At 40.9% G+C, this 72,089-nt stretch overlaps 1 protein-coding gene across 4 annotated transcripts; it reads left to right on the plus strand.

Moving 5' to 3' along the window:
• The first annotated feature begins 16,261 nt into the window (after positions 1-16,261).
• On the plus strand, positions 16,262-42,721 carry MTX3 (metaxin 3). Of its 4 annotated transcripts, none has more exons than XM_039247473.1 (9): positions 16,262-16,343; positions 16,850-16,919; positions 17,285-17,361; positions 18,322-18,414; positions 18,908-19,090; positions 19,234-19,310; positions 19,909-20,066; positions 21,317-21,405; positions 24,773-26,759. In XM_039247473.1, exons 1-9 carry the CDS (start codon positions 16,263-16,265, stop codon positions 24,881-24,883), a joined length of 939 nt encoding a protein of 312 aa, XP_039103404.1. In that variant the 5' UTR covers position 16,262; the 3' UTR covers positions 24,884-26,759. The 4 variants fall into 4 exon arrangements, with proteins under 4 accessions (XP_039103404.1, XP_039103405.1, XP_039103406.1 ...); XM_039247474.1 differs by lacking the exon at positions 21,317-21,405 and adding an exon at positions 20,445-20,541 and having other exon boundaries at positions 24,773-24,818; XM_039247475.1 differs by lacking the exons at positions 21,317-21,405; positions 24,773-26,759 and adding an exon at positions 42,654-42,721.
• The last annotated feature ends 29,368 nt before the right edge of the window (positions 42,722-72,089 follow it).

Here is a 72,089-nt window from a genome sequence, read left to right on the forward strand (position 1 = left end):
AACCATTTTTAGGTGTTAATTTAAATCACTGATTTTAGTTAGAAGATGCTCACTGGTCTGTAAAATTTTTTTGTTGTTGATACAGTACATAAACAAGCTAATTATCTTTCACAAATACTCTATTACTATGAATACAGCTTGAGTGTATCTTTAGTTTCTTCCCTGAAAATCATACTGGTCTGATTTTTGTTAGCATTGCTGTGACGCTATAATAGTTTTAAGGCTCCTAAGCTCTGCTAAGAAGGGTCCACATTTATTCTGGACCTAGGTTCAGTTTGTAATAAGATCTTACCCAAAATACACAGATCAGGGCCTTACATTTTCTTTTCTTGCAGGAACATCTATGGCCTTATTCACTGTCAAAATAAAACTAAGTATTTACCATTTGAGAAGAATAATTGATACTGTTCATCTCAGACAAAACTCAACATACTGTCCACATCACCAGAAGAAAAGTGACATGTGTGATATGTGTATGGGCCCAAGGCTGGTATCAGAAGACCTGCATTCTGGAGAAGATCCTGTTACTGGCTCACTCTGGGCCTCTCACCCATTCTTGGGCTTCTGTTTGATGCACAGACAAATCGGGTCCCTGAAGCAAATGGAACCCAAGAGCTGTGTCAATTGACAGGATTTCAGTCTTGAAGTAGAGCTTGACCAAGAAGAAGGATCTGGGTAATAGCTGAGTCCTATAGATGGGGCATGGAGGAAGGATGCCTGGTTCTCAGGGGTGGAGTGGCTGACCTTGAACACTACTCACCTGGCATCATGGTGCAAACTAATTTTAGGAGGTGCAAGATGCCCCATAAACTCAGCTTTGCTTTTGATCACTCAGGGCTGCACGAAGACTGTCCCTTTAAGGCCCACAACCCTACCCATGGGCATGGCTGGGACAAGTAGGAACTGACACTAAATACCAGAAAGTTCAAAAAATTTACCAGGGTTAAATTTAGTCCTTTTTAACCATGTTCTTTTATATGCCTGTGAAATTCCTAAGAAAAAATAAGCTTAATTACTCTCTGTTAGTATCCAAACACATTATGTTTGAGTCTGGTTCTATATATGTTTATGGGCTATGAAGTTATGGCAGAGGATGAACACCTCCTGGGCATTATCCTGTTCACTGGGCATCATCCACTCACCCTCCTATCTGATGCTTCTGGGACTCTGATGTCTTTGGCTCTCATATTTTGGAATGTAAGCGCCATGGGAGAAGAAATGCACTCTGTGGGATCTGAGAGCAGGGCGATGTTGAGGTCCAGTGAGGAGAGTGGTGTCCAAGCTGACCGTGAGTGGCAAGAGAATCTGGAGGGAAGGGGTGTCACTCCAGAAGAACTAGAGCAGAGGAGAATTGACTAACCTGGGGAAATGAAACTTCTTGATATTTTACAGCTACAAGGAAAAAACGTTTCCCCAATTCCTTTTCTGAAAACCATTGCTTTTCAGGAAAATGAAAAATGCATACAAAACTCTTTACTTTAAGAACAATGCCACAAACAAAACATATACTGTGTGCACAGTGTTCCAGGTTATAAACTTCTCTAACTACTCTATCTCTCTGGATCCTTATAACAGCCCACCAGACAGGCAGAAGGGTGATTGGTGCCCTTCTACACAAATCAGGATGCTAGAACTCAGAGAAGTAAAGTGAAGAGCTCAGGCCAACGTGTGGTCAACCCCAACCCCAACTCACTAGAGTTCACATACACTGTTCATCCTTCTAGGCTAAGTTGTCTCCATACAGAGTTTAAGGTACTTTGTGGTTTAGGTCTATTAAAATATATTAGGAATGACTTAGTTTAATCCAAAATTGTCATTCCTGGTAAATTAAATTTTAAGGGATAGTTAATTCAGATAACTGTACATTTACTAATTAAATTAACCTTTAACTATACTTATTTTTATTACACATGGAAGTACAAGCTACTAAACTTTGAGAAAATCATGATCCATTACGTTTGCCAATATAGGGAAATCTGGACAATATTACAGTGAAAGTGAAACATTTATAATACTTTCTGGATTTTCTAAAATAAATATACACAAAAGGAGCTAAGAAACAGAACAAGGAAAACCTACCTTGTTCCAAAATATATTGACTGTGAATTTCCCACATGAACTCTGTCTAATTACTGTCATTTTTTTGCTCTCTAATTATTACTCTAATTTTAAATTGTTTTTTATTTTTTTATTTTTTCATTTACCACAGTGCAAGAGTGCTAAAAGGTGAACCTTTACTGCAATGGGCAAACACTTCTCTAAAATTTCTAAATCAAATCTACAGGCCACAGAGAAGGAATGACTGTAGTAGGTGAGAAGAGAGAAGGATCCAACCAATGTCCTGCAGAGATCTAGCCTGTGAAGTGTCTGGCAAGATCTCAGATCTGCATCTCAAGAATGAACACTTAGAGATATTCCCTGTCACCAACAGTGGAAAACACCTGCCTAGAAGGCAGAGTCCTGACTCTCCCAGGCCAGTCAAATGCAATGCTAATCCCACTTACAGAAGTTGAACAATACTATTTCACACATTTTAGTCATCATTCTAAAATGGATAACCTAATAAAACCTTCCATTTTCTCTATTTGGGGGTGAAAGTAAAACCTTAAGGCAAACACGAATGACGTTTCAGAAAACCTAGCTTCTAGTTTTAGCTCAGCCACTGTGGCTAGTGTTCCTTGTAAAAAATCAGGGAGCTGAACTGGAAGACTTTCAAAGTCCCTTTAGCTATAAAATTGAGTTCCCTTTTCGGTGCCTGGGTGGCTCAGTCAGTTGAGCATCCAGCTCTCTATTCAGGTCATGATCTTGCAATTAGTGAGTTTGAGCCCCACAGTGGGCTCTGTGCTGTCAGCTTAGAATCCGCTTCAGATTCTCTCTGCCCTCGCCCCTCTCAAAAATAAATAAAACACTACAAAAATTTTAGTTCCGATTTATCTTCACCTCCTTGGTAATGTGCCCCTCTTACTTTGTATTACATATTTCCTTGTGCTCAGCTGCACTTCTAACTTTTAAAGAAAGAGACTTGTAGACATGTTAAAAACCCACAATATATGATGAGCTCCTCCAGAATCTCCCCCAAATCTGTTTCTGATGATAAATACCAGATGCTACAAAAGATTAACTATGCAGACAACTTGCATATAAATTACACAGTAAAGACAAGAAAAGGGTCTGGAGGGATATGGGATTTCATTTTGAACTTGGCTGAGGTATCTGCTTCTGTCCCCAAAGGGAAGTAGTTTAGAGTGGCTTTAGGTTCATTTATATATATATGTGTTCATTGTTTTTTCTTTTCTTCCTGAAACAACTGCATTTGCTGTCCTTTTCCCTCTCTTTTTCTTTTCTCTTCTTTCCTTTGGAAGAACTGCTTTTGTGTCTGGGTTGTAAAGATCAGAATGCCATGGACATCTGCTTCGGCCTCTGCTTGAGCCTCGTGTGGCGAGAGACAGTTAGAGAGTGTACTCAATCAGGGCAATGGTTGGCAGGGCAAACCATTAGCAAGCAGCATAGAGTCAAAAAACTCTGGTAGGTTCAAAACCATCCCTTTTCATCTTTTTCTACCTCTCCCTCATTTCTCCTCTTTGTCTCATCCGCTGCCCTTCTGAAGTCTTTCTTGATCCTTCTCTCCTTTCTCTAAATATTGCCTGAATTTCCAATTCGCTTTTTAAAAGTATATAAAATGCTTCAGGTATATACTGGAGTATAAGGAGTAATACAACAAACATTTGTTCCCACTGTCAGCTAAGTTCGTTACTGCAAATTACTGAGGCCCCTTCCATCTCCCTCTCCTGGAAATAACCACCCTCCATTCTCCATCCCAGGAGTTAAAAACAATATTGAATGTGAACAGACAATCATAAGAAAGTTTAAGATGACAACCTTGTTCTTACTGAAAAAAAAAAATACATTCTTTGTTCTTATAATGAGAATCAGGGCATTAATCAAAACTTCTAAACAGAAAGAGGAAACAAAGCTTTTCATGAGAGCTTTCATTGCAATAATAGGTCCTTGACCCACCTCCTGTGGTGGGGATATGTACTAGGTCAGCTTTCCAGCACCATCAAGGCAATTTTCTGAAGCCATATAGTCTTAATGCTCTTTCATCTAGTTCTTGAATTTTCCTTTTTCTCTCCTGGAGTTTCTTCAACTGTTTGATGTTTCTCTCCTGTCTCATTACAGGACTCACCCCAATGACATTTACTGATTGGACAATTTATTCTTGAATATAGAATGTTCTCTCTCTGCTCTCTGCTCTGCACGAAGTGATTACAGTTGACTTTCTCTGCACCCTCTCTATTTAAATGGTTTGGTGGGAAAAGATGAAGACCATTCATGTTAAGATGGAGCATGAGGTCATCCAAAGGAGTTCTTCCCAGCCCTCCTGAGGCAGTATGACTGTTAAATACAACAGAGGGCATGGTCTTTATGCTTCTGTTCCTCTCTGGAAAATGCTAATGGTTTAGGGGCAGCAGAGTCATTCTTAGTAAGGTCAGGTTTCCTCTGACCTCCAGCGAGGGGATGTCAGTCCCTTAAGCCAAGACTGGGAGAGACATCTGCTCCCATCAGGCCGAGCAGATGTGCCTTGATAGAAATGCCCTTGATGTGAAGGTCTGGTCTCACATCCATGTCAGGTAGCTACTGAAGGCGGTGGCTGTATGCTCAAGAAGCAGAGTGCCTGTTTTGGAGCACCTACCAAATATAAGCCCAATATTGGTCAGTTTGTTATTTTAATATTAATGACAATAGAGAGCACAGTATGGTACAAAAAAGCAGGGTGTAAAAAATGAATTAAAATAGCAGAGTGTAAGATAGCTAATTAATAGACTCAAAGTTCAAAAAATAGTGAAAGCAGGATTATAACACACATTTTCCAAGTAATGTTATTCAAGTATTTTCCAAGTTAATATTTTTTTCCTACTTACAATATGATTTATTTATATCTTTGGCAAATACTAAACTTTAAGAATGTTTGTGAAGTAAATATGTAAGAGTGTAAAAAGCACAGCCTTTGGAGACAAACAGAACTGGGTAAAAGTCTTCATGTAATCACTTCTCAGGACAAGGTATTTACCCCAGGTGCCTCCAAGTCCAAATTCTTTAGTGTGGTTAGCGTGGCTATGTAGGGTTCTGACTATGTCTATAGTCTTATATTTCTCATCATTATCTACTGCTCATTTAACCCTCCTGAAAAGTTGAATTATACATAGTTTTCAGATGACAACAAATATTTTTCTATTCCATTTCTTGTTTTTAATTCTAATTCCAGTGTAGTTAATATACAGTGTTATAATCATTTCAGATGTACAACATAGTGATCCAACAATTCTATATATAATTCAGTACTCAACAAGAGAAGTGTACTCTTTTTAAAGTAATTTTTATGTTTATTTAGTTTTGAGAGAGACAGAGCATGAGCATGAGCAGAGGAGGGACAGGGAGAGAGGGAGACAGAGAATCCAAAGCAGGCTCCAGGATCTGAGCTGTCAGCACAGAGCATGACATGGGGCTTGAATCCACCAACTGTGAGATCATGACCTAAGCTGAAGTCAGGTACTTAACTGACTGAGCCACCCAGGCACCCCAAGAGAAGTGTACTCTTAATCCCCTTTACCTATTTCACCCTCCCCCCACCCCCACTTAATTCCTCTCTGTTTGTTCTCTATAGTTAGAAGTCATTCTTTTGGTTTGTCTCTTTATTTTCTTCCTTTGTTTATTTGTTATATTTCTTAAATTCCACACATGAGTGAGGTCATATAGTAGTTGTCTTTCTCTGAATGACTTATTTCATTTAGCATAATAGTCTCTTCTCCATCCACGTTGCTGCAAATGTCAAGATATAATTCTTTTATAACCAAAAAATATTCCATTGTAATGTTTTATGTACATATTATCATATATATAATATATTTACATATAATCTTCTTTATACATTTACCTATCAATGTACACTTAAACTGCTTCAACAATTTAATTATTGTGAATAATGTTGCAATCAACTTAGGGGTGCATATATCCCTTTGAGTTAGTGTTTTCATATTCTTTGAGTAAGTACCTAGTAATGTGATTACTAGACATAAGGTAGTTCAATTTTTAGGGTTTTTTTTGAGAAACCTCCATACTGTTTTCCACAGTGGCTGCACCGGTTTACATTCCCACCAATAGTACATGAAGGTTCCTATTTCTTTACATCTTATTTCTTGTGTTTTTTATTTTAGCCGTGATAGGTCATAACAAGTGATAACTCATTGTAGTTTTAATTTGCATTTCCTTGATGATGAGTGATACTGAGCATCTTCTCATGTGTCTGTTGTCTGTCTTCTTTGGAGAAATGTCTGTTCATGTCTTCTGCCCATTTTTAATTGGATTATTTGTTTTTCTGTATGTTGAGTTGTATAAGATCTTTATATATTTTGGCTAGTAACTCCTTATCAGATGTGTCATTTGAAAATATCTTCTTTCATTTGGTAGTTTCTACTCCACTGGAGTTGTTATCTCTGCTGGGAACTCCTTCCTGGCCAACTGCCTCTAAGGAGTACTTGCCTGATGCCACTTCATCCTTCCAAGCCCTCTGCAGATGGGTGAATTATCCTTCCCCTATAATCCCATAATATCTTGAATTTATACCAGTGAGTACAAGTTGCATAGAATGGATGTTATATGCGTATCTTCTCTGATGTAAGCCACTCAGTAACAAGAACTACATCTTATTTGCCTTGGTATTACCTGTGCTGGCATTTAGTAAACTCAATAAATGTTTGTTGGATTGAAGGGATATATCTATAAAATGAATATAATACTATTCCTAGGGTTATTGTGAGGAAAGATTCAATGCTTCTGCTAATTCTGTTACCCAACCTTCTCCTAAGGTATGTCTAAAATACAAAAACAAATACATAGTACTTGCAAGGAAAATATGTATTGACAGTTACCTCTAAGATGTTTTTTGTACTCACAACATTTTTCATGGAAAATATGTTCAACAGAATTGCAACTGTATTTGCCAATTTTGAAGACACCATTTGGCTTATGAAATCCAAGTAGAGGGAAGGTACTTATGGATCAGATAAGCACTTTAATTGAGAGTCAACTGGTCTCTTGTAATTTTTATAAACTGTTGGCCATATCTGCAAGTACAAATTATTTTAAAGAAGAATGAATTTAAAAATACACTATTTTAAAAATGGATCCACATACATAACAAATACATCTGCACACAAAAAAATCAGAGAGAAGAAAATTTTTTCTTCAAAGTGGAGACCCTCTGGGAATATTTCTTTTGCCTGAGGAAGCTTCTACCACAATCCCTGCCTTGTAACACTCCCCCCACTGCACAAACATACATGTTCTTGGAAGTACTGCCCTGGATATTCAAACTGAGTCGCTGTTCCACACTGGAAAATACACCCAAGAGAATCCCCTCTGGACTTGCTTTGCTCACTTCCCTTTATCCTGTTGGTTTCCAGTGTTTATTTAGTCTTGCATGACTAACATGACTTACATGAGAGTTCAAGGTCACTTAATTATCTACTCCAATGAAAAGGAGGAAAGGCATATTAATCATATTTATTCACATAATAGTCTTATTGTCTCATTCACATGATGGATTCAGATGTGCAGAGTGGAAGGCTGTGGTGGCAGTAATAGAAAGCACGAAGTTTTGGGAAGCTTATGGATGAGTATGCCTTGTAGAGGCAGGGGACAGCAAAAGTAAAAAGCTTCCAAAAGTAGGGAAAGATGCAATGGAAAGATAGAACACAACCATCAGAGGAAGGAGCAGACATCGTGATGAGATGCAATGGGTAAGTGTGAAACTTTGGAAACCGAAGAAGCAATTTTTGCTCTTTTAAAAGATTTGTGCATGGTCTCTCTTTCTTTTGTTAAGTAGGCTTAAGTTTTCTTTTTTTTTTTTTTCTGTAGTTTACTTGTTTTTGAGAGAGAGAGAGAGAGAGAGAGAATGAACAAGTGGGGAAGAGGCAGAAAGAGAAAGGGTGAGAGAGAATCCAAAGCAGGCTCTAGGCTCTGAGCTGTTAGTACAGAGCCTGATGTGGGGCTTGAACCCACAAACCATGAGATCATGACCCAAGTATAAGTTGGACTTTAACCGACTGAGCCACCCAGGTGCCCCAAGATTCACTCTTTTAAATTTTTTTTTTTTTATGTTTTATTTATTTCTAGGAGAGAGAGAGACAGCGTGAGCAGGGTAGGGTCAGAGAGAGAGGGAGTCACAGACTGAAACAGGCTCCAGGCTCTGAGCTGGCAGTCAGCACAGAGCCCGATGCGGGGCCCAAACCCACGAACCGCGAGATCATGACCTAAGCGAAAGTCGGACGCTTAACCGACTAAGCCACCCAGGCGCCCCTCAAGATTCGCTCTTTTAATAGTTGAACATGTTTTGTGTCCTTTTCTCCCCTTTAGGGGAACACCATCTACTATGGGCATCCGTGATGTGCTTTTTGGCTGTGGAGGATATAAGACTTAGCCCCTGCGTTTGAAGTTGAAAGACGGTGCAACTTTATGTGTGGGCAACTGTAGGGTGTGAGTAGATACAATAATACAAATTAATAATAATTCACAAGTATTTACATAGAGACACATTGTCAAATAGTCAACATACATTCCATTATTTCATATACCTAGTCAGTATGTCTTTTGGCTTGGTTTTAATGTTGTTGCCTCAGCCCTTTGATGAATATGAGGAACAAAAGAATTTCAAGAGCTGTGAACAATCACACATGTAAAAGTGCCCTGTGACACCATTTCAAATTTGTTGGACTATGTCCTTTCCTCATCCTAAGTCACTTCCATTACTCAGAATATACACTAATTCATTTTAGCCTGCTAAGATAACATTTAAAATACTGATGTAAGTAATGGTTATTTCAAGAGGAGGTTCCATAAAGTAGGGTGTCAGACCAGATATGTGTCATTTTCCACAACTGATATGATTGTATATAAATAGAATTTGTATTTATAAACTATTTTTAAATGCTAGTGGGGTTCGCTATTTAAAACAACTTAACGTATAAAGCAAAGAATCCCTCAAGTAAATGACTATTTATCTAGACCTCAAGATTTGACATTGTAGGGTTTTTTTGTCCTTCACTGTTAATGGTAGCTTATTAATCTGGAAAAGTTAATGTAGCTCCCTAAGAATTTAAGAATATCATGAATGACTTAAGTTCTGGAAATCACTAAGATTATTTTATATACTTATTTTTAAACATTTACGAAGATGGTACTTAATGGTTTTTTAATTACTACCATAAAAAATGAGGCATGTGAATTTCATGATTTCCCCCTCATAAAATGAGCTAACTCAATGGGAGAAACATAAAGGAATTTATATACATATAAAATCATATATATATGATTCTATGTACTATAATTATTATATTTAGTATAATAATTCTTAAATTATTAATTAATATAATAATTACAGTAATATACAGTATATTAGACATTGTATTGTCATAACAATTATATTAATATAATTATATATAACACAATGTATATATTTATAAGTTTATATATAAATTCCTTTATACATATATATTGTATTATATATTATATTTAATATATAATTCCTTAACACCAATGGATTCAATATATACAATTTTATGCATCACTTTTCTTAAGGAAAACTCTAAAATATGTCTTTAGCCAAAATAGAGGTTGCTGGATTATTTTCAGGTCATACAGAAGCTCCAAGGTTGACTCAATCCCAGTGGTACAGGAGAGTTTATCCAGTGCTAAGATTGTGTCTTGCAGAGATCCTTAATCCCAGCTTTACATCCTTATTCATCTTTATTAATTATGGGGAGCCGTGTGGTTGGCTGAACATAGCTCAACACCACTTCTGGGAAAACATATAAATGGCATGGGTCTGCTGGTGAAAGGATGTCCTAAGTACAAAGGTCCACGAAAACATATAGTCTACACGTTTAGGGGCCATCTGGCTGAGGATTCTGGACATTTTATATACGAATTTTTTTGCATCACACACCACTGCATCATAATTCTTTTTAAAAAAATATTTTTAACGTTTATTTACTTTTGAGAGAGAGAGATTGAGAGACAGTGCAAGCGAGGGAGGGGCAGTGAGAGGGAGACACAGAATTGTCTCCTGGAGCCTGTGGGAAGCAGGCTCCAGGCTCCCACCTGTCAGCACAGAGCTCAATGTGGGGCTCAATCCCACGAAACCATGAAATTATGACCTAAGCTGAAATCGGATGCTTAACCAACTGAGCCAACCCAAGGCTGCTACATAGTAATTCTTTAAAAAAAAAATTATTTTCAAATAAGTATAGATTCATAGGAAGTCGCAAAACAAATGTAAAGGGAGCTTCTGTATACCTTTCATACTGTTCTCCCCAATGACAACATCTTGCATATAATACAACAGAAAACCAGAAAATTAACATTGGTACAATCCGTGGAGTCTTTTCAGATTTCGCTAGTTTTACAAACACACTCATTTGCATGTGCCTGTGTGTTCTATGTAGTTTTATCATGTGTGGATTTGAGTAACCACCACCACAACTGAAATCAAAATCATTTCATCACTACAAGACTCTTGAGCTATCCCTGTGTGGACTCACCCATCCCAGTACCCCCTTCCCCAACCTCCGGTAGCCACTAATCTGTTGGAATCATACACACTTTAACATTGTGAAGTTTATTAATTTTTTTGCTTCTGGATTCATCCGAGTTGTTGTATATACCAATAGTTTGTTCCTCTTTACTGCTGAGTAAGGATGAGCTAGTTTAATTATTTACTTATTGAAGGACATTTGGGTTGTTTCTAGTTTTTTGTAATCACCAGTAAAACTGCTAATGAACATTTGTGGAGATTTTTGTCTTAATATTTCTTAGAATTCTATTTAGATTTATTTAGTGTTTTTGTATTCTTCTTAGTGGTTGCTCTAAGCATTACTATATATATGTAACTTATCACAGTCTATTGGTATATAGTGCTTTACCAATTTGAGGAAATATACAAACCTTATTTCCTTTGAAGGCTCTTTACCATCTTCACCTTAAGAATATAATTTTCCTGTTGGATTGCTATGTCAGATAACACTATTTTTGTTTCATGTAATTATTTTTCATAAAAAACACATGAGATTCACTATGCTGGAGAAACAAAATGAATCTCTTTCAATATATATCACTGCCTGACAGCCTTGATACCAAATGAATAAATGAAGCCGGCACCCTATTTAAACTTCTGGGCAACAAAGTACCAGCGGAAGAAGCCATGCAACTGTGCTAACTTAGCAAGACATAAAGATGGCTGAGGCCCACTGAATCCATAAGTTCCATCTTCATTCAATTCCTAGGATCCCCTCCCTCTTTCTCTGCAATCCTCAAGACCAAAGTTTAAGTAGTACTAGAACCTAGGTTTCCATGGAGGTCTTCTAACAAATGGAAATGGTAAAATTTAAATGGATCCTGTAATGTTCTCTAGCTAACATCGTTACAATTTTTTAAAAATTTGAATAAATATTTAAAGACTAATTGAAAGGGCACCTAATTATTAGCCTGTCCAGGACTCTCACTTGATTTATCCCCTTCATATTAATTTAAATTTGACCTTTGCCACTGTCAGCAATGCTGCCATTCACTTTTTACTAACTCACCAGTACATTCTCTAAATTGTTCTCCTTCTTTCTGAAGCCCCAGTCTCTCTCTCAGGCTCTTTGAGGTAACTGGCTTGGGCTAACTCAGCATCCAATGCTCTCCTTGAAACTTCCTTTGGTGTCAGAGAGAAAGCCTCTCTCATTTTCAGTGCCAGCTCCACTGCTCATACTCCTGATCTCAGGCTCTCAACTCTTAGGGAAATTCTGTGAACTCTAAGAATAGGATACAAGGCATTTTTCTCGCTGGCATCTTCAGGCTGACTAGTAGCCAATTTTGTCTTCATATGTATGTAGATTCACCTTGTCATCTCCTTCAAAACATTTACCTTGAGTCATCTGCTCCTTCTTTTCTTCATCTGTCACATGCCTCATGATCTTTTTCTTGCCCCTGTTCCTAAGATCATTTTCTTCAACAATCCCTTGCAATTTGATTTCTAACAACCTATTCAATGAAAAATGCTCAGCACAAGGGTGCCAGTTGATTTTCTCCTATTAATATTCAGCCTCATTTCCTCACTTCATTTGCCACATTTTCTTTCAATTAATACAATTGATAGGTTCATAAAACCCTTCCTCCTATGGTGTCCATGAGACAATAGCATTCCACTTTCCATGCATGACTACATGCATCTGTTAATATTGTACTGAGACTTTTACTCTTCTTTTTTACTTTCCCCAAACTACATATGTCCATGCCTTCCAACATCATCAATTCTAATTTTTTTTTTTACAAATAGTTTATTGTCAAATTAGTTTCCACATAACACCCAGTGCTCATCCCCACAAGTGCCCTCCTCCATGCCCATCCCCCCTCCCCACCAATTCTAATTCTTAAGTTAGTCAATCAACATTCTTCCTGATCAGCCTTATTATACAATGCAGCATCCATTTACTTAAGATTCTTTGCCATAGTTATTCTCAACACTGCGTCTTGACTGATGTAGCATAGCCCATGTGGAATTCCTTCCCTTTGCCAATCTAAATCCAATGTACGCATCCTTTCTGCAAGGTCAGCTAAACTCCTACTTCTTCCCCTATGCCTTTGCCATGCAGTGGATTATATTAAAGTCCTTTGTTTAAAACCACATTAGACTTGTGACCTGCTTGATAAAGTGGCACCCCTAATTACTTTTACTTACCTTGAACATGTAGGCCTTTTTTTTTTTTTAAATCAACTATCCCTATGAAAGCGTGAACATAAGTTATTATTCCCTGATAGCCCAGCAATGTGCTGGGCATACAGAAATTGCTTAAGGAACTCATTTAATGGATTAACACAAAAATATTATTAAAACAGGTAATGATAGTACTATCATGGCATTGATAGGTTTATTTTGAAACTACAATTCTTAATGGACTACTTAGAAAGCTACCAGTAGTATGACATAGTGGTTAAGAGTATGAGTCCAGGAGCGCCTGGGTGGCTCAGTCGGTTAAGCGTCCGACTTTGGCTCAGGTCATGCTATCACAGTTCATGGGTTCGAGCTCCATGTTGGGCTCTGTGCTGACAGTTAGCTCAGAGCCTGGAGCCTGTTTCGGATTCTGTGTCTCCCTCCCTCTCTGACCCTCCCCTGCTCATTCTCTCTCTCTCTCTCTCTCTCTCTCAGAAATAAATAAAACATTAAAAAATATATTTAAAAAAAAGAGTATGAGTCCAGACTACCTGGGGTCAAATCCTGCTTCTATCACTTACTGGCTAGGTGAACTTGGGAAGGTTAATGAGCATCTCTGTGCCTTAATTTCTCTCCTTGAAAACAGGGGAACATAACAGTACCTACCTTATGGAGTTATTATGAAGATCAAATGAGTTATGTCAGATATAGAAAACAGTTTCAGGCATGTAGAAATTGTTCCACAAATGTTAACTATTATTAAATGATTATTACACATAGCATGACAGTATCTCAGAGCTAAAAGAACATTGACTTTATATGTTAATGAGTTGAGGAATAAAGGTAAAATGATTAGCTTAAGGTCTTATCGCTGATTAGAGGCAAAGTAAGAAACCAACTCTCCTGACTTCTACTCAGTGTTTGCTTTTCCTACCCAAGGATTTTATATCTGAACATGGAACTAAATTACATATGTTCAGAGTGGAAAGGGATATTTAAGTCTTTTTGGTTTAACTTTTCCACAAAGGACCATACTGTATGATCACTTGTCACAAAACTTTCATCTTTGCTGACAGGGCCATTTCACAGATTCCCAACCACCCAAACAAAAGGATCCTAATAGAACTTGCACCATGGCTTTCAAGTTAGAAAACATATGAGGCATATGAATGGATGCCAAGGTCAGGTCCCCTGAGTTCACATGACAGTCACTAGATGAGGCCATTTTTAATGTCCTTCTTTTGAAAAATAATATTTCTTTTTAAGGGAAAACATTGTCTGGAATATTCATTATAAAGCTGTGATTCAAGTTATCCCACACATATGTGAATGTTTTGCAGATAATATGCTTCCTGGTAGGAATATGAAATTATGATTTTGATGAACTCTGAACAACACACTTTATTTAGCAGCCAGAAAAAGGCACAGGGGGCCAACTATCCATACCAGGCATAATTCCTGAAGGTTTCAGCTTTCTGTGTGGTTCTCTGGAACAACATTCAGCCTGGTTGTGCAATCAGCTGCACTAGGGTTTTAAAATTCAATCTAGCAAATATAGACTCTCCGGAGGAATTGCAACAATAAAAGATTCCTATTAAATAGACACAGATAAACCTGTGTGTAAGGATTTTCAAATCAGATGCAATAGTGTGCTGTTCTGTCTCAATTCAATGCTAAGAGGATAGATTTAATTTCTCTTTCATGCAAATGAAATTGTCATATGTAACATCAGAAATAAGGGAGAAGGCTGAACTGAGAAATTATGTGTCCACAAAAAAATGTGCGTCCATTACCCACGCCCCCTCCACCTTGCAAATAAGACTCAGGGAATTCATATTCTCTGTGTAGGATTATTTTAAATGCCTGATTGCAGTATATGGACTCTGAGCTTTATGGCTTAGGCTTTTAACCTCAAAATGGGGAGGTCCTATTTCTTGAATCTGAAAGTTGAATTACTTTCTTTACACTGAAGACTGAAGAGACAGCCTCCACTAATCACACATGAGAATGCATCATTTCTGGTTTGTGCTTCCATAGTATTTTACTTACATCTCTGACTTTACTCATGATAATCTGACTTGTTACACTTAGTTTTATGTTTCCTGTGTGCACTATAAATTCCTGAGGATACAGTTCATGTCTTATTTATCTCTGTATTCTCCCAGAGTTTTACAGTGTCTTGGATACAGTAACTGCTCAATAAATATTTGATACTTAGTTTCAAAGGTACATATGTCAAGTATTTCCCATTTATAAATTATGATTAATGGATTCCCACCATTGGCATACTTTATCTTTCTCATTTCTGAGAACTGTTGCCTTTGAAAGATGAAAGATTTAGATGCTCACATAAGCCACATAAACCATCTAACCCTAGGGAGTACCTAGCAATTATTCGTTGAATTATAATTTTATGAAAATTGCAGTTTTTTTGTTTTTTTTTTAGCTTTCAGTTGTTTAAAGGGCCCAACTACCTCAATGAAGCAGAGGAAAGGAAAGAACTGAGAGAAGTGACTGGGAGGGTATCCCAGAAAGACTGTGTGCCTTCTAGAGGACCCAGAACCTAAGTTATAACTCCCAGACTCTATGTTAGAATCATTGCATTCTGAGAACTCATTTTTCCTCTTTGACAGTTTCTCTAAGAAACTGTCAATTTGATGTTCAAAAAAGCATTTAGTTCATGCCCACAGACTCAACTGGCTATAGGTCCTTGTTCAAAAGTTAAAAAGTTCAAGACAATGGTAGCAGAACATTAAGACAATGGTGGGCCCTTTTAAGCATGGGGCCTTGGGTGATTGACAGGTCTCACATCTATGAAGCCAATCCTTTCCTGTCTACAAGGAGTTTTCAAGGATAGTGAAAGACAAAAAATTTGTATGGAATAGAAGCTACAATTTAAGTACATACAAGGGTTTGCAGGAATCTAGAAGATCCTAACTTTGTAAAATCATCCCAGAGAAGGTGACATCTAAGCTCACTTTTGAGGAAGCAGTGGCAGGGAAAAGGAGATATTCCAGACTGAAAAAAGGCAGAATCCACAAGTTTCAAGAATTCACAAGTTACTTTTAAGGAGAGCAGACCAAGTGAACAGGAGGGTGACATAATTCAGAGTGGAAAGAGGCAAAAGTCAAATATATGGAGGAAAGAGTTGAACAACTATTGAGTGCCTATTGCATGTCAGGTTATTTCTCCCTGTGTCATAATTTTAAACACAACAATCTTGCCTATTTTACAAATGGCTTGAGGCCCAAGGTAGTAATGGTCAAAGGTGTTGGGGCACTTGAGGCTCCTAGAAATATTTTAAGCTAACAGGAGTATCTAACTTAAGGACCAAGACTCCTAGCCATCACGCCTATCTGATGCCAAGAGAGCTTTTAACCCCTCCACCTGCTGACGCATCTCTTCACAGCCTAAAAGTACCCTTCCCTCCCTTTTCCCCGCCCCGTGTTTCACCGTGCCGGAAATTGAGCGCCTAAGTACTTCCGGGGTAGCAAAGGTCGGCCCCGGCAAAATGGCGGCCCCCTTGGAGCTCAGTTGCTGGGGAGGTGGCTGGGGGCTCCCATCGGTGCACAGCGAGTCCCTGGTGGTGATGGTGAGGCCGCCTCGCGGACCAGGGCGCAGGAAAGATGGGCGGGGCCAGAACGCGAGGCTGGCTGGGCCTGGTCGCCGCTCTCCGCGGTTTCCTGCGGCGCTGCAGGGCCGAGACCGGTCGGGGCGCTTCTCGCTGCACCGCGTTGGGTTTCCTCCCATGGAGTCAAAAGCGTGGCTTGTGACCCCGCCGAGGCCTGGCGGGAGAGTCAAGGCTTCTCCGCTTGGCTGCGAGCCCTCTCACCCTTCCAAAGCTTTCTGGGCGGTGGAATTTAAAACCAAAGCAGGGCGCGCACGCGCCCCGCTCTGCATCTCCCGGACCTTTGGGGGAACAAAGTCCCCGGTAGCTGGGTAGCTGGCGCGCGCATCCTGGGGCTGGACCTCTGGAGAGGGACGCAGGCCGGGTGTCAGGAGTTTCTGCCTTAGGGCGACGGGGCTGTGAATTAAAGCTGCTCTGCAGATTTGCACTACGTACTCAGTCTAAATGTTTTATTACCGACTTTGTTTCAGGCTTACGCCAAATTTTCTGGTGCACCTTTGAAAGTCAATGTCATAGATAACACCTGGAGAGGTTCAAGAGGTACAGTGTAAACACACTTTTCTGCTTTAAGAGACTCCCCACTCCCCTCCCCAACCCCCATATCCAAATTTAAAGCTATGAAGCATATAGTCATGGACCTTGGGGTTTTAGTTTCTTCTTACCAAAACCTTGGCTGTGTGTTGCTTACGGTTTGGTCATTCTGAGTAATACTGTAAAGTACAAGTCAGATCAATGGAAATAAGGCACTGTTCTCTACAACTGCTTTGTGAAATTGCAAAAAACTTAAGATGACCTTGCTCATTTTGCCCCCTCCCAATGTACAATTGGTATGGTTTTTAGGGGACTGCAGTCTCTTCAGAGGAAATAGAAATGTTTCCTTGTATGTGAATTGTTTTTGATTGTAGGAGATGTACCAGTTTTGACAACTGAAGACAACATTGTTTCTCAGCCTGCGAAAATACTAAACTTTTTAAGAAAACAGGTGGGTGGTTCCTTTTGAAGAAGTAGATTGTTCCCTACATGTTACTTTAAAAAAATACATTGTAAGGTTTGGGGAATTTTTTTAAATTCTTTTTTTATCAACTCAGTAGACAATTGGAGATACCTCGGATTTGATATAAAAAGAGACTTGAGAATTACTGCTCTGAACCATGAGTTGTATTGTGATTTGAATATCATGTAGTGAGGTATACTCAATTTATATTTGCATGTACTTTTTGGATTTTATTGAAGTTTAGACACAGGCAGATTCAACGAAGCCCTTTTTATTATTACACTTATTGAAAGTATTATCAATTTAGTCACAAAGCTGCCACACAGCTTCTGCTGCATATGGCATCTGAGATCCCACCAACTAGCAACTATTTTATTTTTAAAAAGCACTTAACTGGAGAGTTAAAGTTAAATGTTCCATGAAGTAATGTATCTAAAATGTGTGAGCATCTAAAGATTTATATAATGTATACAAAATGTTTAAACATGTAAAGACTTTTATAAATACAAATGTAATTCGTTTTGCCAGTGCTTTTCTTGAAAAAGTAAATCTTATGTCAACAAAATTTAGAATTGCTCTAAATTGGAAGGATTTCTCTCTTTTTTTCATGGAGAAAAATGCAACCAATTAGAACTTCTTCCTTATTGTTAAAGATAATAACTTCTATTTACTGTTTGTACAACATGCCATGCACTAAACTAGGTCACAATCACAGAATAGCAATTAACAAAAATTCATAGCTAATATTTATTGACTTTATTGTGTGCGTGATGTGCTAAGAACTGTATTTGTATTAAGCAGCATTTGTCACTGAATTTGTATTTGTCATTATGCCTTTTAATATGATAATTGCCATTTTTGAGGAAGAATAGGAATCTTTATGTAGCTTCACTGTTTTGGGGATGCCTATGCCTTCTGAAGTTTTTTTGGTTTTATATTTTTTCATAGAAATATAATGCTGATTATGAACTCTCAGCAAAACAGGGGGCAGATACACTGGCTTACATTGCTCTGCTTGAAGAGAAGCTTCTTCCTGCAGTGGTGAGCATTGGTGAATATTACATCAATGTAGTGACCTACAAGTATACTGTAGTCTATTTAGAAGGAACGTAATGAAAAAGGCTTAAAGGAGGAAATTTACGTATTTTGATTCTCTCTTGTTACTCTGAAAGTAGATTCTATTGGACATTCAGCTAAGACATGAAACACCGTGAAAGATCATGTCATTTGGGAAATAAAAATAACTTGGGGAAGACAGAGTTTGTTCCTCCATGTATAGAATTTAGCTAACAATGATTCACAGAATCAACAAATATGTATTGAGCACATATGTGCCAGGCCTTGTTCGGGGTGCCTGCGATATAGCAATCAACAAATCCATATGTTTAAAATCTTGTTTTATCCTTGAGTCATTTATTTGTAAAGTTTTAGGAAGCCATTCTATACGAAGATATTTATCCAAAACTTTCACATTGATTAAATGACCTTTCTTTTAATAAAAGAACATGCTTGTGTTGTTTGTTTTGTTTTGTAGCTTCACACATTCTGGGTTGAGAGTGACAATTACTTTACTGTGACAAAGCCATGGTTTGCTTCACGAATTCCTTTTCCCTTGAGTTTGATCCTGCCTGGAAGGATGTCTAAGGGAGCACTGAATAGAATTCTCCTGACTAGAGGACAGCCTCCCCTCTACCACCTCCAAGAAGTGGAAGCTCAGGTATGGTTGGGATGACTTTCAATAGCAAGGTCCCTCCAGAGGAGGGACAAGAGAGACAGCAGAGATGAACATCCTAGATGCCTGCTTAGAAGGACTTCTAGAGCATCTTTTCTACCTTTAAGTTGTAATTTCATCCTTATTAGATATACAGAGATGCCAGGGAGTGCCTAAATCTGCTGTCACACAGATTGGGAACATCTCAGTTTTTCTTTGGAGATACGTGAGTACATTCCTTTTGAAACTGTTTTGGTGTGTTGAATGCATATAGTGCATGAGCAGTTGTTTAGAGCAAGTCCTCTTGCCCCTCCCCCTTTATGAGTTTTTACATTAAACAAAAGATTTAATGGATTACTGTAGTAAACTTGTCTCTATCCATAGTAATCAAACATTGACTTAGCATGCTGTATATGTGAATTTTTAAAAATATTTATTTGTTTATAGTTTATTGTCAAGTTGGTTTCCATATAACACCCAGTGCTCATCCCAAAAAGTGCCCTCCTCCATGCCCATCACCCTGAATTTAAAATATCTAAGACTATCCCCACCCTGTCTCCTATCTTTATATAAAGCTGTGAGTAAAGATGAATCTTTAATTGATGACTTAATTTTCTTCTAAGTAAAATAAATGTTAGAATATTTAAAAAATTGAAAAAAAACCCCACATTACATCATTTTTATATGCTAACGTGTCATAAACCTTCTAAAAGACTATTGTATACTTCAGAATTGGCAAATGTATTTGCGAAAAAATATTTTTAACATAATCCCAAGTTAATATTTTTCTATGTGTTTTTTAAAAATCCTTAATTTATTTTTAGGCCGTCTACCTTGGATGCCTATGTATTTGGTTTTCTTGCACCTCTTTATAAAGTACGCTTTCCTAAAGTTCAGTTACAAGAACATTTGAAACAGCTCTCCAACCTGTGCCGCTTTTGTGATGACATCCTAAATTGTTATTTCAGGCTTAGTCTTGAAGGTAAGCTGGCTTCTCTTCAGCTAATCTGCGTTTGCATAGGTATTTGCATATTCTCCTAAGGACAGATAAGCAAAATTCATGACTTATTAAAGCAGTTTGTATATTGTCTTTTAAGTGCTGAGTTACAGCACTTGAAAAAGTTTTATTTTTCCAACTTTATTCCCATGTGTTAGTTCTACTTTAGAGAAATAGATATTTTCCTTTTGTCTGTTCTTCAAGATTTTATACATTTCTTGCCTCTCATTCTTCTTTAAATATTGCCCCTTTGAAGTGGATCATTGTCTTCCAGAAGTTAACTACAGGTATTTATTGAGTCCCTGCTGAAAGATAGCATCTATCCTAATGCAAATGGGCAATTATTTTAAATGTTGCTTCTAGCATTTTCCTGCGTGAACAGAAATCAGCAGCAGATTGATTTGGGTGAGGTACACTCCCATGATTCCACTACTTGAAAACTGATTGCATCAGACTGGAGGTATTGTAAATAGAGGGCACCTGTCACTTAGGATATGCTACCTTGGGCATGTGGGCCATGTGTGTAAGTGATTGGGACACTAAATTTGTATTGGGAGAGTTGGCAGAAATTGTCCTTTTAAGAAAGAGCAGTTACAGGGGTAGCTGGCTTAGGGACAGTTTATTTTTCATGGTGGCGTATGTGTTTTTTAGAGAGGAGTGAGTCATGAAACTAAATAACTTTCAGCCTTGTTACTTTGGAGCAGTGATTACCAAACCTGGCAGGAGGACCAATGCACTCTTGAGTCCTAAGCCAGAGATACTGCATTAGAATCCCAAAGGGGTAGAGCCCAGGAATCTGTATTTCTTAAGTTCCTCCAAATACTTTGGATGCCTGGTTGGTAGCTGTTTGGGAGTCCCTGCCTTAGAAAGCTGTCCAGATAGCTGTGACTGAAGGGCTATTTGATATGGGTGGGGAGAAGGTACAACTCAAATTTGAGAAAGAAATGAGGACTGTTGTGCTCTTTTACTAATCACTTTGGCTAGTTGCATAACACTTGGCTGTCTACTTCATGGACAAATTTAGTCTTTTTGTTTAGGGTTTGGTTTTGGAGCATTACTATCCTTCTTAACTTTGCCTTTGAACCCATAATGGCTTTTCTCTTTGCTTGATTTTATTTATTTTTGGAGGGCGGTGTACTTGGGAGGGTGGATTGACTCAAAATTCTTTTCAGTCTAAACAGCTTTAAAGACTTTCAGAATTTTCTGTCTTTCTGATTTCTGTCCTGGCTTCTTAGGCACCTCTCCTGCTGGACAAGAAACAGTAGACGCAAATCTGCAGAAACTCACACAACTTGTAAATAAGGAATCCAACTTGATTGAAAAGGTCAAGTTTACTTCATTCATTATTTTATAATAGTTTAGTATTTTCCTTTCTGAAATTAATATTACAACTTTAATTGTAGATAGTTAATATGCATTGATTTTACCCTCTTATTTTTTTAAAGAGTATTTTTTCATAAAGCTGCTCAAATACACATTTACTACAGTCATATATAATATAGCGTTTCGAAGCCAATAGTGGCTCGATTACTTTGATAGTGGTGTTGGGTTTACTTTTACCACATAATTAGTATTTTTCAAGTTAGGAGAGCCAAAAGCCTGGCTTAAAAACAAACAAACACACTTCTTGCTTGTCTGTTTCTGTCTCTCAAGGTTAACACTTCTTGAGATCATAAGCACCTGTGCTCGTCCTTTCTTGTGAATCTTCTACATAAACTATTCTGTTTTTCGCCTTCTATCCTCTTGTCTAAATGTTGCCCCGTTTTTCATCAGAGTATTTTGCCACTTTGGTGGTGTTCATTTGGTGAGAGAGAGATACTGAGGAAGTGGGTAGAGAGAGAGCGGGCCAGTAAGGGGAGTTTCAAGGGTGATTCTAATTGGAAAAATACAAGAGAGTTAATGCATTTTCCCCCCAAGAGTCTGATCAACTTGCTTTTTTTCTTATACCAGTAAATGATACTTCATTCTTTCACTAACTAATGAGGTAATGTGGCCTAATAATACTAGCTAGCAGTTTTTGAGGTCTGAATAACAGGCACTGTGTTGTATGAGCTTTTGAGTTATCTCATTGAATCCTCACAGCAGCTGTGTATGCAGCTAATCCATCAGTCCTGTCTTACAGATAAGGATACTGAAGCTTTCAGAGTAGGGTATGTCACCTGCCCAAGGTCATTCAGCTGGTGAGAGGCACAGAGGGAATTTGAACCCTGGAAATTGGATTCTGTCACAGGCTTTACAGTTAGTCAGCTGCAAATGAATGAAATTATGTATCCGGTACTAGTAGTACTAGTAGCTAGAAACCTCTGTCACTCTCTAGAATGAGATTTCTGTTTCTTTTTATAGTATTTCATGTGTTGTTAGCACTTGAGAAGTGAGTAGGACTAAGCAGTAAAATTGTACAAGACCAGTATTAAAGTTTAGGTGGGCTCACTGAATGCCAAATTTGTCTTATTAGCCCAACCCAGTAAATCCCGTGAGAGGAGAGATATTGAGTATTAGGGGTGGATAATGGGAAGATTACTCAGATTGTTTGAGGCACTTAACTGCTGGATGAAGGCTATCCAGTACAGTTTTCATTTCTCTGTATGTGGCAGATTCCTATCATGACAGATAGGTAAAAGGAACCGTGAAATACCTACATATGCAGAAGGTGAACCCAAGAGGCCCTGTCACCGCTTTGTATGCCTCCATCTTGGGTCATCATCAGTATATGAAAGATTTCTAACTTTAAATCGCATTCTCCTTCCCACCCCTGTTTCCTATCTGCTGTTCAGTATGTTCAGTGTTGGCTACAAGACATAAGAGCAACAAATCCTATTGGCTACTACTGTTCACCATTTGCACAGAAAATCTAGAGCTTAAAAAAAAAGTAATGTTTGGGGAACTTAGTTCTTATAAAACAACAACAACAAAACCCAATTAATTGAAGTAGTGCACTAGGAATACTTTTTTCCATTGGAAAATTAAAATTTAATTTTTATACTCTTTCCTTTCCTGTAAGCTGCCTGTATCTCTGCTGAGACATTTCCTCTGTGCTTTATAAGAGCATCTGGTAGAGATAAGGGAGGGTTTTGCTCTGCACATACTAAAAACTGTAGAAAAGCCTGTTTATCAAGTGGTTAACGGTATGCTGTTTGCTGTTGGTTTGGGATCTTTGGTGGAAGCTGCTTTCAAGTCTTTTCTGAAGTTGAGCTGATAGAGAGCTCAGCACCTGGCTCTGAACCCTGGACTTGGTTCGTGGGGTGCTCTGGATAAAAGGTAACTTTGTAAGGTATGACTCTGTTCTTGCCATATACACACACACAGACACACACACACACACGTACATATATACACATACATGTTTTATTTATATATAAATGTACAAATTTTTATATATAAATAATATATATGATTATATGTATTATTTTTGCTTCTCTTCCCTTATGTTTATTTTCTTTGTCTCTTAAATTACACACATGAGTGAAATCATATTTGTCTTTCTCTGACTTACTTCGCTTAGCATAATACACTCTAGTTCCATCCACGTTGCGGGAAATGTCAAGATTTCATTCTTTTTGATTGCTGAGTAGTATTCCATTGTATATATGTAGCACATATATAGATATATGTAGCATTTTATCAGTTGATGGATATTTGGGACCTTTTCATAATTTGGCTTGTTGATAGCGCTGCTATAAACATTGGGGTACATGTGCCCCTTCGAAACAGCACTCTTGTTATCCTTTGGATAAATACCTAGCAGGGCAATTGCTGGGTCATAGGGTAGTTCTATTTTCAGTTTTTTGAGAAACCTACATGCTGTTTCAGGAGTGGTTGCACCAGTATGCCTTCCCACTGGCCTTTCTCAGTTGTAAATAATTCCTCTCCTGGTGTTTACAGGGATGCAGTGTCGTTCTGAGGGCAATCCTGAAACTCTTGGACATTTTCTCAGTATGCTCCATAGTAATTTTTTTTTTCCTAGAGCAGACTTAGAACTGAGCTGGTGTTTGGAATACCTCTGGATGAGGTCTAAATAGTTTCTCCTATCTGTCTCTTTTCCTAGCTTCCTGTGGTCTAAGTTGCAGCCTAATAAAAGAGTTGGTCTTTTTGAAAGGAGTACAGGTCATTTTCACTGAGGCAATAGGGTGTAGTTGAAAGAATAAGTGTTGGAATAGAAGACCTGTGTTGTAATTTCAACTTTCGATACTAGCTTTGCAACTTAATGCAAATTTCTTAACCTTTCGGAGCTTTGTTTTGCTATCTTGTTAAATAGGGAATGATTGTCTTCCATGTTTCCTTCCCAATTGTGTTGGGAAGATCAGGTGAGGTATTGTACATGGACATAATTAGTAGATGGTGGAGCTCAGTGTATCAGAAGTATTGCTTTTCCACTTACTCTATTAGAAGACCCCATAAACCCTGTGATATGGTTGAGTTCAGTGGAACATTCATTTTGAGGACTTGCTGTAATTCTGTGAAGACCTTAAGGATGAGCGATATTGCTTGTATACATGTACTGAGTTAGTTGGTATTTGATGTATGACATTTAGAATTCCTGAGAGATTATTTGTAAGAAAAAAGGTTTCTTGAGCAGTCCTGGCCCCATATGGTTCTGTACTCTTCTAGGCTATAGTTTGGATGAGGAGGTCACAGTCCACGTAAGTGGTGCCATAGCCATTAGTCACATGTACTTTTTGTACTTCCCACAGATGGATGACAATCTTCGCCAAAGCCCCCAACTTCCTCCTCGGAAACTGCCAACACTCAAATTGACTCCAGCAGAAGAAGAAAATAATTCCTTACAACGGCTGTCACCCTGACAGTCATCATGCTGCATTTGCATGCATCATGTCCAAGGTCATGATTGTTGCAGTAATCTCTTACACTAGTGTGTGGAGGCAAAAAGAAAATGCCATTAGTAGGTATAAGGGAGACTCCAAAAAGAAACTGTCTATGACATCTATTTTTTTCTTAATTAGGAAGCTTGTATTTTGGCCTGGCAGTGCACTTTAGCTAACATCAAAGTGAATGCTAAATCAACTTGGGGAACAAAGAAAATACATTGAACTGTATATTTAAAAACAAACAAACAAACAAAAACCTGCCTTAATCTTGGCAGATTTTTGCCTTTATTTCATATGTTGCAGACCAAAAGCTGTAATTCTGTTCTGAATGTGCACTCTTATTTATTCAAGTTATTTTATTAATTTTGTTTTCTTAGAACAGTTTGAATATCTAATATGTGGCTCTTTGAGGCTTTTTTCTTCTGTTTAGAAATTTGATGATTTTAGACATTAGGAAAAATGTAATAGTCCAATATTCTATTTACTTCAATAGAAAAGTCTATTTAAAAAGCAAAGAGGAATGTGCTTTTTAGTTATGCCCTCAGAAGTGTAATCTTTTAGGGGATTATACCATATATATGTATATGTATATAAATATCAAAGGTGGTCACATAGAATATTCATCTGACTATTTGCACTTCTGGTATTTGCTATGTGTACAATATAAGGTTAGCAAGGATGCTTTCAGTTTATGGGGTGGATGTGGCAGCTTTAGACCTGTGTATTTGTAGTACACTTTTAACTCTAGTATTCTCTTTCTTGGATTGATTTCAGGAGAACTGAGTATGTTGGTCATCGTTATTACTCCAGGCTGTTAAGTCTTACTGAAATTTGCCCAGTTGTCAGACCCTCCTCTGCCAGAGTAATAGAAGTACCTACTGTGTGCCTGGTCCAAGTTCACCATGCTTGGTTCAGACCAGTGTTCTTTCAGAAGAAGCCTATCATGTAGTCAAAAGCTTTATGGCAACTTATTATTTTCCATACAGTTTACCTGCGGTTGAAGGATCCCGTGGAATATGCAGAAATAACAGTAGTTTTTAAAGAACGTTTTCTACTTATGGGTTACTGAACTGTTGCAGGATTTGATGTGCAGGTGATTTTACTTAGAATAGAATCTTGCTTATTTTAGTGGCTAAGGTGCTCCTGCTGTCCTAAAACCACTTCTGGGGTTTTTAAAATATGGGATCATGTTTTTGATTAGTGTCTTACAAGATTACTATGGTGCTCAGCAAATCTTATCACATCCTGTGGAAACTCCCGTGTTAAGAAAAGAGCTTTGTAGTCAAGAGACGCCCCTAATTCGAGCTGAACGGAGAGCTCAGCTGTGTTTGATCTGCGTCCTCCCAGTTTGTTCTGTATTAGGTCTTCCACAGGAGTCTTTAAGTCGCTGTTAATATTTTTTCTTGAAAGTTTTAATTCAGTGAGAAACAAGGTAGTCTTCAAAATCTCGTTCATGTGTTTGGGTGCATGTAGGGAATCTTCTCGGTCTTTTGGCTAAGATCAAGTGTGGATGCATTTAGGGAAAGTAATGAGTTTCACATTACTTATATAATAGGTTTGTGTGTTTTGTATTAGTTTTCCATTAGATCCCAGCATTCTAAAATGTGTATGAATATTTTATATTGAAAATCATGACCATAGGACTTTATTGTCCTCTGGGATTGATGTATATTGGAGAAGGGTGGCTAAAAAATTAATCAGACCTCTATTTATGCTGTAGTTAGGGTTGGTCATTTTCAATCATGATTTATGTTAAACCTTCTTAGAAGCATTTGAAGTGGCCTAAAATTGTCATACACACGTAAAACAGGACAGTTAAAATTAGCTTTTGGAAAAATAAAGTTTTTTTTTTTCTTTAGAGCTATACAACCCTAACAGATTCTAAAGTCGGATCGTAAATTTAACTCCCAAGTTTCTCCATGGGCACAGTCCAAAGTAATAGTGGGTTATGTAAAAGTTTTCTGTCAGTAAAACTACTAATGCCCATGGTAAGAAAATGTGTTTAAATGTTTTTAAGAATGTGAGATCATGTTCTTTCGACACAGAATTCAGCCAGTAATCATACTGTAATGTTGCATGTGTTGAATGTTGAATGAAAACACATCATTTTAGAATGACAAGTATTTGTCATTTTTGAATAGAAAAGACAACTGTAAATATGATTTATTTCCTTTTGGTCATCCTGCTTTGAATTGCCTTTAGCCTTGCACCAGGTAGCCTATGATGTTTCCAGACTACCTTTCCTAAGATGCAAATTGTATTTAGGTAAGTGAGAATGTATATATTGGGCTACTTTGTCGAGCATTTTTGGGATCGGCCAACAAGATGCTAGGAAGCTATAACTGAGTATAAACTGCTCCAGAGATCAGCCACACATATAGGAAGCTCTTAGAAAGGAACAGCTTTACAGATTGGGCAGAGAACTTGTGATCAGCCTGGCAGGATATGCTTTGGACAAAGTTTGAGTTTGCTGAGGTAGATGGTCTATGGTCTTGAACAGAATACTGTGAGCTACTTTTCTTTTGGATGTGATGGTGGAATGTGATAAAAGGGACTATATTTGTGTTTATATTTGTTGCTAGTACAGTATTAGCAAATTGGTCAGATAATTCCTATAAGATAAAGATCCCACATCAACAAATTGTCATCAGTCATCCATAAGACCCACCATTTCTTATAACACTAAAGTTAACCCTGTAGAGGGCAATGAGGGTTGTCATTCCTTCACAGTGGTTTTTTCCCCTACAGGGATTGGCAGTGACAAATTCCAGCTTAGGCTGTTTGCATTATTTGGGGGGTACTATAAAGTTCAAGATTTTTACAATAAATCCAAACATTTTGATTTCCATTTGTAATTTCTATTCATTTAGTATTGCTAGATATATTAACATGAAGGAATAAGGGAACTTACTTCAATAACAGCTACATTAGAGTATTCAGAAGCTGCAAAAGTAGAAAATCACTAGACATCAAAAGAGGCAGAGATGGGTAACAGTGACAGAATCTCAGAAAACCAATTTTTTAAGGTACCTTCATGTGATAAAAGTGGTATTTGAAGTCAGCAGTATGTTTTTGTAGAGCCTCTTGCAAGAATATACACTCATCAGGCCTATTAGATTTTTTTGACAGTTTTTCATAAGCTGTCAAAAGTGTTAATGATCCAAGCACAGTATTTAGTATTCAGTTTCAGACAAATACATAATGTAGATTAAATATAATTTATTTCCTTCTTAATTTTAAAGAAAGAAACAACTCAGGTTTGTAATGAATGGTTATCTACAGATCTGTTTTGCCTTACCAGAAAAGAAAAAACAATAACCTAAAACGAAGAACTCCTTTTCTCTATAAAATATGCAATGATTTGTATATTTGTAATAGTATCATTTTCTTCCTCTGGTACCTGGGTTTACTTTTATGGAAAAATACGTTGAAAAAAGTTGTTCTGTGTCTTCATGCGGTAGTCCTTTGTTTTGCTGTGTTATCTCTAATTGCACAGTGTGACAAGATAACACTAGGATCAGGCTTTAATGAAGAAAGTGCAGTCTGTGTTTTGTTCTAAGCTCATAGGGATTTAGTAATTGACTTTATCTTGGTTTGGTTATTTATATAATTGAAATCCTGAGCAGAGCCACTAAGTATAATTTCGGTTATGATTGTCGCCTTTTGTATATGTTGTTGGCATTAAGAATTATCTTTTGCCTTTTTTTCTTGTTCAGCCCTGGGGAATACACATGTGCTTTTCAGCATTTTCATATTTCTTAAATAGATGATTAAGAAATTCATTATTAATTACATAAACTAAAGGTTTCTAATCCTTTTATCCTCAGAAGTTTAATTGAAGTGTCATTGGAGCTTCAGAATGCTGATTTACATTGAGAGGAAGGATAAGTTTTGTTTTAAGGGTTTGCAAAATATTTTAGCCCAGAACTCTCGTTGGGATGTAGTGTTTGTTCAGGGCCCAGGTTCCCAGCCCTAGACTAAAAACCACTGTGATTGAGGTGAAGAGGTATTCTAAGAAAAGGTAACTTCGAGCCAGACATGTATAGGAAGGGGAATGTTATAGGAAGGGGAATGTTATGATAGAAGAGCATTCGTAGCAAAACAAAGTCATTTCTTTAAAAAATTTACAGAAGGGGCATCCGGCGGGGGGGGGGGGGGGGGCGGGCTCAGTCGGTTGAACGTCCAACTTTGGCTCAGGTTGTGATCCCACAGTTTGTAGGTTCGAGCCCCTTGGCGGGCTCTGTGCTGACAGCTCAGAGCCTGGAGCCTGCTTCAAATTCTGTGTGTGTGTCTCTCTCTGCCCCTTCCCTGCTCACGCTGTCTTTCTCTCTCAGAAATAAAAAGAACATTAAAATTTTTTTTTTAATTTATAGAAAAAAAGTCTTTTGTATCCTGATTATTAATCATTTGAAATTATGCTGTAAGATTTTTAAAAAACATCTTTTAGTTTCTTGGAGAAGTAGATGTGTTTGGCCAGATTATATCATTATTATGTCCACGGAGGGTTCTGTTGTCAAATAAGTTTGGGAAACACTGGGTTAGACAACGTTAAATTCCTATAGCCTTTCTGAACCTTTGAAATGCTATTGTGTAGTCAGTCTCCAACAAGGGTCTGCATTTTATACACTATTTTCCTGATTTATTGTATGTGGTTTTTGGTGTGTGTGTGTGTGTGTGTGTAAAGTAGGTCTTGTGGGATTTTTATGCTGAGAAGTATACTTAGGGAGAGGCTGTCCTGGAGCGTTTTTGATTGTTTGTGCAAATTGCAAAGGTTACCTGTTGTTACGAGCTGCTCTAGTGGGTGCTGAGAAAATGGGAAGACAGGTCAGGACTCCCTTGGACCATGAAGTTGAGAGAGGAGTGGCCCTGGGTTTAAACAGTTTGGTTATTTAGTCACATGTGAGGCCGCTGGTCACTCACTCAGTCCCTCTGCATGGAGGTGTGACCTGGTCGTTCCACGTGTTGGTGAGACAGAGGGAACCAACTTGGAATTCCAGAACAATTTTCCACACCATTTTAGCTGTGCTTGAAAAGTGCCAAAAAAAGTGATGGGATTGATAGCGCTAATGCCACATACAAGTTGGTGATATTATACATATATATGTACACATGTGCACACATGCACATATGCATGGTGTTGTAGAAAGTTTACAGTTGCGTCAGAGACAACACAAAAGAAATTTATTATTTTCAAGCCCTGTTCTAGAACTGTAGACATGTTCCAAACAAGGATTGTATATATGTGTGTGCATTTTCTAGGATGAGGGTTTTCAGTTTTCAGCAAATTCTCAGCATAAAAAAAAAATTTCAAATGTTTGTTTTTGAGAGAGAGAGCACAAGCAGGGAAGGGGCAGAGAGAGAGGGAGACACAGAATCCAAAGCAGGCTCCAGGGTCCAGGCTGTCAGCCCAAAGCCTGACGCAGGGCTCGAACTCACAAACCGTGAGATCGTGACCTGAGGCAAAGTTGGATGCTTAACCAACTGAGCCTCCCAGGTGTCCCCTCAGCACTATCTATAGCCTAAAAACTTTAAACATCACTAGACCTCCAAATTTCAGAGCACCAAATTTTAATCTCCTTTCAAAGTATAAAATCAGATCTTGAATAGAGCATAAGGATGCTCTGTTTTTCTCTGAAATGTGTACAGTTGCATATTTGGAACTCCATATTGTGGTTATATATTTGATAGAAAGCTGGACTTTGGTTTTGAGTTGTGCTGTAATGGTGAACATCTAGCCACGTGAAAAGCAGTTGGATCTTTGTTCTGATTCTTCAGGTTTCCTCATGCACATTCAGAGAAATGCCTTTTAATCATTTAGTTTACGTGCCCCAGGTTGTTGGAAATCAAGAAAAATGCCAGGGTTTGCGTCATTCGTCAGCGAGTCATGCACTGTCGAGAAGGGTGTGCTGGCCCCTCATTTGGACTCTTGGCTACTTCTCTTGCACTGCTTGTGTCTCTTTCTTGGAGAAGGAAGGCTGTACTCAAGCTTTTATGTTAATTGTACAAAGATGAGCTTTATTCCTTTTCTGATTCGATGTTTTAGTTTGTATAATGGGCAATAACATGTTTCCATTTTTCCATACTCATCTTGAAATGGAAATATGAGGTGTTTGCAGTGTAACTTGAGCTTTGTAGAAGATTGACAGCAAAGAAGATAAATAAGAAATTTTTCTGATTCGATGTTTTAGTTTGTATAATGGGCAATAACATGTTTCCATTTTTCCATACTCATCTTGAAATGGAAATATGAGGTGTTTGCAGTGTAACTTGAGCTTTGTAGAAGATTGACAGCAAAGAAGATAAATAAGAAATCTATGTGTACACATGTTGGTTTTGTTCCACGAAGCCTCTCTTTGGTAAATATTTTTAAATATCTGTCATACTGTACAAATTACTATAGTTCTGTTGTAAAGTAAACATCTTAAGCAATGTTGGTCATAATTTAAATATTCTAGTCATGCCTGGTGTGAATGTATTTTACTCAGAGACTATGTATAAATACCCAGAAGTGGTAATGATGATCAATGTTGTAAAGAATTTATTCTGATCAGTGAGGAACTGGATATAATGTCAAAATAGCTATTTTCACAATAAAATCTCAAATTGCCTAAATGTTTATTAATTTTAATGTTAACGATTCCTTCAGGCAAATATTTCCATTGGGAAGAATTTTTGAGTGGTTGATAATGGTTATTCAGTTCTGGGACTGAGCTAGATGGGATTTTAAATGTTCATTCTTTCTAGGATACATTGAGGTAGTTTGTGCTCTTTTTACCCTGAACTCAGGCAGCTTAGAGGACTGCTTCCTTAGCCACTGGTATACAAATGACTCCGAGGGCTCACACAGTTTTTCAGGGCTACAGTTCATCCCTTTGGCCCTATAAGTTTCTTTAAAATTTTCCTTTTGCCTACCTAGATAGCCCAGTGATGTTCCATGTAATTGAATGGATGACAAATACAGAGAAAAATGCATTTTAGTGAAGGACTGGGGTCAGCGTGTGCTGGGGGAAGATATTCATGTTTTTGTTTTTGTTTTTGCTGCCCCACCCCCTTTTATAAATGGGGTAGGATATGTGGGTATTGAGAATTCTTTCAGAGCTTTGGTCAAGTAAGGGCAGTTTCCCTAAGGGTGTGAGTGCCTTTATTAGTAGAATTAATTTTTTTTTTTTTAAAGAGAGAAAGAGAGTATGGGCCGGGGGAGAGGTGCAGAGGGAGAGGCATTGAGAGAGAGCGAATCTCAAGCAGGCTCCACGCTTAGCACAGAGCCCAACATGGGACTCGATCCCAAGACTCTGAGATTATGACCTGAGCCAAAATCAAGAGTCAGACACTCAACCGATTAAGCCCCCCAGGCACTCGCAGAATTAATTTGAGTATAACTTACATATAATAAAATACATCAATCCTCCAAGTAGAGCTGTCAGTTATATAAGTATTTCTCTCACATGAAAAGCTGGCTACATCATTGTTGATACTTCTATCCCCAAACAACACAAATCCTAACTGCATATGAAGTTTAGGTTCTAGGTGAAAGGTTCCTTGGTAAATTGAAGTGATTACTAATGATCACGGGCTTTCTGTAAGAAAGCAGGAAGGATGAGTATCTACTGTGGAAAATGGAATTCTTTTGAGGAAAGAGAACTATTTGGAGTTACAAAGCTGAGAATCACGGAACAAAGATCTTCAAATATTTTCATTCTTAATTGCTCAGCTCAGAGGCTTGACTTTGGTCTGGGATTGTCTTGGGTGCTAAAAACCTTGTGGATGACTATTTAGTAGCATGTCCTTCAATGGCTGTAGCTACAACATAAACCGTGTTCTACTTTTCCTTTGTCACTAAATAGCAGCTGTCCATAAGAAAACTTTTAAGTCTTGCCAAAATGGAGCTTGGCCTAAGTGACTCTCCATAGGAGAAACATTGAGATAAAGGGGTTCCAGTAAGATCACTCAGTGTGGAAAAATATGTTTGAGACAAGCACGTATGACAACAAGAAGGAAATGGCTGTGGAGGAATGGAAGGGTTTGTCTTACTCAAAAGCATTTTGTAGTGAAGTTCCTCATCGTAGAGCAAGGGGAAACTAGTCCCTTCTTGATCTGACAAGAGCTTCAAGAAAAAGAATGAGAAACCATGGCCCATTTCTGCAGGTATATTACTCAGGCTTCTGGAATGCACTGGACATCTGTGATGAAGACACAAAGACAGCTGTGCATCATCAAAGACATTTCTAATTTCTAACACGGCCAACTCGAGGCTCCAAAAGTTGTACTTTGCCAAGTGAGACAGAAGCTATTATATTTATCCTACTTTTTGTAAGCAAATGAAAGTAATAGAAAAATTTAACATTTATAAATACAATAAAGGATTGGTTCCTCAGATCCTACTTCAGGGAAGGTGGTCTTTTTAAGAATTCACATTTTGAAAAAGGAAATCTGGTAGAGAAGAAAGTATGGCACTATCCAAATATCGCAGGTGAGACCAAACAGATTTCAGTTTTATGTTAAATGCATGAAGCAAACTGACTTATCTGAAGACCCTCAGCTTGTGCCTATTCTGATATGTGTCCCAGTTTTCTCCAAGAGAGGGGAAAATAGCCTTTTTCATTTAGTGAACATGATTTAGTTTGTTTTACACATAACATCCAAATCCCACAGTCGCTTCTGCTAATAGAGGTCAACAGGTTTAGAAAAAGGGGTGAAGGGATATAGTAGATGTAGAAATTAAGAGGAAAAAAACCCAAGAGAAAGGAATTCTCGATACGATGTCATGGGGGCTCTGGGGAGGAAGATGCATGGAATGGAGAAAGACTTTTCAGAGTAAGAAAGCCCAGCTTACCACAATATACCGACTGGTGATTGTGAGCAGGGACCTGATTCTTAGTCTGTCTTCTGTTCACTGCAGTGCAGGGCAATGAGAGGATCTGAAAGTAGGAACCGTTTTATATGTGTGGGTTTTGGGGTTTTTTTTTAATTATTAAAATTTAAAAGCCACACAAAAAAACTCTCTTATGAACAACCTCTGTTAACATATTGGTATCTGATTTTTTGGTCTTTTATTTTCTATATACACACATACACATATACCTGTGTGTACTGTAATCCCATAGTACATACTATTCTGTAATATACTTTCTCATTTAGCATTTAGAATATCTTACTGGTCATTACATATTCTACATGATTTTAAAGGCTATGCACAATTTCCTTTTTTTAATTTTTATTTTATTTTTGAGAAAGAGTGGGGGAGGGGCAGAGAGAGGGAGAGAGGATCCCAAGTAAGCTCTGCACTGGAAGTGCAACCCAGTGTTCAGGGCTTAATCTCCTGAACCATGAAATCATGACCTGAACTGAAACCAAGAGTCAGATGGCCAACCGACTGAGCCACCCAGGTGCCCCTATTTATTTAATATGTGTTTCTTTGATAGCTTATAAGGTTGAGTATTTCCCCATATGTCTACAGTCCATTTGTATTTCTTCTGTAAGTTGTCTAGTCATCCTCTGCATAAAAGGCAGAAGATTTCCCTTCTCTGAACCCTGTTTTCTTAGCTGTAAGATGGGGTTTCCATGTGGTCTGAATGGGATAGCACACTGCACATCCAGAATACGGCAGACACTCAAAAGTATTATTTCCCTTCATGTTCTCTCCTGGAGGGTGGAGATTCTTTTCTTTATTGAATCTTAGCATGGTGCTTGGAGCATGGAAGGAGCTCAAAAAGTTTCTGAGGAAGGAAGAATAGATGGGATTTGAAAACATTTTGTGCATAGCAGGAAAAGGAGTGAGAAAAGCTGAAGCCAAGATCCAGTGAATCAGCAGTGAGAAAACTGGTGGCTTCCTCAGAAGCTTGCTATTAAAATGGAAGAATTTAAATTTTATTCTTAAAACTCTACCAAGAAACAGCTTCTTACAGTCTGAAATGACTGAAGGACACTAAATTCCTATACTCATCTAAGTAGGCTTGTAAACTAGATTTTTTTTTTGTAAGCAAGAGTATTTTAAGTATGCTAGGACAGGTGACTAAAGGAATTAATAATTAACTTTTTTTATGAAGTAAATGAATCATCAATGAATTAAAATATGATTAATCTTAATTTTCACATGTTCGATTTTCCTAGACTGGGAGTAACATATAATAATAATGTAATCATTTTTTAAAATGTTTATGAATTACAGTGACCCGGAGTGGTGGTGCCTCAGATGGAAGGAAGAAGATTGGTCGTAGGTCTTGTTTTATTCAACATGTCCTGTGACTGTGGGGGAGAGGGAGTCAGTGGTTTGTTAATGAGATTTGCAGATGGCTTTAAATCGAGAGGTATTGTAAACAGCAGGAATGACAGAGAAATGATACAAGAGGAGCTGGAAAGGTTGGGAACATGGACAGGAAATCAAGTGACTCAGGCTGCAGAAATGCAAGCCAATATGACATGTGGGGCCAAATATGAAGAAATGCAGATATGCCATGAAGGAGACAAACATAGAAAAGAGTCATCTCAGAGGAGGTTGCGGGGGGGGGGGGGGGGAGGTACTAGAGAACAGGAGAGGTAGGAAGCAGGAACCAGTGGTTGTTGAATGCCTACTATGTGCCTCAAACTATGATTTGGTACTTTCTGGTTGATTCCTCCCTTCCTCCCATTCTTCCTTCCTCCCTCCCTATTCTATACATTATTCACTGATCTTGTTACTCATGCTCATCATGATAAATATAAGTGTACTCTTAATCCCCTTTATCTATTTCACCCATCCTTCCGCCCCCACCCCGCCACCCCACCACCTCCCCTCTAGCCATCACCAGCTGTTCTCTGGATTTATGAGTCTGTTTTTTTGGGTCGTCTCTCTTTTTCTTTGTTTGTTCATTTGTTTTGTGTCTTAAATTCCACATGAATGAAATCATATGGTACTTGTCTTACTCTGGCTGACTTAGTTCACTTAGCATTATACCCTCTAAGGTCTATCCGTGTTGCAAATGGCAAGATCTTATTTTTTTTAATGGCTGAATGATATTTTGTTATATTCATATATAAATCTTTTTTATCCATTCATTTATGGATGGACACTTGGGTTGCTTCCAATAGCCATAATCTGGCTATTGTAAATAATGCTGCAATAAACATTGGGGAGGGAATATATCTTTTCAAATTAGTGTTTTTGTTTTCTTTGGAAATATAAATTGGTACAGCCACTGCAGAAAACACTCTGCAGGTTGCTCAAAAAATTAAAAACAGAATTACTATATGATGCAGTAATTCCACTACTGGGTATTTACCAAAGAAATGAAAACACGACTGTGATTTCTTTTTGACCAAGGTTAAACAATTCAGTACTGTGTAAGAAATAGAGCTTTTGAGGATTACTTAGGCACAAAATCTCAGTACTTAAACAAAAGCTCAGCCTCCCTCTGTTGATCCTAATGGTTGTTAGAGTGTTACAGGTTATCAGAGAGCATTGGGAAAGTCGCCTGGAACTCCAGGAAAGCTCTAGTAGGAAAGGTCATTTACATTCCTACCTGGGCATTTCTTATTCACTGGATATTTCTGAGAATCGTTGGCTCAGTTTTCTGCAGGCTATCCTAGTTGCCAGCAGCATGATAGGGGCACCACGGAACCTTTGGTGAGTTAGCACAGGAGTCCAGCTTAAGCAAAAATAAGATGCCTGTCTCATAGCGGTTACCCATGAAGTAGTCTGTTCCTACCAGCCATGCCCCTCTCCTCTCTTCCAGTGTCCTTATGTTCAGCCCTAGTAACATACAGTTCCCATCACAGCCCTTTGCTTGGGTGTTCTACTAACTCTTATCCTTCTCTCTTGCTATAAAGGCCTAGCAATCATTTGTGCTTCCTCTAGATGTCAATAAATGAAATCAGATTTATTAGTGATATTGGCCTAATTTAGGAACCTCCAACTTTCTTTTAATGGAGTCACTACTTCTCTTTCTCTCTCTCTCTCTCTCTCTCTCTCTCATTTACAAGGGTCACAGTGGGGATCCCATGGAGATGAGGAGGAAGAGAACCAAAATATTGTAGGGAGGACAAACCCTAAGCAGCAATGTTCAATGTATTCATTCCCCATCCTGAGGGCAAGACCAGAACACAGGTGCAAAGTATATATTGAAGGTGTGAGTTGGAAAGGAAAGGTGTCAAAGATATATTCATTCATTCAGCAAGTATTTACTGCATGCCTCCTACGTTCCAGCCACTGTTCTTGGTACTCATGATATATCAGCAAACAAAACCCTGCCCTTGTGTTACATTCTAGCAGGGGAGACAATTAATAATGAATCTAATGAATAAGGAGGTTACATAATATAGTACAAAATGATAAATGCTATGGAAAAAGGAAAGCAGAACAAGGGGCTGGGAGTGCTAGGGTTGGGGACACATGACAGTATTAAATATGTCAGGGTAGGCTTCATTGAGAAGAGGACGTCTAAATAAAGACTTGAAAGAAGTGTTGGGTTAGCTTTCTGGATATCTGACAAAGAGCATTTTAGGCCTAGGGTATAGGTGATGCAACAGTCTTAAGTTAGGGCTCATCTGGCATGTCTGAGAAACAACAAAGAGGCCAGGGTCTCTGGAGCAGAGTGAGCAAGGCAGAAAGAGATGAACTCAGTGAGCTAAGGGGTGGGAGCTTGTAGGCATTTGTAAGTATTTCGCTTTTACTCTGAGCCATTTCAAGGTTCTGAGTAAAGAAGTCATGTCACTGATTATTTTTCAAAAGGATTACTTGAGCTATGGTACTGAGAATGGACAAGTGTATAAGCAGGAAGACAAGTTGGGCGTGTGTTATAGTAACCTAGCCAAGAGATGGTGGCAGCTCAGATGGATTAGGATGGTAACGGTAGAAGTAGTTAAGAAGAGACTGGATTTTGAATGTAATCTGTGGGTACTACCAACAAGATCTTGTGGCTGTTTAGATGTGGGTTATAAGAGAAAGAAGTCAAGGGCAACTTTAAGATTTTTGGCTGTGAGCACTGGATGGACTGGGTTGCCATCAACTGCGAAGGGAAGGATGTGAGTAGAACAGTTTTTGAGGGAAGGATATGAGTAGAACAGCTTTTTTGGTAGTTCCATTTTTGACATGTTGAGTTTGTGATATCTATTAAACATCCAAGTGGAGATGCTGAGTAAGCACTTGGGTGGATATAAGTTTGGAGTTCAGGAGATACAAATTGAAGAGTCATAAAGATGCTATTTAAAACCATATGACTGAAAGCATTAAGGATTTAAGTCAGAGAAAAGGACTAAGAACAGAACTCAGGGACATTCTGAATGCTATGGGACAATGGAGAGCAATAGCAAGAAGTAGCAAGGAGGAAAATCAAAAGAATGTGGCATCCTTGAAGCCACATGAAAAATGTGTGCCAAGGAAGAGGGAGTCATTGACTGCAGTGAATGTGGCTGATGGGTCCCGTAAGACTGAGGGGGACTGAGACTTGACCATTGTAGTTAGCAAAATGGGAGTCATTGGTGATCCTGAGGAGCAGTTTGGATGGAGTGGTTGTTAGGGGTAGGTTCAAGACAGACCAGGAGGAAAGGAAGTGGGATTAGAAGAAGCAAATGATAACTGTGATACCTGTAAATAGCATGACAGGGCTGGGAAAGATATCTAGAGGTAATAATGCCTTCCCCTGCGTCCTTGAGCTCCCATCAAGGAGGCAGCCACCTATTTATTTATGTATATTTATGTATAGCTGCAAATCAAGTCAGCATGCAGCCGGCAGTGTTGCGCTAGGTCATTAAGAAATCTTCCCCATTAACAGATCCAAATGGGGTTTACAGAGTTTGTCAAGGGACTTCTGATTTATTACAAAAATATTGCCATTTGAAACATGGCCTCTTTTTCACAATGATGAGCTAAATTATTTTCCTTTGAAAATACGGTCTAGCATATTAATACTTTATACTTAGTTAAGCCAGGTGATAAGGAGACCAAGTCAGTCGTAGGGGTATTTTGTTTGGAGGATTTCAGCTTCTGTGGTGTAGGTAATAGAATTTGTTTCCTCTGCCGAGGCCTGGGGCCCAGAAAACTGAGCCCAAATGAAGTAAATCTGCATCTTTATTTTCCATTTGAGCTACTTAATGACTGTGTGCATTCATCAGGGTGCAGGATGAGAACATATTTGAAAATTAAAGGGTTACCACTATAGAAAGCAATGAGAATGCTGTGAGAAGCATAAGTACGTATTAGGAAAAATGTAATGTTTTAAAGGCACAGACTAGTTTGAAAACAACCCAGAAGCCTGGGTGTCGTTTTCTCTCTCACCCGTTCTATCTTGTCAGTCTCCTACTCTCCTCTGTTCCTCACTACTGTTATCACTCCAGTCTGAGTGGTTCTGCTCTCCCATGGCCTTTTCAGTAGTGGGTCACTGCCACACATACATCACTGGTGTTTCTGCTTCTAGGTTTGCTCCATACTCCATACCAAACCATTCTCCATATTGTTCAAGAGTGTTCTTTCTAAAATGCAAAATGATCATGCCTCATTCTTGCTTAATACCTTCTTAACAAAGCTTTTTTTTTAAAAAGAATAAATAAATAAATTTTATTTTATTTATTTTTTAGGTGGAAAAAGGCTTTATTCTTTTTTTTTTTTTTTACCAATAGTTTATTGTCAAATTAGTTTCCACATAACACTCAGTGCTCATCCCCACAAGTGCCCTCCTCCATGCCCATCCCTCCCTCCCCCCCACATCCATCAGTCCTCAGTTTTTGTCAGCATTCAAGAGTCTCTCATGGTTTGCCTCTCTCCCTTTCCCCCACCATTTCCGCCCTTCTTCTCCCCCTTGTTCCTCCGTCAAGTTCCTCCTAATCCTCCTATACGTGCAAACATATGATATTTGTCCTTCTCTGCCTGACTTATTTCGCTCAGCGTAACACCCTCAAGGTCCATCCATGTTGCTACACATGGCCAGATTTCATCGTTTCTCATTGTCATGTAGTATTCCTTCGTATAGATAAACCACATCTTCTTGATCCATTCATCTGTTGACTTAGGCTCTTTCCATGTTTTAGCTATTTAACAAAGCTTCTTAATGTAGCTTATAAGACATTTGATCACCTGGTTTAAGTTCAACTATGCCCCACTTTCTGTCCTCACAATTGAAGATCCAGTGACCAAAACCACTAAAATCTCCAAATTTATCTCATCTCCATACTTTAAGTCTTTGGATGAGGAGGCTCCAATGAGTAAGAGAAGAAGGCACAAAACCAACTGAACAAGACTAAACAGAGAATTAAATCTTCAAGCTCCATTAAAATAGAAATGGAAGGGAAGTCCTTCATTTCAGTATTCATTATATTCAAATTATACTAGATGTTTCTATTTCCGCTAGTCTAACACAGGTGTGTAACAATGCTGCAACGGTGAACATAAATCATTTGTTGGTTTCTTTTCTACTTGACTTTGAGAACTCTCATGGCTCAGGCCTTGGCCCTGTTTTTACAGTTTAGTCACTTTACACACCCACTTTACATGCTCTCCCTTGTTTGTCTTTTCCATTCCATGGTCTTTAAATACCTCTTCTGAGATCAGATTTCTATCCAAAGATGACCAAAGGGTCTTCAGCAATCTCAACATTTTATCTAAAGCCAAACTCTGATCTTCAATGTACCAAAATCTCTTCCTCTGCTAGTTTTCCCCACGTCAATTAAATGTCACCTAAATTACTCCATTGCTGAAGTCAGGGATCTGGAAATTTACCTCTTTTTAGTTAGTGAGAAAACCTACTAATATGCCAGGCATTGTCTCAAGTGTTTATATATAATAACCTGTTCAGTCCTTTTAACAAATATGTTAGGTAACTACTATTATTATCATCCACTTTATAGATGAGGAAACCAAGCCACAGAAAGGTGAAGTAATTTGCTCAAGGTCCCACAGTTTACTAATGGTGGAACTGGGATTCAAGCTTAGACGATCTGTCTTAGGAGTCCATGTGCTTAACCTATACACCAACTGTTACTCTTGGCACCTTCCTCTGATTCAACCCTACATCCAACTTATCAGAAGTGCAATTAGTTCCACGTCCAAAAATGTCCTGAATCCATCTACCTCTTTCCATCACAGTTGCGACCACCAACTTTGGCCAAGACTGTCATAATAATTCCTGGGAGATCTCCAGTTCTACTCATCTACTCTGCCGCAGCTGGCCAACCCATCATCCTCCCCCAAGAAGCAGGTCTTAGATTAAATATGCATTTCCTAAGAAGCCTTCTTTGACCTCCATTCCTGAATCTCATCATCCCAATAATACCTTCTCAAATCACCCTATTCTTTTCTATTATCATAAATTTCAGAGTTGAAATTCACATTTGTGTCTGTTTTTTAAAGTAAGTACCGTGAAAACAAAGATTTGTTTTATCTTCCACTGTCTACCCTGTACTTAGCACAGAGTCTGGCCTTTAGTAGGCAGTTCCTAGTATATGGATGATGGATGGATGATGGATGGATGGATGGATGGATGGATGGATGGATGGATGGATAAGTGACTAACATCGAGTAAGAAGTGATGTTTATTTTATGTGTTCTAATGAAAGTACAGTTACACTTCTTAATAATGAGCTAAAAGGAGGAGGCCATATGAATTAGTGAAAAATATATAGTGTATGGTTTTTTAAATAAAATGCAGTTTTATTGTTTCAGTGAAGGACATTGTATAATTCTAGTAAACATGCTACCCATTGCTTCCACCCCTGTACTCCTTTCTAAGAGATTCCATTCCTAGCCTCATATCCCTAACTCAGCTCATTGGATGAGAAACTGACCCAAGACTCCCTCTTCAGAATGTAGAACCAGGAAACTGAGAAACAGATCTTTGAGTTAGAACTACATTCATTCATCCTTCAAATAGGTATTGAATGTCTAGAATGAACTGATGGTTGGGGATATAATGAACAAGACACATCTCTCCTTGAAGGCGTTAATAATTCACTGGAGAGAACCGATGAGTAAACCTGCTACTGCAATTCAGCATATTAAGTGCTATGACATGGGAATTACCAAGGAATATGTAGGAGCTCATAGGAGAGGTACCTATGCAGTCATGGGAAGGCAGGGAAAGCTTCCTAGCAGAAGTGATATCTTGGCCAAAAGAAAGCTTAATAGACTGAGGAGAGAGTAGGGGTGAGGGGAAAGGGTGTTCTAAGCATGGGTTTCTAAGAACAGAAAATGGGTGTAGTACATTCCATCTGTGTGCATGGGTAGGAGACATTACGCTGAGAGGTGACTGTAATCTCCATCACGAAGGCCCTTGTCAGCTTTCAGAGATTAAACTTTATCCTGAGGGCAGTGAGAGGCCTGAACATGGGGTTTTAACAGAGGGATGATGTGTTCAGATTTGTACTCTAAAGAGGTCCCAGGGGTCTCAGTGGGGAGAACATACTGGAAGCAGAAGGACTAGTTACTAGATTGTTAGAGAAAGCCAGACAGGAAATGATAAGGGCAGGGATAAGGTGGCAACTGTAGGAAGAACAGAATGGATGATGAAATTGATATTTAGGATCATGATGAGTGAGGGATTAAGGAAGGAAGGACATGCGCAGGTTTAAGGCTCAGGCAGCAGTAGATTGTGAGGTCACCTTCGAGACAGGAGGTACATGAGGGAGCCCAAGGAAGAGGTCAGGGCTGAAGACACAAATGTAAGCCTCCTCTCCCTAGAATTAAGGTAAGCTTTTGGGGTTGATATTACCCAGTGAGTTTGTGGAACGTGAGAAGAGAAGAGGTCCATGGATGGAATCCTAAGTAACTCTACTATTTAAGTAGGTGGTAAGGAAGAAAAGCCAACAAAAAGGATTTGAGAAGATGTGTCCTAACAGCCATTTGGGAACCCAAGGAAGAGTGATGTCAGGGAAGCCAATGGATAAGACCCTTTCCAGAAGGGTGTAAGGACTGTCCCTGCTTTAACAAAAAGACCAAAACAAGAACTTCAAAGTCACTAATTTCCTGGGATATCTAACATAGGAGCATTTCTCTCAATGAAGTAAACATTATTTCTAACTATCTTATTTACAGTGTTCATCTGTTTGTCCTTAAGAATGCTAAGATAAGCTTCTTTGTAGCCCCCTAGCCTAAAACCTTAGAAATTCTCTAAGAGTGGAGTCTGGATTCATGAAGGTTTTCTGAATTTGGTCTTCAAATGTTATTACGCATCGGTTCGAGAAGTGCACTTGAATGTCAGAGTTGAGAATGTGGAAAAAAGGAGACATAAGGAAAATTTATTTTAAAAAATGTTTTTCAACTTTAAGAAAAGCATCTAGCAACTCACTAAGTTTAGCATTTCATGTGTGTTTATGACCTGTCAAAAAGTGCCAGAAATTTACTTGTGAGCAAGAAGAAAAAGATGTTGCCTGTTTGTCATCTGTCAGAGCGTCCAAATTCTGAAGGCCACTTTGCAACCAAAAAAGAACTTTCCTTCATCAGTGGACATATGTTGAAGAAGAGAAACATTAGTAATAGGATCCAGGCCATGTAATGTTCATTAAACAATTAGATGTTGATGCCAGCGGGTAATCGCTTTTTTCCATTTTATTTTCAACAATTTGAGTGTTCCTGAGAGACTTGCATGGGAATGGATCTGGTATTTTAATCAGAATTTTAGTGTATTTTCAGTATTGGTAACACCCCCTTCTCCCTCCCGCTTTCACTAAGCAATAGACTCTCCAGGGTCTGATTTGTGCTCCTTCTTCTGAATGTTTAGTCAGTTTAATATACACAGTGGACATATTCTGGGGGAAAAAATGCTAGGCTTCTCAGAAGAGTCATTTTAAAAATTAGGTGTTGTTTAAAAACAAAGGCATACCATTCATCACAATTACAAGGCAGAAAATACCGTGCTCTGCTCTGTATGATTAGAACTTTGCTTTGAGGACTCTGGTTTTTTGACCTTACAAGCACTCAGCTTCTCTGCAGATGATTTTGTGACGTCCTGCTGAAGTCTCAGGTCCTGGAAAAACTCAGCACAGTTTACTGAATGCTTTCCATTTAAAACCATTTCGCTGAATGACTACTGGAATGGAAAAGAAAGCACAATACGAAGGCAGTTGTGGTCAAGGCTGCCTCTTCTGGGGTACAGGACCGAAGGTCTGAGTGTTGCCAAATGCACGGCCAGAGCACCAACTCAGCCTTTTCCCTCCGAGAGAAACCCAAAGGTGGCAGTGGTTGGGGAGTTGGCAGGGATCCCAGTCCAGAAGCTCAAAGTTTAGGAATAACTGCCTTCTTTTTCTAGACTAACTTATTTTCTAATGCCAAGGTCTCATTTCTCCTGCTAACAGAACAAAAACAAAAAAGAACGCATAACCTCCGTCCTCCCTGGGGTCCCCTCCCTGTGGCTATTTATGCCAGTGTTTCTGGAGCTCAGGCAGAGCCAAGGCCTGTGGGGTGGGGCCTACCTGGTCCTCACTTCCCTGTCTGTACAACTGATCTCCAACCCAGCCTGTCTTGGCCCAGCCTGTAGGGCCCCCTCAGGCCCAACCACTCTCCCTCCCCACTCCTGCGCTCACTTTTAAGCATCTCTGCTAGGTTGCCTTTGCACCATGTCCACATCACTCCCAGACAAAGGAGGGCTTGAAAATCCCGTCACTTGTGCGTGCGTGCGTGCGTGCGTGTGTGTGTGTGTGCGTGTGTGTTCTTTTTGATTGGATTCTTATCTGTTAAGGGCTTAGGCTTTTGTTTTCTAACCTTGGAGGGCAGGTCTTTGCCTGATGCCCTGCCACAAACCTCTCATGAGGCAGGATCACAGAGTCAGCTATTATCTGCTTGAATGCAAAGAAAGAAAAGGAAGAAAATGGATGAAATCAAGATGGATAGCTTAAAATCTTATCCAGCCTGAACACACACCTCCCTGACTTGCTGTCCTGAGACCTGGACACTCGGTATTTGTTAGGAAATACCAGCTCCCTCCCTCTAGCCACATTTACTGATTTCCAGGGACCTATAAGCCTATGGATTCACATACAGACATGCACACCAATTATGGGGAAGGTCTGGGACCTTCCTTTAAGTGGTGAAGGAGCCCTGGTTCACTGAGCTGAGCATAACACCCACCAAGGGAACCACTCTGATGCAGCCCAGGGTACTTCCATGCCCTGGATGGGAGGATGGTATAGAGAAAGGGAACCAGAGCCCCAGCACAGCCCAGGCGAGGCTGCCAGTGGTCTTCATCTCCCTACCCCACCACAAACATGCAAAATGAAATGCATAAAGGAGCAGGGTGCTGAAGGTGGAGTCCTTCCCTTTCTGCTGTAGAGAGGCCTGGAGGGTCACAGAAAACACCAAGGGCCCTAGAACCACCTGGAGAAAGGAGGGTAGATGGCCCAAAGTCTACCAGAGGTCACAGGACCTTTGGCAGGTCATGGGATGTTATGGTCGCATCACTTGGCTGATCAAGTGGCCAGAAGAGAGGAGCAAGACAGGAGGAGCAAGCAGCAGCCGGTATGTGGGCGGCAGCATGGATATTCCAGAGGCACAGAAGAAGGGCTACAGGGAAAGTTCTGTCATTACGCAGGCAGAACAGGCTGGGGAGGTGGCTGCTGTTTTAGCAGAATTAAGGACAAGACGTTAGAGAACCTTAACAAGGATCCGTAAGCTAGGAGGAGCCGAGGCAGTTACAGTATCCACACCACGTGTCTCTACGTCAGTATTTTAATCCATGCACCATAGGGTAAGATGGACCCTCCTACTAGGAGGACCATGTTTATTTCTTAGCTATCAACTTCTTTGCAAACTACGTGATCTCTTTCCCGTCATCTGCAGTCGGACATAACAGGTTTTTGTTTTTAATGTTTACTTGTTTTTGAGAAGGGGGAGGGGCAGAGAGAGAGGATAGAGGATCGGAAGCGGGCTCTGTGCTGACAGCAGAATCGGGTCTCAGACTCATGAAATATGAGTTCCTGGCCTGAGGCAAAGTCAGAAGCTTAACCAACTGAGCCAGCCAGGCCCTCCCTGGACATAACAGCTATCGAAAGTCCCTAGCATATTACCTGCCGTACAAGAAGGACCAAATCAATGGGAGTTACTACTGTAGTGGTATTTGTTATCATTATTATTATCACTATTACCACCTAATTCCTTCATTTCACTAGTGAAAAACCAGGGCAGGAACCTAGAAGGTTTCAGACTCTCTTTGGATTTTTTGCATTTCAGAGCCTGCATTAGTCCAGCTAAGAGAAGAGGGAACATAACCCAGTGTCCAATGGGTGACTTCTGTGAGACCCTGGACACGTGGTCACTCTTTGTTCACTCATCAAAGTCACACACTTGGGTTGTCATAATTTCTCTGGGGGTATTAGGACTGAGTCTGCAAAAATGATGGTATTTGCTGAACCTAAGCCGTGAACAGCTGTGCTGGGTTAGAAATAGCTTTTCAAACAATGACTTTCTTTGCCAAGTCAAAGGCACAGCTCTCCATGGGCTTGGAACCACAGAAACATCTAAGAGGTCTCTTTTTCAGGGGGACACCCAGCCATCTTTCACCTTCAAAACAGGGAAACGGCCAGTTTCTAGAGCATATTCTTTGGCCTGTTTTGGAACAGAGACACAAGCAAAGATTCAAGAGAAAGAGAAGTTTCAGCAACTTATTAAGATGAAACAGGTTCATCAACTCAAAACCCCAGCAGGAACTGAAAGTTAGAGAACTTTCAAAGCCTCTGGCTCCTGCATCCTCTGTTGCCTGTTGTCAAGAGCAATTGTGGACATAATAGCCAAGTCTATGTCCCCAAAACCTAGGCCAACCAAAGAAAGCAATGCATTTGGTGGAAAAGTCATAAAAATAAAGACATCCTAATAAAGTGGTTGGACTATTCTCACTGCATTGGACCAGAAAAAGCGAGCGATGGAAAGATCCTGTTGCCATCTATGATCTACTTGCCATAAAATCATAAATCATAGAATGTTGGCAATGGAAGAACTGTAAAGGTACACAGCACAGTCCTTCACCCCTGCCCAAAGGCTTAAAACTAACTTAAGACATCTTCAGTACTAGAATCCAGGCTCCTAGCTCTCAGATGGAGTCCTTTCCACCATCTAGTCACATGTCCCAGAGGTGCCAAATGCACACACCTTTCAGAAAGTATTCTAAGCATGTTAATGAAGAGGTCCCATTTAAATACCAATAAAATATATATATATATCAATCAAGACTAACATCTGAGAACAGGGACAAGAATAACAATCAATGCATGTTGAATCCAAAGGGACCAGGAGACCAAGAAGAATATTGGCTTTCTCCAGCTTTGAACAGACTGAATTTCAAGTTCATTTCCAAGTCATTTGTTTGGAAATTTTATATACTTCTAGATCAAAGCAGTGGCACAACTCATTAAATTCCCAGGTCAATCTAGACAAGCTTATTTAACACCTAACTTTACCTGAAGCACCTGATAATTCCTGACATTCCAACTGTTAACAGGCAGGATTTATAAGTCTGTTTCATTCATAGAAAAAAACATTCCTGGCTCAGGAGGCAGCAACCTATCTTCCTATTTTTCCCATGCTAGTGGTTTCTCTTGCAGTTGCCTGGGACTCCAGGATCTTGGGGTCAGGGGAAGAAGCAGGAACTCTCCCTCAAGGCCTGGGAAGTTGCTAACTTCTGGCCCTTAAACCTAATACTTGGAAAGTGCTCGTCATTGTCAAAGGTCTCACTGGTCTAAGGTGAAATACAACATGTAAATCCAGTGCAGAATGTTTCTCACAAAGCAAAGTGTCCTCAACTTTAAAGAACCACCCTTTATTCTTGAGATGACCTTTCTTGCCGTTTGGTGCTAAATTGTCTTTTTGGAAATGACTGTAGTCGATGGTACATGTTTTCTTATTATTTCTTGGAAAAAGAACATGTTATCCAGTCCTATTCCTATGTTGTCAGTCCCTAAAACTGCATTCTATAGTTTTGGGAACTCCAATTCTGAGAACCACTGCTCAACACCTTCCCATTTCTCTGGTGAGTAGGGAAAGACTTTTAGCTGTAGTATTCATTCCTCAGGGCTTTGGGAGGGTAAACCAAAGGTGGAGTAAAAGACCAGATGGTAGATGGGGGTCCCTAGTCTTTTGCCATCGGTGTCTAGGAGCACATGGCTCATTCACAAATTAAACATTCCAAAGGAATATTTTTTAATGATTTAGAAGAAAAGTTCTGGGTGAGCCAATGGCACCTCTCGCAAGCTTTATTAATTAGTACTAATTAGAAATCTTTCAGAGAGACTAATCATTCGGTTAGGAGCTACTGCCTCATGAGGTGTGTGGGGGGAAAGGAGAGGTGATGAAGCAAATCAAACAACAAATTTACAGGGAAGCATGTGATATCCCTAGGAATATGATCTTTAAAATAATGTTAAAATATTAATTCTCATTAAAAACACAAATATTTTGGAGACAAATCTGTGTAGACATAGTTTTGCACTCTGTTGTTTATGTTATTCTGTTTTTTTAAATAATTTTTTAAAAATTTATTTATTTTGAGAGAGACCGAGAAATCGTAAGCAGGGAAGGGGCAGAGGGAGAGAAACCCAAGGGGGCTCTTCAGGGGCTCAACGTGGGGCTCAAACTCATGAAGATCATGACCTGATGTAAGATCATGACCCGACCCAAAATCAAGAGTCAGACGCTTAGCTAACTGAGCCACCCATGTGCCCCTATGTTATTCTGTTCTTGAAAGCAAAGCAAAACAACAAACAAAAACCATATTCATATGCTGTTGGTCACCACTTCCTTCTTGTGCTCTTGGAAATCTCTCTTAAACTGCCTTTTATTCCTCTTCTTTCATGGATGCTGCCACTGCCTCGTGCCCTCAGCAGGGCTTTCAGACTTTAAAAAAATCACAGAATAAGATCATCAAGCAAAATCTATATGGAAATCCAATTTATAAACAAAGAGAGCTGAACCAAGGTTGGGGGCTGGATCCTTGCTACTTAAATCCCTGCCTCCACCATTAATTTATTGATCTATTCAATAAATATGAATTTGGTAAATACTAATAAATACCACTGGCCTAATCTATCAACTTGATTTCTTGACTGGGCCTCCTGGTTCTAGTCACATGTCTCCATATGTTGTCCATCTTGGTAACAGAACTAATTTTCCAAAACTCAGATCTGATCTAATCACTACCCTTTCCAGAAACTCTCCAGGGTCTCCTCATTGCCTTCTGAGTGCCATTCAATCTCCTGAGGCCCTTTAAAGTTGGGCTTCAATCTGCTTTTCCCTCTTTCTCGTCTATGTGCCACAATGCATCCCCATGAGACATTCCCCAACACACTGTGGACATTCATGTCAGCTTTCTTTGATGGTGCTGCTGTGTCTGCCTGGCCTGCCCTATTTCCTCTTTCCAGCTGTTATGTTTTAGGATTTTTATGTAAATATCACCTCCTCAGTTCAGCCTACCCTGATTGCCACAGTCTTCCTCCCTCAAAATCTCTACTGATAGTTAAATACCCATATCTGGCTACCCAGCTCTTGCTTAAAGGTAAGCAACTTATTTTTATTCACCTTGACATCTTCAGGATCTAAAGTTACCAATGTGCAGTTGGTTACAAACAGCAAAATGGTTGTATTTCACAGGCCAATTCCTACTGATCGGTAATGATTTTCTGGAACGCAATTTTGACGAAGATACTGCTTCATCTAGATTCCATGGTGAAGCATTTGATTGACAAACAATGTCTGCCATGGGCCAGGGTGCAAGGAGTTAAGGCAAGCTGGCCATACATCTGGCCTCCTGGGAGTAAATGCAATTAGGTGTTTTCTGGTGAATAGATGAGTGGATAGAAATGTAGGTATTTTTCTAGTTCACTTTCCCTTCAGTCCACTGAGCTTTTGCTGTGATTCATTTCCTTACCTGAAGAGGGTCTTCAACCTTGAACTCAAACTGATGTTCTAGCATATCTAGGCCTGTCTTTGAGCTAGAAGGCAGCCTGGTGGTGGTGGCATTTCATGTGAGGTGGTTAGCAGGAGGGCTTCTACTATTGGCCCCATAGGCAAAGTAGGTAGGAGAGCTGATGGAAGATGAGAAGAGGGAGGAGATGGAAAGGGTGGTGTGATGCCTCCATTTACTGGGATCAGCTGCTGCTGAACCTTTACTGAGAAAAAGGCTCCTGACAGCAGGTGAAAGAATTGCTTTTACTAAAGGTGCAGTGAGACATGGGGGTGCAAGTGGAAGAAGTACTTCATTCCAAATAGTAAAGTGAGACAGAGTCAGAGAATGGGGAGCAGGCACTGCTCAGTACTAGGCAGCGTCCAGCCAGATGTGTATGGGCATGTGCATCTCTCCCCCTCCCCCCGCAACAGATTCAGCAGGGGGCCGCTGGTGCCCAGGGGTCCCAGCAGAATTTGTATGAGTGTATTCACCCACAGCAGAATGAGGGAGATTCCCAACAGCCTGGGCAGTTGCACCAGTAGTAGGAGAGGTCTTGTCTGGGAGGAGTGAGTTGGGGGTGCTCTGGGAGTGCCCATACTATTTGTGGGTTACCCACTTAGAGCAAGGTGGGGATGAACAAGAGCCTGTTCATCTAAGTCACTACTGGCACTTTCAAACCCTTTGTTCCTACATTCTGATGCAATCTGAAGCACAACTTGGGTCACAGAGCCTTTAAGAAAACAGTTTCTGAGGGGTGCCTGGGTGGCTCAGTCGGTTAAGTATCTAACTTGATTTCAGCCCAGGTCACTATCTCACAGTTTGTGGGATTGAGCCCTGAGTCGGGCTCTGCATTGACAGCATAGAGCCTGCCTGGGATTCTCTTTCCCTCTCTCTTCGCCCCTGCTCCAAGCTTGCTCTCTCTCTCAAAACAAATAAATAAACTTAAGAAAAAGAAAACCAGTTTCTGAGAAAGACAGTTGTTGAGAAACAGTTGTCAGGACTGAACTGTACCTTCCTGTTGCCCTTTCTCAGAGACCCGTGTTGGTATCATACCAAAGATGTTCTTCAGTGGGGCATTTTGACTGCAGTTAGCTCATTATGGAATCTGAGCTAACACACAGAACTGGAGTCCTGGGCAAGCCACCAGCCTCACCGAGGCCTCTCCTTCTGTGTCAGCAGATTTATGCTTTTTAGGCTACTTGCTCCCTCACCCAGTCTGCATTCAGGGGGATGGGGTGCAGATGAGAGAACCATCCTGCAGTGGTGACTTCTGCAAGGGAACATGGTTTGGGGATCTTTGAGGAAATAGTGGCGGCCTATGTTCATTTCTTTTGTGCCTGAGTTGGCTGTGGCCCATGTCATCCAGCTAAGAGCTGTTTGACATTTGAGATAAATAAGGCTTCGAGGCATCCTAATGGGTTAGAGGAGCATTAGCACCTCCTTAACTGGTGAGATATGCCTGTGTTTTAAAGCCCTGTCCCCTGGGGCCTGTCCCTGACATTAGAACCATCATATCAGGGTCTTCCCAGCTGCACAGGGGCAGAGTGGGGGCAGGGTACAGTTTCCTCCATTAGTGGGCCACGAGCAAAAATTCAGTGCCTCACAGGTCTGCTCTTTAAACGCTGATCTTGAACTGTCTGTTCCCAGTGTTTTCCCAGGTTGCAAATTTAATCCAGGGAAGATGGAGAGTTTTGCAAACTCTGCAGCTATTAGTTTCCCTGCTGATCACACTTCAGGGCAGTGGGACGTTTTTCTAATGGTAAACTCTCGTTAAGCTGGAGTCACTTAAAATATATGATATCAGCAATGTTCAGAGGAAACATATTACAGCTGACCAAGCAGACAGGCCTCTGGAAACCTCTTTGCCTCTGCTGTTATCCCATTGTCCAATTCTCTTCTCGCAAAGAAAGAATTTACCCTTCAGGAAGGATGGTCTGGGAATTTTCTCTGTCTCTCATCAGTGATTTCACCAGATGCACTTCTTGCCTCCCCAACTTGCCAAATGGCAGGGGGCACATTTTTTATACATGCATCTGAGGGTTGCCAAGGGTGGTCCTGGATCCTCTGAGTATATGTAAATGAGAGGGCCCACCCCCTCATTCTGTGTGCAGAGAGCTGTCTGAAGATGCTCTTATCACTGGTCTCACTTGCACGGCTGCCTCCTGCTGTCCTAGAAGTACCTGAAGGCTTTCTGGGGCTGTGTCAGGGAGGGAATCTGATCACAACTTTCTGATGACTTGAGATTGAACTGTTTTATAGGTATTGGCCATTTGCACATTATCTTCTGTATATTGCCTGTTCAGATCTTGCCTTTCTACTGGTTTGTGTCTTTCAAAGGCTGTCTCTTGAACAAAACTCAGAAAACCAAAAACTGGCTGGCCGCCTATTTTTGTAAATAAGGTTTAATTAGAACATGCACATTAGCTTGTGAATGAATGTCTGTGGCTGCTTCTATGCCACAAAGGCAGGTTTATGTAATGCAATAAAGGATGACTGTTCTAAAATATTTACTATCTAGCCCTTTACAGAAAAAGTCTATAGGTGTCTCACTCAGTAGTTGGACTCCATCTAGTAATAGAACAATACTGTTGTGTTATAATTGTAACCACAAGGAGATAGCACTTTAAACTCCCATCAGACTGTCATAAAGCACAAAGTGAGCAAAGGAAGAAACACACATACTAAGAAAGACACAAAAATGTACAAGTCTGTTCACTGTAGATTGTCAGAATTTTAAATTTGGGTTGTTTTTCAACAGGAAAAAGAAGAAGATACAAATTGTGCTATATGCATACCTTTTTCTGAGATTTAATAGAGTTATAAACCTTCAAAACATAAGGCTGAGCAAAAAAAAAAAAAGGCAATTTGCAGAATGATATAAATGACAATAGCACATTATTTATATACAATTTGAAAATATCCAAACTTAATCTGCTATTGTGGATGAAAGGTAAGGAATTAGACCAGTTTACAAGGGCTGGTCCAGGCTAGCGGATAGAGAGTGAGGCTGGGATAATACCCATGTTGGTTTACGCTCAAGGTTGTATGGAGGTAACAGGGGAGTCCTCTCCCCAGGCTCTCAAGGATGTGGCCTTCACAGCCCTCATGGGGTGAGGGAACCTCTGGGCCCACTGGCATTAATGCGCTTTGAATCTGAGGGCCAGTGCATTGTCATACAGAGATTTCCTGCCCCACCACACTTACAAATGCCCGCATTTTATTTATTTGCTGAAGCATCAGATCTCTTCAAGACCCTAGTTCAGTGGCCTGACCATATATAGGATAAGTGCATGTAAAGCACATAAATACTAACTTCAGGAGCATGGTTACCTTTGATGGGGGACAAGAGAGAAGGGGATCAAGAAGGCACCCTGTGCTAATTAAACTTATTGTGGTCATTATTTCACAAGAGATGTAAGCCACACCATCATGCTGTATGGCTTCATATCATGCAGCGGTGTGGTGTCAATTCTTTCCCAAGAGAATGGGAAAAAAGAAGACATCCTAGTGGATTTAACATGTCTCTTTCTAATGTTCTCTTTCTTTCTAGCAGAGAAAACCAGTGTGACAAAATGTTATAATGTAATTCGTCTGGGAGAGGGCAATATGTGAACCCACAGAGGGGAAGGAAGTCAGGGGAGAGAGGAGAACCAGAGCTTCTTGGTGGAAAAGGAGAAAAATCTATTTTGAGGGAGAAGGGATCGGTCAGAACTGGCATCCAATCGAGGCTAATATGCCTACTGTTCTATATTCAATGAATATTTTTTGAATGAACAAATTCAACACATTCTTACTGAGCATTAATGTGCTAGGCACTGTGGGTAGGGTACTTACTTCCTGCCCTGGAGGCACTTCCAAAATCCAGTGAGAGAGTTTATGCCGATGACTGATGCTTCTGCAAAGCAGAAGGAACTGCACAATACAAGCTAGAAGCAAATCACTGCAGGGAGCACTAGGGAAGAGACAGCAGTCTGGCGAGAGGAGGATGGGTGCAGAGAATTCTTTGAGCAAGGAGTGTGAACAAGAAAGCGTTTCTACAGGATGAGCTGAGGGGAGGCTGGGAAGCACAGCTGGAGAGAGAGGGGGAGAGAGAGAGAGAGAGAGAGAGAGAGAGAGAGAGAGAGGGAGGGAGGGAGGGAGAGAATGAGAGAGAGAGAGTGTGTGTGTGGCCTCATTTAATAGAAATTAAGGTCAGATAAAGGGGCTAGGAAGGGTGTGGCTGCTATTCTAATCTTTCCACCCTTCCAAAGGTGTGGGAAGCTACTAAAGGTTGGAAAGGGCAATGTGGCCTGATCTGCCCTCATATAAATATCTCCCAAAATGGGTTAGAGGGAGGCAGGGAGGCCTGGTAGAAAGCTGTTGACACATGTCCACATGAAAAATGACATGAGACTGACTGAGAGAATGCGTCTGGGAGTGCAGAGACAGGGGCAAGTGAGGACCCTGTAGGGGTGAGGGGAGAATGGATGTCACCATCACCCTGAAAAGTATCACTTCCTGGGGTACCATCCATCATGGCAGCTGGACTCCCACAATACATCCTTGGGCAGAGGTTGGGGGCCAAAAGTTGGTCCTGTGTCTCTGGGTGCTCAGATAGTGTTTTCCTCTACACTATAACTCTCTCAAGCCTCCCCTCAGCCCCAAATCTGGTGTAGAAGTATTTTCTTAGTAAGCATTTAGCAACTCAGGCCCAAAAAACATCAAGAAGACAATGGGTTATATCAGAGACACTAACAATTCTTCTTAGCTTTCAGCACCTGAGGTACAGAGAAGTTTCCAGAGCTATGCGGTCACCATCACCCAGTCATAGAGGGGCACGGGTCCTGTGTCTTGCATCCTACCTCAGTTACCAAAGACACACAGGCAGTCTGGGGGAGTCTGAAGAGCCTGGAGAGGGACCAAGGGGATCTGAGCTCTCTGTCTAGCTCTGTTCCCTTCTGCTTTGTGACATCTGGCAAGACTTGCCCTAGTCCTCAGTTTCTTCATGAAATAAAGGGGTGGAGTCAGATAAATCCTTTGCCAAGTTGCTTTGGTTGCAAGCAACAAAAATTGATTTTAATGAACTTAAGCAAAAAGAAAGAAGAAAGGAAGGATGGGAGGAAGGGAGAGAGGGAAAAAGAGAGAGAGAGAGGAGGAAGGAAGGAAGGAAGGAAGGAAGGAAGGAAGGAAGGAAGGAAGGAAGGAAGGAAGGAAGGGAGGAAAGGGTAAAGGTAAATCTATTATAGGGATATCTAATAGCTTACAGAATTGAAGCAAAGACTAGAGACCCAGGTTTGAAAAATGACAGGAATAAGGACAGCTGCAGGGGCTAGTTGGCAGGATTTAATCAGTGGCCTTGTCAGACAGTGATGGTGGGATGCTTCTTGAATGCCCGAATTCTGACAGCCACCCCCATCCTTATTTCACTTGTTAATATTCAGTCCAACTAGCTTCACTCAGATCACTGCCCACACCTTCGGGAAGGCAGATAAGGGTATACGGACACATTTTCCCCAGGCCACACACTGTGGGGGAAAGAGATCCATAAAGAAACTTGAGGCGTTGTAAATTGGATGCCAATTGGCCAATAGTAATTTTCAAGTTTAAAATTTCCATGGAGCTCTAAGATGCAATGCCCTGTAGCATGCAGTGGGGCATGGATCATGAATGGAACGTCAGAAATAAGGGGCCACAGGTAAGAGTGCAGAGGGGGGCTCCAAGAGGAATGGCGACATGTGGGGGCTTCTAGGGGCTCTTCTCTGCTTCTCCTGGAAGCACCTTTCTTGAATCAAGGTCTGCAGCCTCCCTGGCGGCACTGTGAACTTGCTTGCTGGATCCCTCTTCTTCTGAGATCAGAGGATTAGAGGTAATTCCAGAAAGTTTCCAGGAAGTCCATGCATGTGACAGCCTAGACTAGGCTTTATGGGGAAAGAAGGCCAAGGAGGTAATGTTTTCAGAGGACTCTGGGAGAGGTTCCCCCAGAAAATTTTTTTTGAAATCTGGAAAAAAGGGTTTAAAAAATAATGAAAATTGGAGCCTATGACACATCAAGAAATGGAAGCTGAGTTCTTGTGAGGACAACCATGAAATCCGGAATTATTTGTTGTGAAAGGAAGAGCCTTTGTAAAAGGCTTCCAGAGGAGCTTCAAGGCCAAGACTGAAACACAGGTTGTGGTGCCAGGCACAGCTGGGGACATGGAAAGGGTCATTTTAATCACCACGTGTCACTTTATGCAGGGCTACAATTCCATGGCCATAAGGCAGGGAGGTACCATAACCTGAATCCCACGAAATTGTTTCTGAAGGGGCTCTGAAGGATGGACAAAGCCCAGGGCTACTTAAACCTAAAAAAACTCAAGGAAAGGCATAAACAGGGAAATATGGGAGGAAAGGCATCGAGGTGGTGGTGACCAAGTTAGCTGGGGAGGAGGTGGGCAGGAATGAAGAGTTTTAGCGTATCTCCCAATGACCATCCCTACTTGCCAGGAGCAACATGTGAGGCAAGCATGGTGAAAGAGTCCATTTGCAAGTTCTTTTCATCGAGGGAAACCTTCTCTAGCTTCATGTGGTAATTCTTATCCATCCCTTTATCTGACTTGGTCTACGGACACTTTAATTTGACCTAACACCCAAAGACGGTTCTTGGGTGTCTAGGATCAATCAGGATGAAGAAAGAAAAGAAAATAGGTGGAGCTTGAAATTTGATTCAGAGAAGGGAGCTGGAAGGAATCCAGAAGTTAAGTGAATGTTGTGGAACAGTGAATACACCCTGAATGTGGAAGAGCTTGGCTGGAAGAGCCCCACACCGCTAATGGTGCTTCTACGTTAACTCCACTAAGTAAGCATATTGATATGAAAGCATCTTACAAAGTGGCAGGCTCACTATAAGCCTATTATGTCTTTCTTTTTTTTCTCCTGGTATTTATTTATAACTTACTTATGTCACTCCGTCTATGTTAGCATCTGGGTCACTAGACTGTAAGTTCCTCGAGGTCCATGATGGCATCTCCTTCATTCTGGCATCCCAGAATTGGTACAGTCCTTCACATACCATCAGACCTCAGTCATTGTGGTTGTCTTTAATGGAAAGAAGCCAATTCCTTACCTGATTTCCCCCTCACACAGGTCATCAGAAATCTGTCTGTCTCTGAACATACTGACTTGGTTCCATGACCACCTGGGTGGTTGTCTGTCCTTCTGAGGAGGAAGGAGAGGCACGTCTCCTAAGCACAGGCTAGACAGGCAGTGCCAGTGTCTGCCTCAGTTCTGCCCCAGTAAATGCCCGTCCTTCTCCTAAGCTCCCCCGCTCCCCATTTATCTCTTGTTGAGAAGCATCTGGTCAAAAATCAAAAAGGCTTAGGAAAAAGAAAAGCACTTTCCATCCAGTGTTTCAAACTCAGGAGGTCCAGCCTAGGCTCTTCTCCTCCTTATTAATGCGACTGACAGGGGACTTCTCAGATGACCTTTTGCTGACTGGTGATAGAAACTGTACATTTTAACAGGTCTTACCAAAGACCTCTTCTGTTATCTTGGTTTGATAAGGACAAGGCACCAGAAGAAAATTGAGTAAGTGCTCTATTTCCAGGATGAGACGGCAGGTGGAGAGAAACCCCATCTTGCCATAAGTGCAAAACTGTGTTTCTTCAAAGCCTGTGTGACTCAGAGTATGCATTTAGGATGGATTTGTGGATATCAGAATAAAGATATCTGTGTGGAAACCTCCAGCTAGTCATTTGAACCATGTCTTTAAACATGCCTCAATACTATTCTGAGCTCCTACATCTGAAGATAAAGTTACATCCATTTATATTTTCAACATGAATTCACTGAGCCCCTGAGGTCCCAGTAGGGTCACCAGCACTGCCAGACATCTTGTCGTGGTTCAGCTACCTACCCGATGAGGGGCTGCATTTATTTTTACCTTTGCCTTTATTTGGGTTTCCTGCCACTTCTCTCTTTTCCAAAGGCTTTTGGAATGTTCTGAGGAAAGAGGTAAAAAAGGTTTAAAAAGACGAATAAACTTTCTTTCAGCTTCAATGTTCTCTAGCAGTATCTTGATGGACACTGTTAGTGTCTAACAATAGCTATTTTGTGGTATGGCCTTGTAAAGGGATACTTAACAACGGTAATAGATACTAGATCTATATATACGGATGCAGTAAAGGTTAATAAAAACACATTCAAAAGAATATGTATCACAGGACTCTATTCTGTAGGATAAAGCAACGAACCTGAGTCAGTGCACGTGTGTGCATGTGTACGTGTTTGGTGCATTCATGCATGCAAGCGAACATGCATAAAAACCACCTGTGAGGATAAATACTAAACTGTAGCAATGTTGTTCCAGGATCTTCAGGTTGGGGGCAGGAGTGAATCATGGGGGATATTTTACTTATTGTTGAATATATTCCTGTATTATTTGGATGCTTTATAATAAGAATATGTTCTTTAGTTGGCAAAAGATAATTTAAAATATTTTCTGTAGCTTTGGACTGCCACTATTTTTGGCAATGCCTGGGATCTGGAAACAGTAACTTGCTCTTTGCCATACTCCTGCCTCATCTCAGACCTGCCTATTCTTGTACTTTCCAAGGTTTCAAAGGATAAGAATAAAAGAATTTATCATAAGAGACACTAAATTAATGTTACGTAGTGTTCTTTTTAAGTCCATGAAAAGGAGTTCCTTTTTTAGGAATGTATGGAAATATGCCATTTCCACAACTCCATTTTATAGATAGGGACAACAGGCTCTCTCGAGGCTGATCCTTGGCCAGTGTTAGCCACACACAGGATCTCTGCCCTGTTGACAGTGACACGGCCTTCCTAGCAAACTCATTTGGGCTGCAGCAATCCTGTTTGCCCCATGTTGCTGCTTCCAGAGCATGAGTGGAAACCCATGCCAGGCGAAGCCAATCAGGTGTCACTCCCCAGGAAACTGAGTTGTGGGGCTGAAAGTCACATCCAGTGGGTGGACCTACAATATGTAAACCCAGGGACCATGAGGCAGGCATCTCCTGCTCACCTTGTGGGCAGCAGCTGCTTTTGAGCCAGGTCCAGAGGGAGGCAGTGAGGAAAAGCAAAAAGTGAACCTGATTTTTCTTGCCAGATTTTGACGAGTTTCCTTCTGGAGGCTCAGTTGCCATCCCACTCTTGGATCCCATGAGACACCCCTGTACCTTAATCTTACTTGAGGCTGGCTTCACTTATTTGGAATCAAGGAGGCCCTAGACCCTGAGCCAAGAAGTGACAGAACCAGAGATCAGATCCAAATCCCCATTGCATCAGTCACTCATTCTCTGTTAGGCCCTGCCCCTCTGTGCTGTTCCCTCCATCACCACCGGAGTGACATCTCCATTCACAAATGCTCTCACCAAGCCTCAAGGCACTCAGCTTCTCCTGGGGGTGGCATGGAAGCAGGAAAGGACTACACCACTATCATAGCACAGCTGTGGAAGGCTCTGACGACAGATGTGCTGCTTGAGTTGGATTTATTTGTCTGTAAACACTTCACAAGTTTTGGTGTGGGAGTACACCTTCATTCATATAAACAGCAACACTAGGCTGTATCACCTCTCCATATCCTGAAGGATTCCTGAGAGGATCTTGTTGTTTTTTATTAATAATTATCCACACATAACCCCATCACCTCATGCAAGGTTTATGGGTCTGCCTCCAGGAGCCACAAGGTGTGTGGGAGTGAAAGAAAGAAAACTGTGTCTTAAACACACATCCAACTTCCTTTCTTTTTCTTCTCCAACTTTAGATTCACTCTTTTTTTAAAAAAAATTTACTGTTTATTTTTGAGAAAGAGTGAGAGATGGGGGTGGGAGCAGAGAGAGAAGACACAGAATTTGAAGTAGGTTCCAGGCTCTGAGCTGTCAGCACAGAGCCCATTGAGGGGCTTCAACTCACAAACTGTGAGATCATGACCAGAGCCGGGGCCAGACACTTAACCGAGTGAGCCACCCAGGTGCCCCCAGATTCACTCTTAATAGAAACCATAAAATGATGTATAGTAGACTGACTGCTTTCAAGGCCCCAATTTGTCACCCCTCCCTGGATCCACATTTGGCAGGTAGCTTTGCAGCTCTCCTCCCTCTGGGCCAAGTTATGTGACTTGCTTTATCTAATGGAGTGCTGGCAAATGTGAGATCAGCTGAGGTTTGAATAAGTGTTTATGCCTTCCTACTTACCCTCTTGCTCCTCTGCAATTGCTATGGGAATATCACAAAACTAGCCCAGGATGACTTAGGGGCAGTAGAGCTGAGTGACCTCAGGCAAACCCATCCTGGATCAGCCAACAGCTAGCTGAGCAAGTTATAAGTGAGTAAGCTCAGCAGAGACCAGAACTGCCCATCTCAGTGCAGCCTAAATCAACTACCTGCAGACTCTGAGCCAAATAAACTCTTACTGTTGTGTGCCTACTGAGGTTCCATGGTTGTTTGTTACCCAGTAGTATTGTGGCAATAGATAACTGAATCATATGGCAAATGCTGTATCTACATAGGCCACTGTGATACATTCCTTAGGCAATTAAATGGTGGACTTGTACAACAGTTTAGGTGATCAGATAAAAAAGCAATTCCCTTATACACCTTATATCCCTATTCACCATCATTGCTCAATAAGGGGAAATTGCTGAATCCTCACTTTTCCTGGGGAGAGTAGCTCTCTTTGGAGAGCAAGGGGGAGATGGAGGCAACAGGGAAAGGAGCTGCAGAAACAGCTCTCCCAGGTCCCTGACGTAGGGATTTCTAACCTAGACTAGACATTGAGTCAGTCCCGAAGAGGGAGGCCTGGAGCGTGGAAATTTCTCTTGTCCAGAAGGGACTTCCCTGACTTAAAAAAAATTTTTTTTTAATATTTATTTATTTTTGAAGGAGCAAGACAGAAGAACCAGAGCAGAAGAGGGGCAGAGAGAGAGGGAGACACAGAATGCGAAGTGGTCTTCAGGGTCTGAGCTTTCAGTACAGAGCCCGATGCGGGGCTCAGACTCACAAGCCATGAGATCATGACCTGAACTGAAGTAGGACGCTTAACCAACTGAGCCACCTGGGCACCCCTCTCTGATTTTTCAGTGCTGTCCCCAGCTTGAGAGGAGACCCTGAAAGAGCTGGAGAGGACCCAAAAGACGAGGTTCATTCACATGGAGCCAGCAAAGCAAAGAGAGTAAGGAACACTGGGCCACATTCCATACTCACTGAGTCCTGGCTTTGAACTCAATGGACTGACCTTGAAGGCAGTGGGAATCATGCCCTCCAAACCAGCTGGGTGTGGAGCTCTGGGCTGGCGGTTTCTCAGAACTATAGTTTCTCAAATTGGTAAAAATTTTAAAAAGGAGGAGGAGGGTGGGAGACCTACACAGGGTAGTCGACTTTTAATCTTGCCAAATGACAGATTAATCAAAACCAAACACAAAAACCCTAGCATATTCTGTCATACATTTTTCATAATAGGACTTTTTGACCCCAAATGAGTGCTTAAAGCATAATCTCAGTATAATTAACCGTCTTCCCTCCCCCCCAAAATGAGTTAGTAATCTTACACCATCACATACATATGATTATAATTGTCTATATGTATATAATTATTCTTGTTTTTCTCATATCACTCTAGACTTGTGAAAACTTCATCACAGATGAGTCACTACTCCCGCCTTCCCTCTGCTAGGTGCCTACCCTGCAGGACTTGGGTTGAAAGATATATTATTTCTTGAGCTCCTGGCAAGCGAGAACACAGAGGACCCCCCAGCCCAAAGGAAGTCTGTAATCTCTGTGGGGTGGTGAGGGTGTGGTGGTGAAGGGTGTTTCATTACTCACTGTGATGAAAATTCAGAGTGGTTTGAGAGGTACCCCATTTCAGGCGTTTGCCTTAAACAGTCTGGAACAGCCCACGTGTTCCTCTTTCTCTCCCACCTACTCCCGTTTTCTCCGTCTCCCCCTTCTTCCTGTTCCTACCAGCACAATGATTCATGGAACGGTACTTACACTGAATGCGTTAAGTCATTAAAAAAATTCTCCACCATTTTGGTCCTCCCTTTTAAAATTCAGATATTAAAGAACGTATAGCCTGCTTGGAGACAAGGATAAGCCAAAATTATTTTCTGTGGTTGCAAAGCCTGCAACTTCTATTCATCATTTTTATGCGTCTGTTATGTCAGTGGAGTGTAGCCATAATCCCAGAATGGTTACTGCATACACAAAATAATTTAGTTTTGGAAGGGATTACCTCAACCCACAGCTCTGTTCTTATTAGCAGATGTGGGAAGCTGAAAATGCTAATGATGAGAATATTGGAATAGAGTGGGATTCTCTCAGGTATTTGCAGGTGTTATAATGGGAACAATGTAATCAGTTAAATGTAAAGACACCAGTAAATAATTTCTACCTCCAATTTTTGAGCCTGGATGAATAAAGCCGGGGAAAGCTGCTGAAGGTTTGAGCAGGGAAGTCTGTGGCTTTGGTGGCTACAGAAAGCAACAGAGTGCACCTGGGTTTGGCAGCCCGAGAGTGGCTTGGAGTCCACTGCGAATCAGAAAAAGCCCTCCCACCCCAGCACCTTGGAGTGGATTTCCGGTGGAAATCAGAGGAGGAGAGCATCTCTTCTCTTTCTCTTCCCTCCAAGCCCCACATTTTTAGGTCAGAATTAACATCAGAGTTTCACTTTGTTTAAAAGTAGAAATAGTTCAAGCCTTTTAGCTAGCAACCTTGAATTATGAGATGGTAATTGGCGGTCTTCCCACTCCCACTCAAGCCTAGTTTGTCTTATTTAAAACCCTAATTTGCTTGTTTGGAGGCCAAGACGCATGAAATGCAGTCACTTGCTGCTGTTTCCCATCAGTATACCAAGGTGGCGACTGAGAGGCAGACAACCACAGGCTCTATCTGGGCTGGGAAAAGGAGAGACAAAGGAGCTGGTAGCAGAGCTGCAGATGCGGGGCTGTTTGAGATGAGATTCAGGTTAGGGGCATGGCAGCAATTCATAAGGAATGCTAGAACATTCCTGGAAATGGGACAGGATGGAAATAAATGTATTTACCAGAAATCTTTATAGGGAGAGAACTGGAAGGAATCATTTGGTGAGCTGCTTAGTGTTGAGCCTATGGGGCTTGTTCAAGTAAGTCATACAGGGCTTTTGTTTACCTGAGAAGAGCATGCAAGTAGGGTTCAGAGCTGAATTGCCTAGACCAATAGAGAAGAGGCAGAACGCTTCCACCAGGAAGCCTCCTTATTAAACCCTTCTGCCACATAAAGCTGCTAACTCAGCTTCTTCTATAAATAGATACCTAATAAACCTCCCACTGGTTTGAGGAGATTTCAAACTGCTGAGGACATTGCAGGTCTCAGATGACTGGCTGGGTGCTGTGGTGGCGGGCTGAAAGCAGAGCCTGTCAAGTCCCTAGAATGGTGCTAGTCCATGGCCAGGGTCTGTGGGGGAGGGGATCTGACTGTGCCAGATCAAAATGAGCCATAGAACATGCTGTTCCAGGGAACAGACTAGTAGATGAAAGTCACGGGCCAGTGGCCAGACGACATGGGTCTGAAAATTGCCCTCTTTATACAGGGGAGAAATATTCCAAGTTCTTTAACCTGTGAATGGGCACCCCAGCAGCTTCTCCAAGATTATGTTTGTATTAGTCAAGAGTCTCCAGAGAAATAAAACCAACAGATTAGATAGATACAGACATAGAGATAGAGATAAATATATAGATATATAGATATGGTTGAGATTTATTATAGGAATTGGCTCATGCAATTACGGACTCTAAGAAGTCTCATGATCTGCTTTCTTCAAGCTGGAGAACCAAGAAAGCCAGTGGTATAATTCAGTCTGAGTCCAAAGGCCTGAGAACCAGGAGCACCACTGTCCAAGGGCAGGAGGAGATCGATGTCTTAGCTCAAGCACAGAGAGCAGATGTCTTTATCTGTTTTTTTGTTCTATTAAAGCCCTCAATGAATTAGATGATGCCCACTTACTTTGGTGAGGGCTGTCTTCTCTACTCTGTCTACTGATTTAAAAGCTAATCTCCTCCAAAAATACCCTTATCGATTCATTGACACACCAGCTCTCCGGGCCTCCATTAGCCCAGACAAACTGCCACATCAAATTAACCATCACAATGACGATATGAGCTTAAAACTCGGTTATTGCGCCAATATGCCAGGCTGGATTCTCATGAGTTACTGTCAGGTGAATGGTAGCGCCAGGGAACGGTAGTCTTCATTCCAGGGGAGCGCTTTCTTCAGATGTTAAGACCTAAGAAGTAAGGGCTGTGACCCAGTCTGCTTGTCCAGCACGAACTGTGTGTGCCAGGGCCTGGCCAGGTGCTGGGAATATGATGATGGCAAAGACGGGCTTCCTCCCTGACTGAATGCATGGCTGGGCGCCAGAGCAGACAGAGTTGATGACAAGAGAGTCCGGTAAGTACAACTGGGGGATGGGGTAGGGAAATTCTCTGCCAACAGTGGAGGGCTATGCCACCCTCTCCCTCAACCTTACCAGCAATCAGGGCGTGCTTTCAAAATTCTTGAACAATTTGATAGAATAAATGTTCAAGGAATTAATTTGAATTTAAAAGTAGTGATTATGGCAGGGTGAGGCATGACTCCACTGGCAGGAACACACAGGAGGGAAGGCAGAGGGGAATTTATTGTACGAGGAGGAAAGGGCCAGAGTGTGGCAGGTCTTAATACCTGGCTAGAAGATCTAGTCTTTACCCTACACATGAACCATTATTGGTTAACCTTTGAGACAAAAGCCATGTGTATTTTGTATCCCTTTTTACTCAGCATGATGTGGGCAAGGCTTCAGTTGTTCTCTGACGTCCACTCTCTCCCCTTACACAGGTTTTACACCTGTAGAGACTACCTTTCCGAGCCTCCCTGACAGCCAGCTGTGGCTATGCGGCTGAGTTCTGACCAACTGTAAGATAAAGTGATGTGTGTAACTTCCAGACCACATCCTTGAAAGGGAAGCTTCTCTTCCTTTCTATGGCCACAGCACAGACAACACGGGACTGAGTCAGTGTGTTTTCTGCACAAACCAAGGAACAGTAGAGCAACAAGGAAAAAGCCATCAGGGTCCCTGAGTGGCCTCAAGGAAGAGAGTTTCCATCCAGGCCTCGACCATCCGCTGCTGCAGACAGATATGTGAGAGAGAAATGAACTTCTGCCTTACTTAGGCCATAGGATTTGGGGTCTGTTACAGCAGATTAACTGTACCTACACTATTACATTAGGACTCAATATGGTTGTCCAAATGTATTATTAAATTATTTTTTGGAAATTCATAAATGGCTACAGAAACCAGGATCAAGCAAATGAAGAAAGCAAAGCCTATTTATCAGAGATCACTAGAGCAGGGGAGTCAGCCACTGTCACTTAAATTTTGGCAGAGACTCAAAGGCAGGCAGAAGAGTGGGAAAGCTGTAGAGTGGAGGAAAGGGAAGGGTTCAGGTGTGCCTGTGTGGAGGCCGGTGGCACTGGGAAGCTGGAGGCTGGCTAACTAGAAGCAAGGCGTCTTGTATGATTGGTTAGAGGTGCATTTTTTACTTTCTCTAGTCCTAAGTTGAAAGCAAGGACAAGGATTAGGGAAGCTGAAAGTTATTAATCAAGTTCTGGCCATCTGTGGCTGATTGTTAGAGAAGTTATCGTTTAGCTTTCTGGATTGTCACGAGAGATGGCAACCTGGCTTCTCACAAGCCTTATGTACAGCAGGCTGGCTTCCCAGGCTGTTTACTGTAGATAAGGGGATTGACTTCCTAGGCATGTTGCTGAAGGCTGTGGGTCAGGGTTCTTTTTAGGTATGGTCTGGCCATTGTCTGTTTGCATATTCAGTCTCTTGTGGCTAATGAGCACAGTCTTAACACAGAGGTGATATGGCGTTGCAGGGGGGAAGGAGAGTAGCACCCTAAAACAATCTCACTGGCACAGAAAAGTGTAACTAAAGAGACAATTTCCTATGTCCCTGATGGATGGAGAGTGCACTGCTGGGCTATGCTGAGAACTGGCCAAACTACAGCAGTGAAAAGGCCTCAGGGCTGAGGAACGGGAGCTCTGTGACCCAGGCTAGCCAGTGACAGGATTTCTGTGGTGCTCACAGCCAAATGGCATTAGGACTTGAGTTACTCCTAACACTTGCTTGAAAAGAACTAGGGGGTGGATTCGATGCTCTCATGTCCCCTGAGGCTCAAGCTAGAGGATGAGGATCCTGGCCACCTTCCTCACCCATCTTAGACCCCCAGAAGCCCAGTGAGTCCCAGAGCACACATTGTGGATTAGACACACCAGTGGCCACAGAAGAAATGTGCTTTTCTTAGCACAAAGCCAGTCATGAGCAGGACCAGACGCATGAGGAGGCCCCTGATTGCCTGCAGATGTCTGAACGGCACCCAACTGGCAGGCCTGTGCTCGCTTTCAGATCTAGTTTCCATTCCTGTGGCGTGTGAGATGAGGGGACCCTTCTTCAGGGATTCGTGGGCAGCATGCCGAGAGCTCGACGCGAGCAGTTTTCCTGATTGGGGAACACCTCTCCTTCTGGTAATGGAGCTGCAGACATTCAAACTCATGTACTTCAGTTTCCAAGAACATTGAGTGTTGATCTTTGCAGGAGACAAGCACTGCTTTATGCTTTGTTCTCTCTGTGGTTACTCACCCCCAGCACTGCAGACCTTCTCTTCCCCAGGCTCCCCAGGGGCCCCAAGGACTTCAGGCCATCTCAGTAGAGCCTGGCAAGGACTGCAGCTGGCTGTCCCGAGGCAGGCTCTTGAATTTGCAAACGGGAATTGCACATTTCCTAAAGGGAAGTCTTGGTTCTCTCTAAAATCCTGCCTACTTCCCTCAGTCTCCCTTATTCCTCTAATCATCCACTCAGAGAGTCAAGTTCCAAACCTAAAAGCCACCCCTGACTCTTTCCCTTCCCTCGCCTCCAAGTCCTATCATGGTTCCTTTCAAAGTGTATCAGGAAGAGATTCACTTGATCTAGTCCCTTCTACCCACACACTTACTCTCCTACAATCCATTTCCTTCAACAGTACCAAGAATGATCCTCTCCAAGTGTGTACTGCCTGTGTGAGAAAGGCCCTGCATGGACTGCCCTCCTCTGCCCCTCAAATGAGCCTCTGCCTCCCTCCTTCTGATCTCTTCACACTGGTTTTCTCTCCCCTTTTCAGGATCTTTCTTGGCTTGAAATATTCCTACCTTTCCCATACCTAGCATCTACACATTTTTTCAGGTCATCTTAAATTTCCTCTTCTCAGAGAAGTCTCCAATCATTCTGTCTAACTGGGTCCCCATTGCCCTTCTCTCTGCCCCTGTCTTTAGCAGCAGATTTTATGGTTGTTTATTGTCCATTGTCTATCTCCCTGCTTGCCTATAAGATCGCGTTTGATACTCTATTTCTAGTGCCTAGGACAAATTGGTCCTCTCTATATCTTGAGTAAATGGATAGATGGATGGATGGACTGGTAGACGGAGAGTCTTTTTTGGGCTTCATAAAGGTTACTTGAGTCTAATTTCCAGAGCTGAGCCAAACTGAGTTTTGCTTTAGTCTGTAAACTAAGTTTGTAAACTTAGTCTGTAAACAATTCCATAAATATTTATGAAATGCCTATAATGTGCTAGTCCCTGGAGACACAATCATGAACAAGACAGACGTAGAATTTATGGGAAGGAGGGGTGGGGAAATATTAAATACGCAATTGTAATATAGAATGGTGCCGTCTGCAATTATGATATGAGAAGTGGAGGGTGCTGCCAGAGCACATAAAAGCAGCATGTGAATGTAGTCTGGGAGTTCAGGGAAAGGACAGACAGGCCTCCCGAGCACTGTAATGCTACCTTTTCCAATCTTCCTGAGTGTTCAAGAAAGTGGAATAGTGAAATCTGATTCTAACAAATGTTCTGAGTGCCTGCTATTAACCAAGTGTTATTCTAGGCACTTTACGTATAACGTCTTTTCTTCCTACAATAGTCTTACCAGGTTACAAATGTGGAAACTGTAAAAGTGAGCACTATGCCCAAAGCTATTGTTTTAGGACAGGTTCCCTAAGAAATCAACCAAAGTGGAGCTCTGCACACAGGGGTGCTCCTGGAAACACCGTGTGCAAGGGCGTGAAGGCAAAGGGGTTAGATGGAGGGAGAGGGTTAAGAGCAACACAAGTGCAACAATAGCCTTGACTGATACCACAAATACTCTGGGGCTGGAAGGGCCCCCGAGAGTTCTGAAATGAGATAGGAGGTGGGCTTTGAACCCCTAAACTGGCCAGTAATTGGACCCACGCTGCCCCTGGGATGAGAGAGTAATGGGGCCTGTGGTAGCCTCCTTCATTGGAGGGCAGTTCCTGGAGGTGGGGGGGTAGATTGTTCACTGCTAGCAGCTTGGTCCTAACCCTGGCACCCCTGCAGCCACCCAGCTCCTCCACAGTAGCTGCGCTACTGTGTTGATGTGTCCCAGGGCTCAGTCCTAGAACCTCTTCTCTTCCCTGTCTACCATCACTCTTCAGTGATATCACTGATTCCCACAATTGTAAATACTATTTACATGATCCCACATTTATATTCTGAGTTTAGGTGGCTCTTATGTGCTTCAAACTCATGTGCCACCATATTCATCATCTTCACGGGACAATTCCAAAAGTGAACTCCTGATTCTGCCCTTCCCTGCCATCAGTTTCTCCCACATCCTTCCTGTCTCAGTTAATGGCACCTCCACTCTTCCAGTTGCTCAAGCCAAAAAGCCTTGGGTTCCTTCTTGACTATTCTTTTTCTCTGAGCCTTCATTCAATCCATCAGGAAATCCTTCAAAATATACCCCCCATTTTGCTCACAGTAAGTGCTCACAATGTCCTGATCGCCTCTTATCGCCTCTAGCAACTTACTTCCTACCACTCCCACCCACCTGTTCCATCCAGATAGGCTGACTGCCCTGTTGTTCCTTGAGCCGACCTCAGGGTCTTCCCATGGAACCCTACTCCCCACACATCTTTATAGCTCTCTCCTTCATTCCCTTCAAGTTTTTGCCCAGAGGTCATCTACTCAGAGAAGCTTCCCTGAACACACTAAACTGCACTCTCCATTGCGGTCTTTACTTGATCTTATCCTCAGTACCTATCACCTTCTAACATACTGTCATTTAATTATTTTTTTTATTTATTGCCAGTCTCCCCTCACCTAAATGTAAACTTTCTGAAAGCAGGGACTTTTCTGCTTTGTTCACCGTTATCTCCTTGGGGTCTAGAATAGTGCCTGCCACATAGTGGACACTAAGAAAGTGTTGCTGACTGAACAGTGATGCACTGTTCATGGACAATGGCATTCAAAAGCGGGTCGATCTTGTTCCAAAAGCCTGTTCTTGCTGCCACACCACATCCCACCTTTCCTGCATAATCAAACCCCTTTAAGATATGTAATGCCACGGAGAGACCAAAAGCAATTCTTGGCCCTGCACAAGGTCACATAGAGTAGCAGCCAGGTCTATCTAACAGAAGTGGTATCAGCCAGGCTTTGTTTACTGGGTGAAAAGAATTTCTCAGGATGCTTCACAGGTGAAAATCTGGCCACCAGCCCCTTGTGACAGGGAAGTGATGGGGTCAGGGCTTCTGGAGACCTCTCTGAGTGAAACAGGTGCAAGATTCTGACTTGCTCGGTGATTCAGAAGGATTTCTATGGTTGCTTAGGTTTAGATGGGGAAACCCTGAACTCCACACTTATACAACAGTTCTCAAACCTTCTCATAAATCAGACCCAGGCCTGCATGTCTGCTTAGGCTCTGACCAACTTATCTATATATTCTGGGGTTTTTTGGTTTGTTTTTATTTATTTATTAAAATTTTTTTAATGTTTTTTATTTATTTCTAGGAGAGAGAGACAGCGTGAGCAGGGGAGGGTCAGAGAGAGAGGGAGTGACAGACTCTGAAATAGGCTCCAGGCTCTGAGCTGGCTGTCAGCACAGAGCCCAACACGGGGCTCGAACCCACGAACCGCGAGATCATGACCTAAGTGAAAGTCGGACGCTCAACCGACTAAGCCACCCAGGCACCCCTTATTTATTTATTTTTAAATAGTTTATTGTCAAGTTGGTTTCCATATAACACCCAGTGCTCATCCCCACAAGTGCCCTCCTCCATGCCCATCACCTCCCTTCCCCTCCATGTTATTCAGAATTTGTTGTTAAAGGAAAGATGGGGACAAGAAAATTTGCCACATTTAATTTAATGACAACATGTAAGTGGATTTTCTTCTTCTTCTTCTTCCTTTTTTTAGAGAGGGAGGGAGGGAGGGAGGGAGGGAGAGAGGTGTCTTCATTTTACTTCAGCCTACATCCCTCCCTGGTGGTTTACACTTGGTCAGAGTCACTTATCTGTGTTACTTCCCTGGCCTTGAAGGTAGCTGAGTTCCCCTTCTACTGACAAAAATATACTGATTCTAGGAAACAGAATTCTTCTCATAAATGATGATATTCAATGAGTGATGGTGGGAGAGGGAAGCAACAGCTTTTATATTTGAGAATGAAGAAACAGAATTTATATGACCTATATAAACTCATTCTGTTACACTTTAAGCTGTATTAATTTTGTTGTGTTCATTTCTTAAAGGTCATGCATTACTTTTACAAGGGGTCTAAACTTAAAAGAATACTTTTTCCATGATGTAAAGCAAATGGGAGGAATATCCCACAATAAGGATAATCTGAGCTGCTGTAAATGTGACCCTTCCTACAACACATGCAAGTATAATTCCCTTCTTGGGTGCCAGAAATAGAGGAAAAACTAGTGCCATGTATGTGAGCTGGTGTGGAGGGAGCCCAAGGGAGTTTTGGATGTAGACATAGATTTAGGGGTAGGAGAAAAGGCTGGGGGCCTGTGAAAAACAGGGGAGCTAGAGGTAGCCTTCTGTTCCATCTTAAAGAGACTCAAAGAGGAGCCCTTCTGTTCAAATGATTAAGGCAATGCAAGAAGAAATAGAAACCATTAAAAAAAAAAAAAAAAAGAACAGTGTGTTTGAAACAGGCATGTTTGAAAAAGAACAGAGCTTTGCTTGCCTTAAACAACCTCCTCTACTACATGAATACTCACACTTCTCTGAGCCAGTACAAGAAGAGATGAATCTATTTTTATAGCCAATAAAGTGCATATTGATCATTCCAATCTTGAGATTTCACATCTCAAGATTTATTGACCGCCTACTTCATGATAGTCCCTGCCCTCAAGTCTCTCATGACTATCTGGCCTTGGGAGACAACATGGCCAGACTGGCCCTTCTGTGTGGTCCCTAATACTGGCTAGAAGCCCAAAGTGGTGCTGCCTGTACTGGGTCATGAGAATCTCCTTCATCGTGACAAAGACTGTACTTTCTACTTCCAGCCCAGGGTGCCCATGGCAAAGTCCAGATGGAAACATCATTGTCTTATTTAGCGGGAGAATTTTTTAAAATAATGAAATTCTTAGTATCAAAAACTATTTTACTAGTGACAGGGGAAGAGATTTAAGGAAGGTATTCTTAGTATAACAGTTCTCAATGAGTATATATTGAATTAAATTATAACTCAGTGTTTGTGCTGCCCTATCTCTGCTGTGTTAAACCAGGATATTCTGACATTTGGGATAAAAAGAGGTTTGGCAGGAACCAAGGCATTTATAATGGGAAAAACAGAACATTTTCTTTTCATGAAGGATAAAACTTCATCACATGTTCTCCAAATCAGATTTTCTGACATGTACCCTTTAATCCACTTCTTTTTTAGGGAGGGGAGGAGGTTAAGGATGAGGGCAGATAGACCTCTTTCCTATTCTTAACCAAAGGATAGTCCCCTTGGAATTAACAACTTTTGTACTTCAAAAAGTTTAAGACCATTGTCCCTCACAAGGTAGAGCAAGCACACTTGACAATATGATCTTGGAAGTATCACCTCTCCAAGGCTTTCAGCTTTGTTAGGGGAGACCTGATATTCCTGACAGTCTATGGATTCCTCCATCCTCCTGGAGAAAAGTAAGGGGAAAGGGGTTGGTTCCCATAGCCAGGAAAGCTCAGAGTCTTCTGGGAAAGCATTGCACAGGTATCCTAGAATCCAGGACAAAGCTGTTTTATTCATGTCAACTGCCTTTATGACCAATGCCAACTGCTCCAATCTATAGGACCTGTGTGGGGAAACTTAGGGGCTGGGTGGCATGGATCAGAGCATTGAAATCTATTCCTTTGGTTGGCTCAGGGTTTCTTTCTCAAGCAGGGGAAAAAGCAAACTTTGAGAACCATTAATGGTATGATCATTCTTATTTCTTGATGTGTACAAGTTACATATAATATTATGTATTAGTTTCTGAAGCCGATGTTATTTATCTGATGTTAAGACAACTGGACTTCACATCACTCATTCTA

Source organism: Hyaena hyaena, unplaced genomic scaffold, assembly GCF_003009895.1.
Source record: "Hyaena hyaena isolate Hyena2069 unplaced genomic scaffold, ASM300989v1 scaffold_299, whole genome shotgun sequence".
NCBI lineage: Eukaryota > Metazoa > Chordata > Mammalia > Carnivora > Hyaenidae > Hyaena > Hyaena hyaena.

What these genes read in the sequence shown, in the direction of transcription:
- MTX3 (XM_039247473.1), top strand. Translation starts at nt 16,263, where the DNA reads ATGGCGGCCCCCTTGGAGCTCAGTTGCTGGGGAGGTGGCTGGGGGCTC. An exon ending in CACCTGGAGAGGTTCAAGAG is followed by an intron (nt 16,920 to 17,284) that starts GTACAGTGTAAA and finishes TTTTGATTGTAG; the next exon opens with GAGATGTACCAGTTTTGACA. An exon ending in TCCAAGAAGTGGAAGCTCAG is followed by an intron (nt 19,091 to 19,233) that starts GTATGGTTGGGA and finishes CATCCTTATTAG; the next exon opens with ATATACAGAGATGCCAGGGA.